The sequence below is a fragment of the Vulpes lagopus genome, chromosome 12, assembly GCF_018345385.1.
Source record: "Vulpes lagopus strain Blue_001 chromosome 12, ASM1834538v1, whole genome shotgun sequence".
Taxonomy (NCBI): Eukaryota; Metazoa; Chordata; class Mammalia; order Carnivora; family Canidae; genus Vulpes; species Vulpes lagopus.
In genome coordinates, this window is record NC_054835.1 from 54,143,695 (window position 1) to 54,211,739 (window position 68,045).

The window sequence follows — 68,045 nt, forward strand, 5'->3', positions numbered from 1 at the left end:
GTATGAGGACTCGCCCGGGGTCACAGAGCTAGCACAGGGCAAAGCGGGGACAGGAACCCAGACAGCTCAGTCTCCACTCTGCACGACAGGCACACGCTGGGCCCATGGGGACACCAGGAACCAGGCACAGCAGGGCATTGAACGACCATTACCAGAAACACCGGAGGCAAAAGGGCCCCTCAGAGCCAGCTTGCACCAGAAGTCCCCCAACTGCCATTCATTCTGTGGGTGTTGGATGGTCCGAACATTGACCCAAAGTGGCCTTTAAAAAATAGGGAGGGACCCAGGGCCAGCCACTCTTTGTGACCAAAGGAAAAACAAACATCACGTTGCCCTTATGGCTAGACTTGGATAAAATAATCATTATGGGCCATATTTATCGAGTGCGTGATCTTCACAACAGCCCCAGAAGTGCGATGCCCATCTTCAATCCCCAAATCACCGATGTGCCACATGAGACACAGAGAGAGGGACCAATACCTGAGTCCCAGGGAGAGGAGTGGGCTGGCCAGGATTCTGCTCCCCGCCTGGCATTGCCATCTGAGCAGAGGGCGCCCACACGCTGTGTGTCCGCTCTGTACCGTCTCCCGCGATAGGCGCCTTAGTGAGCCCCCGAGCTGCCCATAGAGCCGTGGTTTCGACTGGGGGTGATTTTGCCCCCAACGGGACATTTGGCAACGTCTGGGCACATGCACACTTTGGATTGACATAAGGGATTGGGGGTGCTTCTGGCTTCCAGTGGGTGGAGGCCAGGGGTGCTTTCCGATATCCTACAAGGCACAGGACAGGCCTCGCTACAGAGAGTGATCCAGCCCAAATGTCAATACGCTGAGAAACCCTGACTTAGAAAAAAAATATTTCTGCCAATGAATTGTCGGGGGGAGAGTCACAGTGCCCTGCCTGTTGCATCAGCCCCAGGACACTGACGGACCCCTCCATGAGTGGCTAGGACGACAAACTCCAAGGGAGAATATTCTTTTCTATAACAGGATTTGGGCCTTTGGCAGATGCTTGCAAAGGTGAGCCACCTGCTGGGGCGAGCCACCTGCTGGAGCCTAAAAACACCTTCAGAGAGCACCCTGAGGCAGGGATGGAGTGGGCATGGCGGAGGACAGGACGGCTGCTGACATCACCGGGCAGAGGGCAGTGGGGGCTCTGTGGGGTGATGCCCAGCACTGCCTATCCTCACGGCCATGAACTTCTCCTCCCTGTAAACCGGCCTCACCCAGAACCGGCTTAGTCTTCTCCAAGGGAAGCAAAACAAGACCACGAAGCATCACTGGAGAACCAGAGGCTGCTGGAAACCCCCTCCCCCATGGGCACAGAATGCAAAATGTCAACGGTGGGGCCTGGATGCGGGAACACATCCGAGCAGGGCTGGAAAGTGGTGGCAACGGCAGCCAGCCCTGGGGTCCACAGCACAGAGAGGGCCCTCCCGTCTGTGTGTGCACACCTGCGGGAGACGGTGCTGCTTCTCTGGGTCCTGTTCTGCTCAGCCGACTAGATGATGCTTCAGCCTGCAGCTATGACAGCCCAGCGGACTAGGGGGGAGGTCACTGTCCCACATTCACTGCTGGCTACTGTGGGGTACTGGCTACTGTGGCCATTCGGTCGGAGGCCCCTGGGGAGACACTGACTGTCAGGCTAGGCAAAGGTGACTACTGGAAACCCCCAGGGTCACACCAGAACCCCTTTTGGCTCTTCCCTGGCTCCCAGAACCAGAGACCCCGGAGCCAGCTCCTCTGAGTGCTAAGGACCTATGGGATGAAAACAAAACAGTGGACAGAGGCACTGCCCTCTGGAGCTTACCGGCAGGTGGAAAGGGTTGAGCTCCAAGGTCTGCACCCTGCACCCAACACCCTGCCAGGTACAGACCACAGACCACAGAGTGGTGAGCAAGCCAGACACAGACTCTGCTCTCCTGGAGTTTGTACGCCAAATGGGAGAGACAAGAGCTGACAAATACACAGGGAAATATAGTACAACAATAGCACAGAGTGGCATCTTCCAGGATGCACAGTATGCTCCGAGTGGGATGCTAGCAGGAAGGAGGGCTTCTTAAGAGGAAAATCCTCGGGGATCCCTGGGTGGCGCAGCGGTTTGGCGCTTGCCTTTGGCCCAGGGCGCGATCCTGGAGACCCGGGATCGAATCCCACGTCGGGCTCCTGGTGCATGGAGCCTGCTTCTCCCTCTGCCTGTGTCTCTGCCTCTCTCTCTCTCTGTGACTATCATAAATAAATAAAAATTAAAAAAAAAAAAAAGAGGAAAATCCTCAGGGGACGCCTGGGTGGCTCAGTGGTTTGGCGCCTGCCTTTGGCCCAGGGTGTGATCCTGGAGAACCGGGATCGAGTCCCACATCAGGCTCCCTGCATGGAGCCTGCTTCTCCCTCTGCCTGTGTCTCTGCCTCTCTCTGTGTGTCTCTCATGAATAAATAAATGAAATCTTTAAAAAATATATATATATATAAAAGAGGAAAATCCTTGATGGATGTCTTGTTTCCCAGGGGCCTTTCATTCGCCCTCCCAGGCTATAGGTAGCCATAGCCTCTCACAAGCAGGGGCCGACTTTTGGCCCAGAGAGTCACAGGGCCCCAGAGAGTCACAGCGTTTTAGAAAGTGCTCAGGGCCCATCACAACCAGTGGATTCCAGCTGCGGGCAGGTTTGGAAGGAGATGGAGAATGTCACAGATTTCTGACCGAACATACAGTTGTTTCGTGGAAATAATGGTCACTGGCGACATCGACATCCAAGAGCCCAGCAGTGAGTGGCCTCCTCCGAGGGGAGCCTTTGGCCCACTGGAAGCTTCAATTAAGTGAATGAAGATCTGAAGAGCTCAGAAAAGGGGGAAAGGACGTGTACGATGAGTTTTGAAGAAGCCATTTGTCTGTGCCAGCCCAACAAGTAAGTGGAGGACGGACCTCCAGGGATGATCGGAGGGAGCAGCCCATCGGGAATGCTGCCCACGGTTGAGCACGGCCAGCGCAGGGGTAGGACGAGGGGATGGGCCAAAGAAGAGGCAGAGAAGGCCAGGACTCCAGGCTCCGGGGCATGCTCCGTGTGGAAAGCAGCGGGGAGCCAGGGCGGGATCTCGAGGGAGGTAACAATGCCGATCTGTCTTTTAGGACGATGCTGGTCAATTGACTGGAAGGTAGAGAAACCATGCAGGCTGCTATGGCCATCCAGAGGGGACACCGTGAGGTCCCAGCCCCCGGGCAGGGGCAGTGGGGATGCAGAGGAGGGACAGAAGCAATGGGAATGGATGAGGGATCCGATTCCTGGACGGACTCAGCGTGTGGAGGGTCTGCACTGAACCTGGTCCCTGCCCTCGTGGAGCTCACTCTCATGGGTCCCTAAGGGCATAAGTCGAGTTTTGTGGAGAAGAAGGGTCCGATATGGAGGATGAGCAGGAGTTTGACAGATGTTGGAAAGTGCGAAGAGGCAGAGGGACAGATGTGTGCACAGGCCTGAGACTGGGACCCAGGACCCACGTGTGTTGGAGAACAAGCAAGCAGTCAGTGTGGGTGGGAACCTGCATCTGTGATGGGCCCAGGGAGATGAGGCTGGGAGGAGGCATGAGGAGATGTGGAGAGAGAGGTAGTTGCCTTTGCTTATGCGTTAGAGCCGCACCTCCTCAAAGTGGGCAAGACCGGGGGCAGGGGCACCGCGAAGGGGGGCAGTGCATTGCTCCGGTGACAGGTGCTAAAAGCTGGAGCTCGTTGGGGGCGGGGGGGTCGATGGAAAGGCGAAACACCTGCAAAGGTAGAGGCCCCAGGATCTGAACAGAGAGGATGAAGAGAAAGGGGATGTGACTGATGTGACTGGTGGCTCAGCGGTGTCGTTGACAGAAACACAGAAGGCGGCGGAGGACTCGGTTTGAGAACAGAGACAACGCTGTGACGAGTCTCTAAGTAAGGTGGGCTGTGGCCTCCTGCCCAGCAGCCTCTCCTACCTTACCCCCTTGGACCATCCTGGGTGGGCTTCATGCATGTGGAGGAGCAGAAAAGAAAAAGAGCCCTAGGCCAAATGACCAGGGGTCTCCGGTGGCTGATCCAGATAGATGCGGGGTCTGGCCCACAAGCTGGGAGCGTGGTTTCTTTTTCTTTTCTTTTCTTTTCTTTTTTCTTTCTTTCTTTTTTTTTTTTTTTTGTAGTTTTATTTTTTTTATTTTTTGTGTGTCTGTGTTTATTTTTTTAATAAATTTATTTTTTATTGTTGTTTAATTTGCCAACATATAGAATAACACCCAGTGCTCATCCTGTCAAGTGCCCACCTCAGTGCCTGCCACCCAGTCACCCCCACCCCCCGCCCACCTCCCCTTCCACTACCCCTAGTTCGTTTCCCAGAGTTAGGAGTCTCTCATGTTCTGTCTCCCTTTCTGATATTTCCCACTCATTTTTTCTCCTTTCCCCTTTATTCCCTTTCACTATATTTGCACGGTTTCTATCCACATGCGCATCTTCAGGCTTAGCTGATTCTCGCTGCAGCACGCCCGTTTACAAACCAGCCAGCCGTGGTGTGCAGCCTCGGGGGCCAGAGAACAGGACAAAACCTTAGGGGACCCCCTCCCCCCAACGCAGGAGTGTTTGGTTTCCACCAAGCTTCACCGGGCTTATCCAGGTACCCAATCCAAGGCCACAGGTGGCTTCCTGCGACTGTTTATTAATAACTACACCGAACACAAGCTCCTCGGGGGCGGCCGGGGAAGCCAGTCCCAGGGCGCAGGCTGGCATCATGCTCTGCCCCTGGATGCGTGCCAGGCTGTCTGAGACAGCCTCGGGGGGAATGAACGGCTCTTCCTTACCCAGCTCCTGCCGCGGGAAGAGATCCCGGCCTGTTTCCCTCACGCAGTCCTTGCAGGGGTCCTGCCTGGCTCAGCTTCACCGGGGGTGGGGGCGCAGGAGAAGAGAGATGAGCCCACAGGACCCAGAGGACACCAAGGCCCAGAGCAGCGACAGGAAACACCGGCTCTCCGTGGCTTAGCAAGTTGGATGCACATTGGAGCCCTGTTTTCCAAGGGCCTCCTGAGGCCGGGAATCTATCACTAGGCTCCTTCCCTGTGCAATTGCTGTTATGCTCCCTGACAGTGCAGACTGCAGCGTGCAACTCACACTTTCTGCCACAGGATGGTGGCTCTTTCAGCAGGCCGGGAGCCAGCAGGACACACAGACCTAGGTTCTGGTTTACCTGTAAGGCCTTGTTCGGCAGCGGGGGACACTGAGGCAGGCTCTACTGCGAAACACCGGGAGGCATATACAGGTGCTCTCCGGCACCGGGCAGGTGCACGGCCTGGGCAGAGACATCTCTGTACCCCTCTGCCGCTGGACAAGGGGTGGAGACAGGGCCCCAGAGACCCCAGCCGCAGCCACGATGCGCGCTGTGCCCTTGGAAACACCAGGAAGCCCAGACAGTCGCAGGCAGACAGGCAGCAGGTGCGCGCGGCCGGGCGCCCCTTGCAGGGAGGTGGGAGAGGGCGGGTGCAGGGGGGACGCCCAGGAGCTCCCAAACGGACGCAGGGGCCCCCCCCGAGGGCGGGAAGGACGCGCGGGCAGCGGCCCGGGAGCAGCGCAGGCTCGGCGCCTCCCCGGCGGAGGCGGCCACTGTCGGCTGCAGCGCGGGGGGCGGGGGCGCAGGGGCGGGAGGCGCCGTCGGGGCCCTCCCCTTGCCCCGCCCCCGGTCGGCGCCCTTGGCCGCGGGCGCGTTGTTGGTTTCGGGTTGTCAGGCAGCGGCGGTGCAGCCGGGCTGCCAGGGACCCGCGGCGGGGCTCGGCCATGCCCGCTGTCGCCGCCTGAGCCCCTCCACCCGCCGCAAGCATGAAGGACAGCGGGGACTCCAAGGACCAGCAGCTCATGGTGAGACCCCGACGACCTCCTCCTCGCCCCCATCCATAGCTCTGACCCTGCACAGTCACAGCAGCCCTGTGCCCTGGCCCCCCGCTAAGAGGACTCGAGGGTCGGGGGTGCAGGAGGGAGCTGGAGGGGGGGGGACTGTCCAGAGCAACTTTCCCCAAGTCCTGGATGCCAAGAAGGAAGGTATCACAGCTGATGCCTGAAGGCAGCGGGGCTCCAACCCCACACTCTCCCTTTACACCTTCCCACCAGGGGACCCCCCCAAACCCCAAAGCTTGAGCAGAGGGGTCTCTGGGGCGAGACTGCTCTCTGATCTAGAAAAGCCAGGGGCAGCGCCGGAAAGCGGGAGTTTCCCCTAGCCCTGTGGGGTCTGGAGCTTAAAGGGATTGGGAATCAGAGGTGGGCAGACAGGAGTCCCCCTCCCCCCCCAGGTGCCAGAGCTGCTGGCATGGGGTTGAGAGAGGCTGGTTACTGGGGTGCAGCCCAGATGCTGTCCAGTATTTCAGAGAAGTGTGGAAGCAACCAAGACGCACCGCCTCCCTGAGCCCTGGGGGCTGGGGCAGATGAGGTGTGAGTGAGGGTCTCCGGAGCAAGTAGCGACTGAATACAGACCCCTGGCGGTGCCTGGACGGCTCAGTCAGTTAAGCATCTGACTCTTGCTCTCAGTCCAGGTCTTGAATTTGGGGTTGTGAGTTCAAGTCCCGTGTTGGGCTCCATGCTGGGTGTGGAATCTACTTAAAAAAAAAAAAAAAAAAGACAGACTCCCGATTATCAGCAGTGCCATGTCAAAGCAACGAGGGGGAGGCTCAGTGACCCCAAGGTCACTGCCCCTCCCCTCCCTCACCCTGGGGTGGCCCATACCCTAACTCCCAAGGCCTTGGAAGGGAGGGCCTCGTCACCAGCAGGTGGGTGACAATGCAACTGCAGGATAATGCCGCCCCCAGACACCCTGCCTCTACAGGGTAAATTTATGGCTCCAAAGAGGAGTTTGACCACAGCCCCAAGAAAGCCCCAGGCTCTGGAATATTCTCTCTGGCAGTTTAGAATGTGCCTCTTGAAAATGGCTGCCTTGGCCTGCATGGCCTCCATCCCCCCAGGGCAGGGAAGGAGGATCCTCCCTCTCCCACTCGTGGGGTGTGGGGTTTGGCCAAGGAGGCCGCCCGTAAAGATGATCTAGCAGACAGCAGAGGTCCCTCGGAGGGTGATGTTCTTACTTGGCGTGAGGGTCCATCAGTGATACCCAGCAGGCATTTCCCCTTGGCCGGCAGAAGAAATGCACCCCCTTGTTCTCTGGGTCTCATCCTGAGACGCATGCACAGGATGAAGACCCACCAGCTCTTACTGGCTGGAGACTGGGGAGAGGAGGGAGCACCCCATGGTGCTGTGCTGGGTAGGAACACGGTCACGGGTTGTAAGGACATCAAGGTGAAGCTCCGTGGCCCAGCCCCGGCCCCGGCCTGCCACCAACCGGGGCTGCTCCAGTGCCCAGGCTCCAGGTTCAAAGCCCTGGGGAGCTGCAGGTGCTTTATTTGGGCGTGTGACTGATGCAGGCTGGAGGAGCAGACAACTCTCTCCCCTGGGGCCTGGGCTCCCGGGGAAATTCAGAGACTCACACGGTGCCCACCTGCCGTGGACCCGCTCCCCTCCCCGCCAGCGGTGGCCTTGAACCACTGCGTTTTCCTTAAGACCAAGGTGGCCTGGGATGGCCGCACAGGGGAGCGCCCAGGGGGCTTGCCCAGGGAAATCCCGGGGTCCTCTCGTCCCTCCGTCTGCCCAGCCCGGCCCTCTCCTTCTAATCTCGGGGATGTGCCTTCCCTCCTAGGTGGCACTCCGGGTCCGGCCCATCAGCGTGGCAGAGCTGGAGGAAGGAGCCACGCTCATCGCCCATAAAGTGGACGAGCAGGTACCCGGGGCTGTGGCCGGGAGCCGAAAGGGCAGGGCAGAGGTCTGCTCACACCTGGCAGGGCAGGCACCTGCTCACCGGGTGGGGCAGGAGGGTCCCCTGTGGCTTGCAGCATCACCCTTCCTCCATCCACTGAACCCTTAGTTGTGTCATTGATGACACTGTCAAGAAAGCCAGGGTTCTTCTTCCAGGAAGCCTTCCCAGATTGATCCAAGGAGAGCTGAAAGCTTCCCTAGTGTGTGCGGTGGAGGGAGGGGCTGTGCTCCCCAATCCAGCCATAAAAATTTCACATACCTTCCATGGGCCCGACGTGGTCTAGAGCTCAAGCCTACACCCGGTTCATGTTTTGCAAAGACTGTTTGGGTTTCGTGAAGTCTTTGGATATCTGGTTGTTCTCCTGGTCCTCATGTCGCTGTGATGAGGTGGGCAGGGCGAGTCCCACGTATGTCCGCACAGGAGGCAAATCTTTACCAAGTACCCAGAACACACTGGGGCAGGGCTCGGAGCTGGAAACCACAGAGAGCAGAAAAGACCCTGCCCTTCCTCCGGTACCTTAGGGTCCCATACAGGGCGACAAAATGCTAATCGAAGAATTAACCCCAAAGAGGCCGGTGGAGAAATGCATGTGTGGTCCTGGGCCCGGACTCTGGCCCAGCGCAGAGGTCAGAGGTTGGGGAGGGCTCCCTCAGGAGATGGTGCTCGAGGCAAAGCAGGAGAGGCGAAGGGTACTTTGGATGTGCGCGAAGGGAGACCTTTCAGCCAGAGGCCATAGCACGTGCAAAGGCAAAGGGTGACAGCAAAGGCCGGTGTGGCTCAAGCAGGAGAGGGCCGACGGGGGATGTGGCAGGGGCCAGACTGCGCACCCTTAGACCACGGCCAGGAGGTCCGTTTGGGTAAGCAGGTGAGGGTGCAGGTGCCGGGGTGGGGGTGGGAACAGAGGTGGGGACGGCTCAGCGGCTGCTGCTGGCTTCTCCTGACTGTCGGGGCTCATCGAGGCGGCACTGCGCCGTACAGCGAAGGGCCCAAGTGGGCACCTGCTGGGCCCGGCGGGCTGGACTCGGGAAGCCCAAGGGCCGTGAGACGTGAGCTGGAGGCAGGCCAGCCAGCCTGCATGCCCGCGTGCCTCTGGGCTCCCCTAAGGACGGGTGCCCACCCCTGCCTCTTCCTTCAGCTCCGATGGGCACAGCAGAGCCCGGGCTCACCGGCCTCCTGATTTCCTCTTCCTCTGGCCACTTTTTTTTGAAAGATTTTTTTTTTTAATGAGAGATAGAGATTGTGAGAGAGAAAGGAGGAGGAGGAGGAGGAGAGGGAGAGGGACAAGCAGACTACATGCTGAGCACAGAGCCTGATGGGGGGCTCAATCTCAGGACTCTGAGATCAGGGCCTGAGCCAAAACCAAGAGTCGGCTCCCTTAATGGACAGAGCCGCCCAGGTGCCCCTCCTCTGTTCACTCTTGGGGAAGGGTAGCCTTCCTCAGAGACCTCGGAGAAAGCAGGGGGTGGCTGGGAGGACCCTGTCTGGCTCCTGGGTAGGCCTGGCTGGAGGAGGGTGAGTACACCTGACTGGTGCGGGGTAGGTCCTGTCACTGCCAGCCGTGTGGCGTTGGACAGGTTGCTTCTAGGAGCCTCACCCGCCTCATCTGCCACCGTAAGGACCTCTCTAGAAGGTCTTTGTGGGTTACTGCCTGCTTGGTGCTTCCCTGGTACCTGGCACCCAGTAGGAGTAAATAGCTGTGAGTGGACAGCATCAATTAGCGGCCGAATTCTCCCCAGAGCTGCTGGGTTGGCCCATGAGAGGGGCCTGATGAGCCAGAAACCTCCTTCCAGGCAGGGGCCACTCCCTGTTTGTCCAACTTGTCCCCCAGAATATCAGGTCCTCGGGGCTGGGACAATGATGGTTCTCTTTCTGGGCTGCTCCTGGCTCCCGGCCGGAGTGGGGGCTGATGGATATTAACTGGCGTTGATGGAAGCACTCTCTAGGGCGCAGCCCATTGTGTGCCCACACACGCCACACACTGGCTCCTTTCTGTCCTTGTGAGCAGAGAGGGAGGGTCCCGCCCAATCAGGCCAAGCAGTATCTCTAAGAAGGTTCTGGGCTGGGCAGTCCTAACAGGGCTGCTCCTTTGTCAGCTTAGAGATGCAGGGAGGCTCCTCTGAGCAGTATGGGCTCGAGGCTATCAGCACAGACTCCGGGGCCTGCAGGGAAAGTGCTGGGCTTCTGGCCTCGAGCGCCTCCTGTCCCCACGGGGTTCGAAGAGGGCTTGCCTGGCCTGCGTTTTTGGAATAGCCACAGCACGTGGCAGGCTGGGAACCTCCTAAAACCCTGCCATCCCTCCACTGACAAATAGGGCCCTGGAAAGCAGGAGGGGGGACACAGGGGTCCGAGAGGCCAGAGGGACGGCCCACTTGCCTTGCCTTCCTCTCTGACCCCATTTCCCACCCCCAGGCTTCTGTCCTTCTCCGGTGACCCCCACAGTGTGTCTGCAGGCCTGACCCTCCCAGCCTGCGTCTCCGACCCTGAGGGGGTTTCAGGGATGCAGGCTCCGTTGCCTTCGCTGACCGAGTAGCGCTGTTCCTTCCACCTGAGGTCTGGAGCCTGGAGGGCCGATGGGGGGGGACCTTGGGAGCATCCCCAGGACACCATGGCCACAGAGTCTCTTCCTAGCCAAGATGCAGGAGGGCCCAAGCGGCCTCACGGTGCCCTGCATCCTCTGAAGCAGACGTGTGGCTGGGATGAAGTTGCCCTGTACCTGCCGCTTTCCATTGCACTCTTGCTCGTGACCACCTTGGTCCATGTGGCTCAGTGCCACAAAGGAGCTCCCCGACCCAGATTCTTCTAGCCTGGGATTCTGGGCTCTGCCTCCCCTCTGTGTTGGGTGAGTTACCTTTCCCCGGATGTTGCCGTCGCGGGCCTGGGGGTGAGAGGAGCCGCTGAGCAGAGCAGCCCAGGGGCCACTGTCGGTCCTGGTGGTCAGCAGAGAGCCATGCTGCCAAGGCCCACCCATCGTGGGTTCGCAGTGGGTTCTGAGTTGGGAAAGGTGGACCGACTTGGCTTGGGCCACCATGAGGGGTCCTAGGACAGCCTCCCTCAGAGCTAGGCATTGTTCTGGAGATGCTCAGGTTGTAGCAACAAGGCTCTGCAGAGGTGGACACTCCCACAGGCAAAGTGTGCTCCGGGGATAGGAGGCCAGTGTGCCTGGATTCTGGGGAGGCTGGAGTGAGGGTGGAGATTCGTAAAGGGGATGGTCTGGGGGCCTTGGCAGGCTTGTGGTCTTAGGGTCCCCCTTGCAATCCAGCACCAGAATCATAAGACCTTCGGAGGTTTTTGTGGGCTAATGTATGCACAGTGCTTCCAAGCGCGTGGCACACAGTAGGGGTCTAATAGATGGTAGTTTATGTAAGGGCTGAAATACGGGATGGCTTCCAGCCTAGAGGTAAGTGACACTTGGCCCGCCTCCTGTGTCAGAGCTCTCACCCCAACGGTCCCCTAATGGTCACCTCCCCACCCATGTGTTCCTGGAATACTGTCGGTAGGAGCTCGGTCTTCTACTAGCACCTGAGCGGGGCTGGACCCTGACCCCAGGCCCCTCGGGGATGCCATCGACGACCGCGAAGAGACAGCAGGTGCAAGCCGAGAGGCTGCTGGGGCCCACGAGATCCCGGGTAGGAGAAGCTCTACATCCTCCCTCCCGGTCCCCTCCTCCAACCTAGCCCACAGCCTGCTGGCCCTCCTCCCTGCCTTCCAGGTGGTTTGCCTACAGGATTTAAGTCACCGACAATATGTGTAATCCCCTAATTAGCCTTTGTCTGCTCCAAGTCCCACTGTCACCCCTGGGCTCCTGGGGTCCTGTCCGAGGAGCCACGCCCAGGCCCTCAGGTCCTGGCCAGCCTCCAGCCTCTTTGTCCTCGTTGGAAGACTGGGCATTAAGAATCTGCTCCACACTGCGCGAGAGCTTTGGGAGGCTTACAGGAGATCATAGCAGGAAGAGCCCAGCCACAGGCACAGCTCCTGCGAAAGAGAAAGAAAGTGTAGGGTGACAGATGCCAAGGGTCACACATGAGTGCTGTGGGGGGCGCCCACCTTCAGCCCCCTTCCCTACCCACCCATCCTCCGGGTGCTTCTCGGCCCTGTTGCCCCAAAGAGCTAAGCCTGGCAGGGAGTGACTGGGAAGGGATCTGAGGGTTCTCTACCATGTGCCCCCCCACCAACCCTCTCCCCAACCATCTCCCCGGCCTCTCCCTGCCCCAGCCAACCACTCATCTACTTTCCATCTTTATGCATCCGCCAATTCTGGACGCTTCATATAAATGGAATCTTGCATTCTGTGGTCCTTTGTGTCTGGCTCTGTCACTGAGCATCATGTTCTCAAGGGTGGCCCCCATTCCCCACTCCCCAGGTGTCGGCACTTTCTTCCTTTTTGAGGCTGGATGACATCCCACGGGGATGGATGCACCCCATTTTGTTGGCCCCTCATCAGGTGATGGGTGTTCGGGTTGTTTCCCACTTCTTGGCCGTTGGGAATAAGGCTGCCAGGATGTAGGATCCTCACACCTAGTGACTGGATGGGTGCGAGGCAGGTGCTAGGTCAAGAAGCAGCTGCATGTGGCTGCTTCCCCAGAGATGCTGATTCAGCGACTCTGGGCAGTGCCTGGGGGTCGGCCTCTTGCAGGGTCCCTGGGGGACTCCAATGGAGGTGTTTGCAAGCCATGACGGATGCAGCCCTCTCTACACCCTCCAGGTGAGGCCTCCCCTCATCCTGGGCCTCAGGCCCCCCAGAGTCCTGTAGGCAGGTGGGGGCCTGGGCAGGTGTGGCTCTGTGCTGAGCAGCCAGCTGGGCCGTGGTGGCTTTATGAGCTCGGCAGGCTCCCCTCCCATCCTTTCTGCCTAGCCGGAAGGGGACAGCCTTCTTGGGTTCAAAGTCTCCATTCTTGAGAGCGCTCCCAGGATGGTACCCTTACAACTAGAAACCCGACCAGCAACAAATTCTCCTTCTTAAAGAAACAGCAAACAAAAATCCAGAAGCAGCCTCACAAGGGCGCTACCCACCTCGAGTCAGCTTCAGTCTTGCCCTGGCGTGTTTACACCCTGAGAATAATGGGGCTGCTTGCCGGGCTCCCTGGACTGGAGCTGGAATCTCCCAGATTGGGGCCTTCCCAGGGTCTGCCTCTCAGCTGGGGCTTCCTGAGTAGGCTGGTTGTGTTGGTGTGAGCTCTTCTCTCAAGGCGATGGCCCTGTCGGCCCTCCCCAACTTCTAACTGGAAAGAACTTGAGGCCCAGAGAGGTGATGTCGTCTCCGCAAGGTCACCCAGCAGTGTTGACCCCCCAACCCGATTTATGGCACCCCTTTCCTTGGAGATCTCCACTGCCGGTCTCGAAGGCTTGAGGAGGAATGATGTAGGTCAGAGGTTTTCAGTGGCGGGGCGGGGGGCGGGGGGGGTGCTGATTCTTGCCCTCCAGGGGACATTTGGCTATGCCACAGCTGGGAGGAAGTTGTGTTACTGGCACCTGATGGCCAGTGATGCTGCTACGTGGCCTGCAGTGCCCAGGACAGGTCCCCTAAGAGCGAGCCTGTCCCGAGTGTCAGTAGTGCCAGGACTGAGCAACCCTGGCCTGCGTCTCACCACCTAGAGGCCGGGAAGAAGCCAATTAAAACTGCAACGCTGAGCAGAGCGCAGGCAGCTTAGTGGCGCGTAGCCGGAAGAACCCGTGTTACTCTTTGTCCGAGGTATTTCTCACCTAGGAGATGCTGGGGAGGAGCCCGGTCTACACGGGGACAGAGTTTACACACATCCGCCCGCTAGCCCGAGGCCCCGTCCTGCCCCATGGATCTTGGGCTTCCAGACTCAATGTCTGGAACCGTGGAAAAGGCAAAATCTGCCCTGAATTAAGAGCAGGTCTGAGAGGGAGGCAGGGGGGCCTCTGCTGAGCCTGGAAGCCTGGAACTTGGGGAGCAGAGCCCGCCTTCCCCGCTCCTGGCCCTGCCTCCTGCCCTCTCGCCAGCGTTGGGAGGCCCGTGTGGACGCTGTGTGATCCATGTCCCCGCCGAGCCTCCCAGGGGCAGGTGGCCGGCCTGCCATGGGCGGGAAAGAGGATGACCCGGGGATCGTGAAGGTGAGGGCCACCTCAGGGCTGAGGGAGGGGCCAGGTTCCGACAGACCGCACCCCCCTCCCTGCGGCGGGTGAGGCTGCCTCGGGTAATGGCACACTTTGCAAGACCAAAATAACGAAATACCACAGACGAAACGACTTTAACCACAGAAGTCGATTCTCCCACCATCCCGGAGGCCGGAAAGCCCAAAGGGTCGGCTCCTTCTGAGGGCCCCGAGGATGCGTCCAGGCCTCCCTGCTCGGCTGGCAGACGGCCGTCTTGTCCCGGTGTCCCTTCAGGTCCTCTTCCCGCGACACGTGTCTGTGTCCAAACTCGGCCTTTCCAGAAGGACAGCGGTCGTACTGGGTTTAGGGCCCCCACTACTCCAGAGCGACCTCATCTTAACCGGTTACATCTGCAGTGACCCCGTCTCCAAATAAAGTCACGTTCTGAGGTTCTGAGGGGTTAGAACTTCAACGTTTGAATCTGGGGAGGCCACAGTTCGACGCATAGCGGGTGGGCATTCGCCCAGCCAGGCTGCTTTTGCTCCGCTCCTTCACTCGGGAGGCAGGGGTGGTGGGTGGCCTGGTGCTCGGGGGAGCCCGGATCCTGGGACCAGCTCTGAGCTTGGCAAGTGCAACTTTGGGATATCAGCAATCCGATTCCCCATCACAGCGAGGGATGCTGGGAGTGTCCGGGAAAACGTGTGCAAAGCACTTAGCACCGCGCCCGGCACACACAGAGCTCCCCCAAAGGCAGCTTTATTCAGCAAACATTCCTCAGGCATACGCTGGGCGCCGGCCAGGGTGACATTTAGGGGGTGCGTTGGAGGCTGCACAGGGGACAGCACGTGGCTCGCCTCTATGGCCATCTTGGGCTCATGCTCTGGAGATCCTATGAGTGAGGACAGGAGGGAAAGGCCCTGAGCGCTCCCCGCAACCCTGCATGTCTCACAAGAACCCCCTTGAGATTTCCGAGCCGAGAACCGATGCCCACAGCCTGCGTCTCACCCCATGGCCTTGCTCACGCTTTTCTCTAGAATGTTCCCCTCCCCTCCCATCTCTCTGCCAAGGCCTGCTGATCCTTTAAGACTCCGTGCTGGCACCACCTCTTCCAGGAAGCCTTCCATAGCCGTAAGGCAGGATCAGTGGCCCTCCCTACACTCTGCCTCCTGTCGAGTCAGCCATGGGGACACCACCTCTCCCTTATGGCCTGTATACACAGGGCCCCCCTGCCCTGCGCGCCCTGTGCGGCTCTCTGGGGCGGCAGCCCGGAGCTCCCCTTCCCCAGCCCTCCGCGGCTCAGCTCCAGTTCACCTGGCCGAGGGGCACAGGGACTCCGTTGTGCGGCCAAGTGGACAGGGATGGGGGTGATGCTCGGGAGGGGGGTGGCGTGGGCTGGGGCCCAGGCAGATGGAGACCCAGACAAAGACCTCTTTAAGAGGGGTCACGGCAGCTGTGCTGACAATGTACTGATTCAGGAGCCCGGACAGCAAAGGAACCAAATGTCCGGGGTGCCTTGAACTCGGCAGTGCCCGGAGGCTGTTGGAAGGTGATCGGTGGGTGATGAGCATCTGTGCATGCTGCTCACCTCCCCCCTGCACCGCAGGCCCCCGGAGGGTGCCCCTCGGCCGGCCGGCCCTCCCCGCGGCAGCAGGAGCGCTGGCGCCTCAGGGCTGAGAGCTGGCTCGGCTGGTCAGGTTCCTGCTGCACCCCACTGGGACCCATGCCAGGGGACTTGTAGGCGGCTCTGTCTTCATTGGGGTCTGAAACTTGATCAGAGCTTATGCTGCTGGCTTTGGGGCCTGAGATGGGAACCGGATCCTGGAGGAGGCTGGCAGGGCATTGGGGCTGAAGCCCTGAGGAGGTGGCTGGGGACAGGTGGGCACTCCACGTAACAGTGCGGGACCAGACGCCCTGCACTCACCTCCCTGTGGCCACCCAGCCTCTGGCAAGCTGCGAGCAGGCCAAGTCAGCGACCTCATTCTTTCCCTGCACAAAACCCCTGCCCAGCCCATCTGGAGCTTTACTCCACACCCCACCCCTGCCACCTGGTCTACCTGAAATTACCTGGTTGGATGAGACTTCTAGGTGAAACTACCGAGGCTGGGCCTCCTGGGGGAGATGCCTTACCTACTCTGTCCTCCCTCCTCCATGAGAATCCCCGGAGAGGGCCCTGCTGGGATCCCCAGAGTCAGACTAGTCTACGTGCAGTGAGCACGGGTGTGTACCTACTGCCAGCATCCAGGTACTGAAGGGGCAGGGAGTTGACATCAGCGCACACCTAAGTGCTGTGAGGAGTCTGGTGGGAGTCCCAAGCTGTGGCCCTTCCAGGACGGGACCTTCTAAATCCTGGCACTTGAAGGGGCTGCCCCCAGAGGGACCCACTGTGGATCTCCCAAAGGTATGGAGCCGGGCTGGCCTCCAGGCTGGCCTCCGGCTACCTCACTGTCAGCCCCGTCTGTCACTCGGGGTGATTGCCCCTTGTGCCTTGTCTGTTCTCGAGCCCTTTTCAGGGCTGTCACCGGCCCAGGATGGGAGCTCTGTCATGGTCTGTGCAACCTAGGATGGCACTAGGACAGCCCATCCTCCTCAGTGCCTGTCCTCTGTTGGGACTCAGTTTGCCTCTTTGGTCAGCATCTCATCACCAGAGTCACATTAGGTAGGGCTGGTGGGCGTAGTGGGTGCTGAGGCCTCACTTGGCAGGGGGACACCCTCCCACCATGACACCCCACCCTGCAAGGCCCCCGAGGGAGCAGAAGGAGCATTGAAAGGTTCACAATGGTGGGGAGGGAGCCCAGGAGCCAGGCTTCCAGGGCTCCAGTCCTGGCCCCACCATTCCTTAACTATGTGACTTTGGGTCCCAGTGTCACCATCTGAGGGTAATAATTACAAATTCATTTGAAAGCGGTGGGTGAAGATGAGCTATTATTATTACGTGCCAGGATGAGGGGCTGAGTGTGAAGGTGCCCACTCCCTCCCTCTTAACCACCCAGTGGGAACTGGGAGCGGAGGGCGCCTGCGACCACCATCGGCCCCGGAGCACAGCTGGGACTTGTTTTGCCCTTGCTCTCCAGCATGAGCCTGGGTGCTCCCGAACACAGAACTGCCTCTCAGGCGGCACCCCAAGGAGGTGTGGGGCGCCCGAGGAGGACAGGGACCCAACCTGGCGGCTCAGCTCCCCAGGGGACTCAGGCAGGCCCAGAACCCGTGGCATCCCGGTGGCCCCCTCCTCAGTGACGGGGGGGGGTGTCACCTGCATCATCCCCGCTGTCCCTCCTCACATCCCCTTGAATGAAGACCCTTGGGCACTTAGCATATGCCCCGTGCTATGCCCACACACGCCACACACATCATCTCATGGGCTCGCCATAGCCCTGCAGGCCCGTCTGGCAGAGGAAGAGACCCAGGCCCGGGCAGTTAAAGTGCCCACTCAAGGCCACTCTGCTAACAAGGGTAGCATGGGCATGCGGATCTTGCCCTGACTTACTCTCCCACCTTGTCCTAAATCCCCCCTGGCTCCAGCCCTCCCACGCATCTTTGAATGTCTTCTGGCATTTTCGTGAGTCTGGGCATAGTCTCTCCTCCTTCCCCAGGCCAAGAACCTCTGGCCAAGACCCAGCCTCCTTCCTCCGCTCCTTCCCTCAGAGTCCAAGACTGGGCTTAGCACACGCAGGACACTCGGGTCAAGGGAAGGGCAGAGTGGAGCTGGGTGTGGAGCAGGCTTGGAGATTGTTCTGGAAAATAGGTCCCTTGATTACCTTGGAGCAGAAGAGGAGCCTGGTGAGGTCCCTTGTGTATCCTCCCAGCGCCCCCCACCCCCACATGCATACAGAGCATAGATGCCCCTACCCGGCAGGGAGGGGAGCCCAGGGATGGCCAACCTGTAGCATCATCCTAGCTTCCAACCCTGGGCCCCTGCTCCCACCCCCAGCTCAGGCTCAAGGCTGCAGGGGCCATTGATAAGTCACCCCACGCCGCCCTCTCTGACACCAGTGGACAGTCCCCAAGCCCAGCGTGCTTTCCTCGCCCCCGTCACCCAGCAGTCAGTGGCTCTTTGCTCCACCCCTGGGTCTCCCTGCTGACTGAGGGCAGGGTGCAGAGGGGTGAGGCAGGGAGGGTCTCAGGTGCCGCACAGAAGTGGGGAAGGGGCTGCAGGCTTTGAACCCAGATCCCGGGTTTTGAGTCCTGGTTCCCCCACCTGCTGGTACGTGAGCTTAGACAGGTGACTTCTCTGGGTCCCATGTCCTCATCTGTAGATGGGAATGATTATGGTCCTCACCGCCTGGCCTTGGAGTGGGGGGTTGAGCAAGTCTATGTGTCCAAAGGGCTTAAAGCAGGTCCCGACACACAATAAATATGTAATAAATGGAAGCCTTTGTTGCTGTTCCTCCCCCTTCAGTAGAGGTACACGGGCGTGGTGTCACAATTAGAGGAAGGGCCCCTCAGGTCCCTCATGGCCCTCTCAGCATCCTTGGGGCAATGTTAGGTGTTAGGAGGTTTCCCCTTGGGGCATCCAGAGCCAGGCACCCAGATCAGACACCCAGGAGCGGATGGGGCAGGGCTGGGCTTGGGCTCGGGGACCTATGACCTCAATGTGAGGCCATGGCTCCCTGATGACAGCCAGAGGCCCCTCGGGGCCTTTTGCAGATGGTGGTTCTCATGGACCCGATGGAGGACCCTGACGACGTCCTGCGGGCACACCGTTCCCGGGAGAAGTCCTACCTGTTTGACGTGGCCTTTGACTTCACTGCCACCCAGGTGAGGGAGGGTCTGGGCCTAGGGACGTACAGGAGCCTCTCTCCAACCTTGTTCTCCCTCCCATCCCCCCCCACCCAGGACAGAGCCCGCAGGGGACCTGCCACTGACCCTCAGCCTTCCCTCCACTGCTCGCTCTCTGGCTTCCCACTCTCCCGGGGCCCCATGCGCACAAATGTGCCCGTGCCTGCATGGCTTGCGCCCAGCCTCCTGCACCAACACATCTGAGTCGGTGTGCGGAAGCCACCCTCCGTGGGCACCCACCTGCCACACCCCCGGGCTGGCCCCCACGGGAGCAGAGGAGGGTGCATGAAGCCCATCTGGTGCAGGGAGCAGAGACTCGGGGAAGCTGACACCCTCCCAGGGACCCCTGTCTTGGCCATCTGGGGGATGCTCCCAGGAGCAGATGTAATGCGTCGTCGGGGCAGGGTGGGGTAGGGAGCAGGTGTCTCAGGTGTCCTGAGCTCTTTCTCAGGCTGGTGTCCCCCATGGGGCGAAAGCAGAGACCCCCCAGCCTCCACTCCCCACCCCTGCTTCTCCTCGGGCTGAGAGCCCCAGAAACAGAAGCTGCCGAGCTGGGGCCCAGGACACGCCAGTCGGTATGCGAGCTCTGCCCTGCCTGTACCCCGGGCCCCTGACGGGTCTGCTCTTCCCGGCAGGAGATGGTGTATCAGGCCACTACCAAGAGCCTCATCGACGGCGTCATCTCAGGCTACAATGCCACTGTCTTTGCTTATGGCCCCACAGGTGACGGAGGGGCCCAGCCCGTGGGACAAGACTGCATGCCCCATCCGTCCCCTGGAGGACCAAGCCCCCTTGGCCTCCATCAGGGAACTACTCTGGCCCCAGCTGAGGTTGGGGAATCAAGGATTGTGCTGATCCAAACGCCCACAGGGCCCTCTGACCCCAGAGGCCCCTTCCCCAGTCAAGAACGCCAGCCTCCCCGCCCCCTGCCTCCCTGGCCATTTTCGGGGGGTTCCCAGGCTTGAGGATGGACCCAGGTTTGCCAGGAGCCCCTGTCCAGCAAAGCCACGCTTCCGACCCCCACCCCACTCACCCACCACCTTGTTCTGCCCCAGGCTGTGGGAAAACCTACACCATGCTGGGCACAGACCACGAGCCTGGCATCTACGTTCGGACCCTCAATGACCTCTTCCGTGCCATTGAGGAGACCAGCAACGACATGGAGTATGAGGTGTCCATGTCCTACCTGGAGGTGAGCCCTCCCTTGACTGCAGCTTAGGCAAGAGGCCCCTTGGACAGCCATACACATGTCGTTGGCCCCACTCTGCAAAAATCTGAGGTCCAGAGAGGTTATACCACTAGGCCAACATCAGCCAGTTAGCGAGGGGGCAGGGATTCAAACTCAGGATCCTAGAGCTTGAAAGCCAAGCCCTGAAAAAAATAAAATAAAATAATAAAATAAAATGAAATAAAATATAAAATAATAAAATAAAATAAGAAATCCAAGCCCTAGCCATCATGCCACACCTCAAAGTAGCCTTGACCCTAAGCAAAGCGTTCAGCCACCCTCCCGGATGGCTTAGCCCCTCGCCATCACCAAGGGCCCCTTCCCCAAATGGTGTGAGCCCTGCCACGCCATCTCCAGGCACCGTGTGCATGGGGACAGGTGAGACCCACATACCCGGGAAGGCCTGAACATGCCGGCCTTTATACCCGGCCACAGCTCGGGGAGAGCCACCACCAGGCAGCCAGGGGACAGCGTGCAGGGGACAGAAGAAGCAGACACGCCAGGGGCGCCTGGCTCCTGGCTGCCCCGACTCCCTGTGGGAGCTGATGATCTCCTGGGTGACAGCTCAGGAAGGGCAGGGAAGCGTTGCAGCCTCAGCCAGCAGGTGTTGACTCAGCCATCGAGATGCACCTGGCAGGGGGGAGGGGGGGCGGTGCGCGGAGAAGTAGTGGAAGGGTTGCCTAGCAACAAGCAGGGCTGGCCATCGGTCAGGTCCCCCTCTTCTGCTCAGCGCCTGGCCTGCCTGCAAAGGGGATCCTACCTGGTCCTGAAGCTTCCTGAATCCTGGGTTCTGGCCGCCCAGGGTTTCCCTGTAGATGCTAAAGGCCCCTGACCCCCCAGCCCATAGAAAGGACGGGGTCTTTGTCCTTAACCAGAGTTTCTCTGGGAGGAGCCCGGAGCTCCCAGGCTGGGGCTCAGAATGTGGCAGCGCCTGTCCCCTTCTCGCTCAAGACGGATGGGGATCTGGTCCCTGTCTGGACCTCCAGCCCTTAGGCTCCTGGTAACACCTGTCCCCCGCCCCTCCCCCGGCCGGCCCCTCAGATCTACAATGAGATGATCCGGGACCTGCTGAACCCCGCCCTGGGGTACCTAGAGCTGAGAGAGGACTCCAAAGGGGTGATCCAGGTGGCTGGGATCACCGAGGTCTCCACTATCAATGCCAAAGAGGCAAGTCTTGTGCAGCCAGCGGAGCAGTGGAGAGGGACATTCTGTCCTGTGGGGCAGGAGGGGACAGAGGACTGCAGCCAGGGAGTCACTACCCCCTCAGCTAGGACAGGGCCCCAGGCAGGGGCTGGGGCAGGGGCAGGGGCCAGGGGAGGGACTGGGGCGGGGCCAGAGAGGGGGGAGGCTGAGGCCAGGGCGGGGACTGAGGCTGGGGCAGGGTGGGCTGGAGCAGGGGCTGGGACAGACACAGAGGATCCCGCCCCCATGCCCCCTGCCCCTGTGCCCCTGTTGCGCTGACCCCAGGGCGGGCCATAATAGGCAACCAGCCTCCAGACTGGCCCACCCCAGCCTCCAAGATGCAGGGCGTGGGGGCAACCCCGTGGTCCCCCAACAGTGCTGTCCTCCCCACCCACTGCGCACCCAGATCATGCAGCTGCTGATGAAGGGGAACCGGCAAAGGACCCAGGAGCCCACGGCTGCCAACCAGACGTCCTCTCGCTCCCACGCCGTGCTCCAGGTGGCTGTGCGCCAGCGCAGCCGGGTCAAGAACGTTCTGCAGGAGGTGCGGCAGGGCCGCCTGTTCATGATTGACCTGGCGGGCTCTGAGCGTGCCTCCCAGGTGAGGTCAGCTCCCCCCAGACCGGGGAGAATGTTCTGGGGGGTTGGGGAGAGGGCAGGGGTGCTGACCTCCTTGCTCCCCAGGAGATGGGCCGGGAGCCATCCTGGGCGGGGGGGGGGGGGGGGGGGGGGGGGGGGGGGAGAGCCTGGTAAGGGACTGAGGAGTGTCACAGAGGAACAGGAGGGGAAGGGGGTACCCCACTGTTTGTAGGACAGGGCCGGGGATGAGGAGGGTTTCTCCAGGAAGGACTGGTGGCCCTGGAGGAGGTCAGCGGGAATGAGGGTACGTGGGTCCAGATGAGGAGCTGGGATAGGGGAGACGACCCTCCGACTCAGGGGGCCCTGCCTGCCACGTTGAGGAGAGAGGAAGGCCCATCGCCAGTTCTCAGAGCATTTGTCTGGCCCTGCCGCTAAGCCCTGCTTACCTGGCTCTGTGGCCTGGGGGAGGGGGTCCCCGTCCCAACGGTGCCCCCCACTGGGTAGGCCCGGGTCCCCCTCCTTCGGGCAAACCGGGAGGTTTCACGGTCCCCCCAGTGATGAGTCCAGGTGATGTCACTGCTAGCAAATGCCAGGGACAGGCCAGCGGCCAGGGAGATTTCATGTTCGAGCATGTGGGATTAGGTTTAAACAGGGGGGTTCAGGAAGCACACCCCTCTCTCCCAGGAAGGCCTTCCGGGAGGGACACAGCGGAGCAGCGGTGGGGGGGGGGTGCCCCGAGGCCCCAGCTCTGAGAGCCAGGCAGCTTTGAGCAGAGCCTCCTCCTCGGCCTTGACACTGTCCCCGTGGGCCCAAGGAAAGGACAGGAACCCAGCACACACGTACACTCGTGTGCTCGCACACTCATTTCCCTACACACTCACACACACATTCTTTCTTCCACACACACACTCATTCCCTCACATTCTCTCTCTGCCCCCCCCCAACACACACACACTCACACACTTCCCTCCTTCCCCTGGAGCCAGGTGCCACCACCAGGGAAGCCTCAGCCTCCTGCCGTGTCATTCTTGGGGCCCTGGGGCCAGTCACCCCGGGGGGGAGACAAAGAGCCAGACTCTCAACGGTCCTCAGAAGCCTTCCGTCCCTCACTCTTCAGAGGCCTTCCTGTTCTCCCACCTTCTCGAATGCCCTTGATGACCCCTGGGAGGAGGGCGAGACCAGGCCCTCCGTCACCGCCACATTTCCGAGCCCCAAGGGAGAGGGAGGCGCCTTGGCCCAGGGTCCCCCGGGCGGCGGTGAAGCCCGTCCCCTGCCCCCGCTCACCCCGCAGACGCAGAACCGAGGGCAGCGCATGAAGGAGGGCGCCCACATCAACCGCTCGCTGCTGGCGCTGGGCAACTGCATCAACGCGCTGAGCGACAAGAGCAGCAACAAGTACATCAACTATCGGGACAGCAAGCTCACCCGGCTCCTGAAGGTACCGCTGCACGGGCCGGGGCGCTGGGCACCCGGAGTGGGGCTGCCAGATTGAGCAAATAAAAATACAGGGCGCCGGGGTGGCTCAGTCCGTGAAGTGTCTGCCGTTGGCTCAGGTCATGATCTCAGGGTCCTGGGATAGAGCCCCGAGTTGAGCTCCCTGCTCCGCGGAGAGTCTGCTTCTCCCTCTCCCTCTGCCCCTTCCCACCCCCGCTCATGCTCACTCTCCCTCTCTCTCTCTCAAATAAATAAGTAAAATCTTAAAAAATAACGGCCACCTAGCTACAGCTGAATTTCAGATAGACAACAGAATTTGTTTCAGCATAAGTATGTCCCACACAACATTTGGGATATACTTATACTTTAAAAAAGCATTCATTGTTTATCTGACACTCAAATTTTACGAGGTGACCCTGACCCAAGAGTGGGCAGCAGGGAAGGAAAGGCGCAGCACCTGACACCCCCCCCCAAGGGCTGCAGGTCTGAGGGGACCAAGACCTGCCTGGATTTGGGGGTTCCAGTGGTCGTCAGCCTCATGGATCAGAGTGTCTGCTGTCTGGGGACCTGCCCCTGGCTGGACCTCACCCAACTAGACTAGCTCCCTTCTTCCTGAAGCAACCTCGGCCGTCGGGGAAATACTATTTCCATTTACAGACAAGAAAACTAAGCGCAAAGGGGTTAAGTAGCCTTCCCCAGGGCCCACGGTAGTACGTGCTGGAAGACAGAGTCTGTGGCCCCCGTATAACTGCAGCATCACCCCAGCCCGCCACCAGCCCACCACCACCAGGGCACCCACAAGCTGGGAGGTGGGACGGTGGCATGATTGCTGCCCTTTTAAAAAGCAAGGAAGCCAAGCATTAGGGAAGTGAAGAGCTTGCCTGAGGTCACTGTGCTGCTAACTCGGGGTGGGAGTCGGGGATCCCCACCTCCCACCCCCACTCCCCTCCCCTCCTCCATCCCCAGGGCTCTTCATATGGAACGAGACCACATTCAACCTTCATGCCCGGGGCCCCTGTCCCCCTTCCCTCACTCCGGCCGAAAGGGCAGTGCCATCAGCAGTCAGAAATGGGGGGCCTGGGGTCACTTGAGAGGCTAGAGGTGATGAGAGAGGGAGCCCACAGGACACCTTTCCACTCGGGTTCCCAGCTGCCACGGCTGCTGCCTTTTCTCATTCTCTTGTATGAAGGGAGGGAAAGGGAAAGCGACGGGTGGGGGGGGGGGTGAGGGCTGACCCGGGTCGGAGACTGGAAAGTTTCAAATGGAAATTTGGAACAGAAACCAGAAGTGGAAGGAGGGACAGAAGGAGAGGGGGATGGCTGGACCCTGGGGAGGCGGGCCCGGGCCCACCGCAGCCCACCCTCCCTGCCACCCAGGATTCCCTGGGCGGGAACAGCCGCACCGTGATGATCGCACACATCAGCCCCGCCAGCAGCGCCTTCGAGGAGTCCCGGAACACCCTGACCTACGCCGGCCGGGCCAAGAACATCAAGACCAGGGTGAGGGCCCTTCCTGAGCCAAGATGCGGGCCCCGGAGGGCTCCCTGCCACCCCACCCCACCCTCTGGAGCCGGCCACCGAGGCACTGGCCTCCTTCCCCAGCCCCGTGTCACCCCGTGCCTTTTCCCGCCTGCCAGGAAGCCTGTGCACCTGCCGGAAGCCCACTGCTCCCGAGGGTCCCCTCCACCTTGTTCAAGGTCACTTGAATGCCCCCCGCCCCATCCCCTGCCAGCCTCAGTTTTCCTTTCCAGTTGCCCATTCAGACATTGACATTTTCAAAGCCCCCAATCTAACTGTCAGGCCATCATGATTCTGAGCGCTTCCCTGCGTCCCCTCCTTTGCTCCTTGAGCGAGGCCCGACTCCCTACACTCCCATCTCCAAGTTGAAGGATTCGAGGCTAAAGGAAGTTAAGTGACTTCCCAGCTGGGCAGTGATGGATGGCACTGAGACCCTATAGAAGTGGCCCTGCCTGCCTCCCGAGCCCACATTGTCACCCTCGGGCAAAGGCATTAGGACCCCCGGAAGCCTCTCTCAAGCCATGTGTGTGAAAAGGTGGGAATGGACACACGCCAGATAGAACTTAGCAACACTCCTGCAACACGACACTTCACAGCCACCGTCCCAGGGGCTTTGTGTGTTACCCCAGCGCTCCGGAAACTCAACGGGTGGAGGAGGCCTGTCCCTGAAACAATTCATTGATGGTTCAGAATATTATTAATAGTGGCAAGTGATGCCAACAGCAGGTGCTGAGACAGCGAAGGAATGAGGAGATGGGGTGGCAGGACCTGGTGGAGCTTTTTGGGGACTGCAAGTGGGACTCTGAAGGATGGGGAGGACATTCTAGAAGAGGTGGGTAGCAGTAAGCGTGTGGTTTCAAGGGCAGGAAGGAGATGGTGTCTGTGATAGGAGTGGGGACAACAGGACAATTCGTCAACCAGAGCAGAACGTTCCCGATGGAGCAGTGATCAAATGAAAACTGAGAGGAGTGCCCTGGTGGCTCAGTCCTGATTTCAGCTCAGGTCTTGATGTCAGGGTTGTGGGATCTAGCCCCACATGGCGCTCCCCGCTCAGCGTGGAGTCTGCTTGAGATTCTCTCCCTCTCCCTCTGCACCTCCCCTGGCTCATGCATGTTCTCTCTATCTCTAAATTAAATAAATAAAAAATTTTAAGGTAGAAACTGAGTGGTGGGTCCAGGTGAAGGAATTAGAGCATTCCTCCCAGGCAGTAGGGAGTCACTGAAGGTTGATGAGCAGAGGAAGCAGCATTTTAGGAGTCTGGGTCCGGTAGAGGCATGGAGTGTGATAGGTTGTGGGGTTGGAAGCCGGGTTAGGCGGGGGGAGAGAAAGAGAAGACACGGCAGGCTGGCCCCAGCATCCGGGGTGACTGGACCTGCTCTGCCCTCCCCGCTGTGCCCCCACAGGTGAAGCAGAACCTGCTCAACGTCTCCTACCACATCGCCCAATACACCAGCATCATCTCGGACCTTCGGGGCGAGATCCAGAGGCTCAAATGCAAGATCGATGAGCAGGGTGGGCGGGGTCCGGCCCAGGGCCGGCTGGAGCGGGGTGACATTCGCCACATCCAAGGTGTGTGTGGCGGGAGCGGGGCGGGGGGGGGGGTCTGCGTTTGTGGGAGCCCATCTCGGGCAGCCCTCCTAGCCTGTCTCAGATTGCTCAGGGGCTCAGGCTCAGGCTCAGGCTTTTTCTGGGCAGGTAGCCTTGGGCTAATCACTCAGCCGCTCTGCGCCTTCTGTCCTTCAAGGGTCAGATAGAATGGTGATCTCTGTCCCAGAGATTTAACATTAATTAAGATTAGATGAGATCACACAAGTGAGACACATGTGAGCGTTCAGCTGCGGCGGGCGGGGGCCCACTCTCAGGGCTGCGAGGCTGTGCCCAGCGGAACGGGTACCTTTCTCTTGTAGATTTGTCTTTGCTTTGATGGTTTTCCAACAGAGGACAAGTGTCTAAGGGGCACCTTTTTATAGTTGGTGCTATAAGGGCTAGTGGAAGCCCAGTTCATGCAGAGGAGCTGAGAGTCCCCCTTGGGCTGCAGCCTGAAGACTCCATTTGGAAATGGGGTGTGGGAGGAAGTAGTAATAATCTAGGGGGTCTTTTGAGAGGAGTTGGTCAGACAGGAAGTAGTTTGGGAAGAAAGGGAAGAGGGGGACGCCTGGGTGGCTCAGAGGTTGAGCGCCTGCCGTTGGCTCTGGCCATGATCCCGGGGTCCGGGGATTTGGTCCCGCATCGGGCTCCCTGCAAGGAGCCTGCTTCTCCCTCTGCCTGTCTCTGCTTCTCTGTGTGTGTCTCTCAAGAATAAATAAATTAAATCTTAAAAAAAAAAAAAAAGAAGAAGAAGAAGAGGAAAGGGATAAGGGCAGGCCCCAAATAGACCTTCCTGGCCTGACCCTCCTGCCTCCACTGACTTCCGCATCCTCTGGGCAGCCGAGGTCCAACTGCACAGTGCGCAGGGTGAGCAGGCCGAGATGGGACAGCTGCGGGAGCAGCTTATCAGCGCTTTCCAGGAGCAGATGGACGTGCGGAGACGCCTGCTGGAGCTGGAGAATCACGCCATGGAGGTCCAGATTGACACCTCCCGCCACCTGCTCACCATTGCTGGGTAAGTACCCCCTGCCCCGGGGCCGCCCACGTCCCACTCTGGGGCCTGGGACAGAGGGGCTGGGAGCTGTAGCCGCACGCTATGCCCCCCACCCCGCGGCCTGACTCCCCTGCCTCCCTGGGGTGGGGCTGCGGCAGCTGGGAGCACGAGAAGTCCCGCAGGGCGCTCAAATGGCGGGAGGAGCAGCGGAAGGAATCCTACACCAAGGATGACAGCGAGAAGGACTCGGACACGGGTGATGACCAGCCAGACACCCTGGAGCCCCCAGAGGTGGCCTCGGCCCGGGAGAGCATTGCCGCTCTGGTGGGGGAGCAGAAGAAGCTGAGGAAGCAGAAGGTGCCTGGGTCTGGGGGCAGGAGGGAATGGCCTGAGAGGCCCAGGCCAGAAGGGGCTAGGGGTGGGGTGCGGGAGGACTCAGACCTGGGAGCTCAGGCCTCAGATCCTCTGTGAGCTTGCTAGATTCCTCCTTTGTGACTCGCTTCCTCATCTACAAAATGGGAGTAGTCCTGGTGGGGTTATTGGGGAGATTAAATCAATGCCTTTTGCATACCAAGAACTCAAAAAAAAAAGTGGTAGTCAGTATTTTAATTAGGGTTTTTCCAGATAATGGATATTTTCTTTCTGTTCTGGAGCATACGCAAACCAGGGGCTTTTGGGGGGCCATGATGAGCCCTGAGGGGGTCAGAGGGGCTGGGGTCGGGCCGGTATCCCTGGAGCTGATTCCAGGGGCAGATGGTTTCAGGGTGGCCAGAAAGTGTGTCCAGAGGGGCCATTTGGGGTCAGCCCCTGGTTGCAGGGCCCAAGACGAAGGTTTGAGGGTTAGGCTCAGAATGGGGCTTCAGCCTGGAGGGTGCTCGGGGGCTGGAGGGGTCTGGTGTGGGGGTTAGGACCAGCCCCGGCGCTGACCCCCCACCCCGGCCCCCAGCTGGCGCTGGAGCAGCGCTGCCGGGAGCTGCGCGCGCGGGGCCGGCGCCTGGAGGAGACGCTGCCGCGGCGCATCGGCTCGGAGGAGCAGCGCCAGGTGCTCAGCCTGCTGTGCCGGGTGCACGAGCTCGAGGTGGAGAACACGGAGATGCAGTCGCACGCGCTGCTCCGGGACGGCGCGCTCCGCCACCGCCGCGAGGCCGTGCGCCGCCTGGAGCAGCACCGCAGCCTCTGCGACGAGATCATCCAAGGCCAGCGCCAGGTCATCGACGGTAGGCCCCGGGCGCCCCGAGCCACCCAGGGGCCCCCGAGGCCCGGGGAGGGACCCGGGGCCCGCGCTGAGCCCTGCCCCTCCCTCTCTCCACCCCGCCCCCCCAGACTACAACCTGGCCGTCCCGCAGCACCTGGAGGAGCTGTATGAAGTGTACCTGCGGGAGCTGGAGGAGGGCAGCCTGGAGCGGGCCACCATCATGGACCGGGTGGCCTCCAGGGCCCTGCAGGTGGGAGCGTGGGCAGGCCTGGGCACGGGTATGAGCACAGGTAGGGATGGAGGGGGGCATGCCCCAGGCAATGCCTGCAGGTCGCTGGGGTGCGGATGGGACCAGGCTGGCTGGCACCCCAGGGACTTAGCCCTCCTTCCTTCTCACCCCGCCCAAAGCCTCACCCGAGTAAGGTGCCTGTCCCAGGTCATTCTTCTCTGGCACTTGTCCCTACCCAGAGTCTGAAGGTCAGGATTGGTTATCTGAGCGATCACAAATGGCCCCCCAGGAGACCAGGTCATCAGGCGGTGCTACTGGGGATGCCTAGCAGACCCCAGTTTATCCCCTGTGAGCCAGAATACAAACCCACTGCTCTCCTCTCCCACACCTAGGCCCTAGTCGCCTTGCGTGCCTTTGTCACCCTTTGCCGTCACCTGGTCCAAGACCAAGTCTTCTGACTGTCCTCCCCCTGCCGCCTTCCCTCCCCAGGACAGCTCCTTGCCCAAAATTACCCCAGCAGGAACCACGCTGACACCAGAGTCTGACCCAGAGAATGTGAAGACGCTGATCTCTGAAGTCCAGCGCCTGCAGGACAGCATCCTCCCTCCCCTAAGCGCGGAGAGGTGAGGCCAGAGACCACTTCCGGCCAGTCCTGCCAGCCTGAGCCACCACCCGCTGAGCCGTATCCCAGGGATGCCAACCCAGTTTGGGGCTAAGTCCATGGGGCAGGAATGAAAGGGAGAAGGTGGCACGAGTCTGGAGCCAGGACCCCTAGGTTCTCTCTCCAGTCACACAAACAGTTCTCCCCACCCTGGGGTGGAGTTGGGACCTTAGTGGGTCCAGCCCAGTCAACAGCCGCCATCCTCCTCTGCCAACCTCAGTGAAGCCAACCGCGTGTTCAAAGCCAGTCCTCGAGCCTGGCAGGTGAAGAGCTCCTCTGTGCCCACCCCACCCCCCATCCAGATCGGCAGCCTGGTGACCCAGGAGGTGAGCACGGAGCGCCACTGCCGGGGGTGGGGGCACAGGGCAGACACCCCATGGTTGGGATGGAGCCTTCCCAAGATGGCCTTCACCCCTGAGGCCCCGCTGTCTCTGCTGAGTAAGACACGAGGCCCCTGTTGGGTCCAATGCCTTTGTCTTCTCAACCACTTCACCTGCAGGCCCCCACTCAGGACAGCCTGGTCAGCCCCAGCAGCCAGATCAACTCTTCCCCTGACAGCAGCGAGACTCTGTCGGAGATCCCCTTGTCCTCCAAAGGTGCGCCCCCTGCCAGCCCGGTCAACGTGAGCCCAGCAGCATCTGAACTGTTCAGATCACCCAGTCCGTGCCCTGTGCGCTGCTGGATGCACCCAAGCGTTTGGAGCTACCCATTCTATACAGAGGCCCCAGTGCCCAGAGAGGATTAGCCACCTGCTCAAGGACGCACAGAGGGCTGAGGACACAATCAGAAGCCCGAATGGGGAGCACATGGCACTCAGGATCCTGTCCCCCTTCCCATCCAGTAGTAATTCTAAGAGCAAATATAGATGGAATCCCCACCCCGAAGCCCATTTTCTCAGTTAGTCCTCACTGTAACCCTACAGGGTTAGTTTCACCATCCCCAGTTACAGGTGAAGGTAAAGCTCAGAAATTTGCCCCAAGTTTCTTAAATAGCAAGCGAGGGCTGGAATTGGGACCCAGGCCTTCTGGATCTGCTCGTGTCCTCCCTTATTGTCAGGAGAAGGAGGGGGTGGAGGTTGTGGGAGGGGGAGGGATATGTGGTCTTGACCCCAGGTTGCGTGCTCCTTCCTTCTGTCCCGCTGCAGAGAGGAAGGAGATCCTGACCGGCACCAAGTGCATCTCGGTGAAGGCTGCACGGCGGCGCTCGCGGGCTTTGGGCAGCGAGGGGCGCCACCTGCTGCCACCTGCCCGGGAGCGCGGCAGCCTGTCTCCGCACTCGCCCAGCGAGGCTGACGATTCGCAGCCACCCGGCCCTCTGGCCTGCAAGCGGCCGCCCAGCCCCACCCTGCAGCACGCAGCCAGTGAGGACAACCTGTCTAGCAGCACAGGCGAGGCCCCGTCCCAGGCAGCCGGGCACAGTGGCGACGGCACCGGGCCCTGGATGCGGGGCCAGAAGAAAAGCCCGGGCAAGAAACGGGAGGAGTCGCTGGAGGCCAAGAGGAGGAAGCGGAGGTCCCGGTCCTTTGAGGTCACGGGGCAAGGGGTGAGACGAAAGACTGGGGGATGACGTGTCTGCGCCCCTTTGCTGTGGATGGGAACCTGGGGGCTGGATTCCTCCAGAGGCCCCAGGACACCTTCAGTCCCTGTCCCCCAGGCTGGCATAGGAGGCATGCAGGGGGGCGGGCATACAAGGCAGATCCGTGTAGCAGATCCCATAGAGCCCCGACTCACCTCACTGTTCTCCCACACAGCTTTCCCGCCCCAAGACACACCTCCTGGGGCCCCGTCCCATGGAGAGTGTCTCGGATCACAGGGTGCCAGTGTGCGGACACCCAGCCCCTGGTACCCGGCATCTGGGGAAGGTCATGCTGCCTTTGGCCAAGGTCAAACTCCCTCCAAGCCAGAGCACAGGTCAGTACCACCCAAGGAAGGAATGGGGACGGGAGCCCTTGGCCAGCCCAGGGAGGAGGCATGTTGAGCTCCCCGTCCCTATGGCTACGCATTGCTGGAAACCGGGTTCTCACGGAGTATCTGTGAGACTGGCATCTTGGGGTTGTGCCCCCAGGGAATTCAAGGCCACAGGGTGACCCAAGAGGGAGTGAGAGGAATTCCTAAACCCCTGTTCCTGGCCCTTCCCCTGTTGCAGGCCCTGGGGACTCCTCACCCCTCACTGTTCACTCCAACCCAGCTGGTATTTCCCGACGGGCTGCCCGTGGGCCCCACCTGGCTCACGGCACAAGTACCCACGGCAAAGACGGACGCTTCCGGCATACCTGAGGGGTCCTGTCTGGAACCGGCCCTCCTGCCCCCAAGCCTGGATGGGGTGTAGCAGAAAATGGGAGATGGAGGCTGGGCAGATGGGGGTCGCCTGTGAGCAGGAGCTCAGGCTCTCAGAAAGCTGGGGCTCCTGAGACCCAGGAATTATGAGGGTGTCTGCCCAGCAGCTCCATGCTTTCAGTGCCACTGGGGAAGGGAGGTAAGCTCAGGAGGCATGGCCAGGATGACAGGACTTCCTGGCCTCCCAGCCCTGATAGAACCCTGTTGCCAAAACCCTGTAGAGACCTGGGGCCGGACTCAGCCTTGGAGATGGGAGGGGGAAGGGAGCTGTTAGTGGGACGGGGTCCTGAGCCCACATCCGGGGCAAGGGCATCTCGGATGGTTGGGGAAGGAGCCCACAGTCATTTCGGAAGAGTCTGGTTGGGGCAGAGGAGGGAATCTGGTTTTGTTACTTGGCGGTGTAACAATAAAATCCCATTTGGGTCTTGATGGTTGTGTTGGAAACTAGACCTTGTCTGGAATGTAAGGGGGGGCCATGACTGATTAAGAGGCAACCCAGCTGCCTTCCTCCTCCCTCCCCGACACCCCATCCCCCTGTGGCTGGTTACACTGCACCAACCTACAAACACCTGGTGGGGGGGCGGGGGGAACGGGTTTTTCCTCTAGCCGGTTCCTAGGAAGGGTGAGGCCGGCAAAGTCCGTTCATGCCCCACCCCACAAGCCTTCACACCTTCCTCGCTCCCTCCCATGAGAGGTCAGAGACCTGGGGTGGCTCAGAACATAAAAAGCCTAATTACCCAGACGGGGGTGGGGGTGGTACTCTCTGGAAATCAGGGCTCAGAAACTGCCCAGCTAAGTAAGCCTCGTGGCTTCAAGGTGAGAAAACTCGAGCAAGAGGTCCTGGAGTCGTGTCCCCCTCCCCCCATTTTCCCAGGCTGCCCATGTGGTTGCTCTTACCTGCCCTGTTCCAGGTGGGGGTGGGGGCCCTGGGTAAAAGCTAATGAAAGAAGGGGGAACCCCCATACCTAGGAGGGCTGCTTTTACCTGGAACTAGGTGGTACAATCATCCCCTCCTCCGCTCTCTGAGCATCGATTTATTCAACCAAGAGCGCGGCCTCCGAGGCAGCTGTGAAACGGGGCACCTGCTGCACCACCCTGCACCCCAGCTCCGAGGCCACCAGCACCGGGCCACCCAGGGGACCGGCGTGAGCACCCCGGATGGTGCGCGCCCCTCCCCGCCGCGGCCCGCCTGGCTACTTGGGGGTCCGGATGAGGGTGTGGTAGACGGGCTTGACGATGAGGTGGAGGTGCAGGGCGTTCTCCACCAGGTACTCGGAGTTGCGGCGCTGCAGGTCCGCGTGCGCCAGGAAGTCGCCGGCCTCCTCGCTGCTCTGGTGGAAGCTGTAGGCGTGGCGCACCAGCAGGCGGCCGTGCTGGCGCGCCCCCACCAGCACCGTCTTCTGGAAGCTCACCCCGGCCGCGTCGCCACCGCTGCTGGCCGGGGTGACCACCAGGCGCGGCCGGCCGTCCTCGGGGCGCGCGGGGGGCAGTGCGGTGCCCGCGGCGTCCGCGTAGACGGGCCGCAGGCTGACGGGCAGCCAGCGCGGGGAGAAGAGCACGTTCCAGGTGACCCGGCGGCCCGCGTCGTGGCCGCTGGGGCCCAGCTGCGTCTGGAAGCTGGTGCTGCGGTCGTCGCGGGCTGGGTTGCTGATGACCCATGGGGCGCCCCAGGCGGGCGCGAGGTAGTTGCGGGGCAGGAAGGCGCTGCCGTTGACATCGAAGAACTTGGCGAAGTGCAGCGGCGAGGCGGCGTGGAACTGGTAGGCCTGCAGCAGCAGGTCGGCCACCGCGGGGCCGTGGCGCGCCAGGGCGGCAGAGCGTGCCTGCAGCTGGAACAGCTGGGCAGGCGGGATCATGGGGTAGCGGATGGCCCGCAGCGCACGCTCGGCCACAGCCGGGGCAGGGCGGGTGCGTCCCAGCCACGCCTCGAGCGCGTGGAACAGCTCCAGCTCATCCTGCAGCACCAGGTCGGAGCGCGGCAGCAGCTGCGCCAGCAGCTCGGGGCTCACGGCGCCCCACTCCGCGCTCGCCGCCACGGCCGACAGGTTCCAGGCCAGGAACTGCAGGCAGCTCTGGCGCAGGGCCTCGTCCCCGGTGCTCACCGCATAGTGGTACCAGCCGACCGCAGGGCCCGCACCGCCCGCCAGGTGCGCCCGCATGTAGTCGGCCACGCCGCGCTGCAGGGAGGCCACGCCGTACTTGGTGGCCAGCCGGTGCAGGGGGATGGCCTGGGCCAGCAGCACGGTCAGCTCGCCGCAGTACAGGTACCTGTGGGAGGGGTGCAGAGATGGGGCGGGGTCAGGGCGCCGCCCCTCCCCCCGCCATGCCCCTAGACACCCCCCCCAAAGGGGACCCAGCCTTGGATGAAGAGCCTTGTGGTCAGCCCCACCGACCCACCCACGCGGCTTCCTATCTTCCTCTCAAGGACCGTTTCTCGGGGGGACACGGAAAGGATGCATCGTTACTGGGCATCTACTAGGCCCCGAGCCTTAGGCTACAGGACAGACGAGGCTCCACCCGTCCTGGGCTTCACAACCCCGGGGCTCAGATCCATATTGTGCTTGCAAGTGAGCAAGTCATTTAACTTCACTGAACCTTCTGCTAATCGTCCGGGGAGAGGGGTTACCAGGGTCGTTGTGACAGCTGGGGGAGAATGAACTGGACTGGCTACAAAGCAGGCCCTCCACACAGGTTAATTCCCTCTACCCCCCCCCCCCTTCTTGCAAGCTCATCTTTCTCCCTGGATCTCTTCCGGTGTGGCTCTTGCTCATTCACTCCCTGTCCCCATCTGCTCCCATCCCTCCGCTCACCCTTCTTGCCAGGCCCCACACTCCATGGGGATGTGGCGAGAGCTGCCGGGAGAGAAAGCCGCACCAACACACCCCCCCCCCGCCCCGTCTCCCCCTTCCAGCTGCATTTTAGCCCAACTATTTGTTTCTGGGAATAAAAGATGACTCTAAGCCTCCTTTAGAGTGGACATGGCCATGTGACTAAATTCTAGCCAATCACCTTCAGCAGAGGCACAGTATGGGGTTGGGAGAAGACCTCTTTGATAGAACTGACTGGTGGGGGGGAAGACCCTTCCCCTTCTGTGTTATGCCTCTTCCTGCTGCCTGGTATTCTGCAGCCATCTTGTCTAAACCGTTAAAACAGGGTTACTTGCTCTGACTAGAGTGTGAATGGTGCCCCCTCACCCCCACCCCGTACAGCACACCAGCAGGGAGCAGGAGATGAGAGAGAGAGCACTGGCTTATTCCCCCTGACCCTGCAGTTGGTAACCTGGCCAGATGCTAAAACCACACAGAGGCCTGAAAATAAAAAATGAAAAAAAATCACTGCTGAGCCCAACCCCAGACCTGAAGCGGATGACCCAGACCGGGGTCCGGGAATCTGCAGTTTTTAAAAGCTCTCAACACCAGGTTTGGAAACAGCTCTGAGAGCACTTGGTAGCTGGCATCAGAGCCAATGGGACTTGCAGGCAAGGGCAGGGAGTCAGGCTGGATTTGTGGGAAGGGCAGGGGGAGAAGGGACGAATAAAAGCGAAGACCTTGGGGAATGGACCTCTGGGGGATGCACATAATGTCTTCTGAGAAGCCAGGGCTTCTGGGACCCGGTGAGCGGAGAAGCCAGGGCCCGGGAAAGGGAGGAAGGCTTCCCCTAATCCGTGCCCACCTGATGAACTTGTCGAAGACAGCAGCGCAGTCCCGGGGCTCCTGAAGCACCACCTCACTCTGGTTACTCAGCAGCTCCCGGAAGAGCTCGCTGTGTAGGCCCAGCAGCAGGCGGTGCGTGTGGAACACGCGGACCTCGTCTGTCCCCGCGGCCTGCACCCGCAGAACCACGTCGCTGGCATTGCCCTGCCGCAGCAGCTCCTGCAAGCGTTGGAGCAGCGTCTGGGAGTGGTTGATGGAGGTGCCCGTGGACTCGCCACCAACATCGGCTCTCTGAGCTGCGGCAGGAAGGAAGACAGCACCACTGAGAAGGCCCCTGGGCCAGGGGTGCCAGCCAGGGGTGCAGAGGGACCAGCTGGGGACGGTGTGCCTGGGTGTGGGCGGAGGGCGGCTGGGCCTGGGGAGGCTGTGTGCATACTTGTCTGTGCCCCTGGAGCAGGCAGAGGTAAACGTGCACACTCACAAGCACTTCCCGGGTAGGGAAGCTTATGAACCTGATGCTGAGCAGCCCCTGAGAGGATGCTCTGCAAGAGGGGGGTAGATTCCTGGCGAGGAGAGATCATGAACCAGTGTGGGACAGAATGCCCGGGAACTGGTCTCCGTGATGCCAGAGCACCAGACGAGGAACCCCACCGCGCTCACCTCCTGAGAAAAGCACCAACCAGCCCCTTAGACAGGCGGTAAGTACACAAATAAGCACTCTAGTTTGGGATTGTGATAAATAAGGAAGTGACGGTAGTCAGGATAGGGCTGCTTGAGGTGCAGAAATCCTAGAGGGCTCCCTGAGGAAGTGACGGGAAGGAGCCAGCCAGAGGCCCTAGAAAGGGATGGGCTGGGGGTGCGGGGAGCAGTGAGAGGGTCGGGAGGGACCAGAGCACAAGTGGGACGACCGAGGCAGAGCATGAGGGGAAGCCGTTTCCAGGCCCAGCTGCCCTCCTGGGTCCTGACCTCTGAGGCTGAAGTCCACTCGCACCAGGTGGTTTGTGGGGGGACCAGAGAAGACACAGAGGGCGTGCTGGTGCTGGAAGGGGACTCTCATGGGACCTGAGTGTCGAGCCCGGCCTCCCCCTTCCAGGCTGCCCACCCCGGGTCCTTCTCTTGGGCTTCCAGGGATGTGTGAGGGTCAGATGGGGACATGCACTTCCGTCACAGAGAACTCAGTGACAGGAAACGCTGCCAGCCGCTTCCCCAAGCAGAGAACAGTGTGAGGAGCCTCAGAGGGAGACTAGGTGGGTGTCTGAGGGCAGCGGACGAGCACCGCACGAACACACGCGCACACGTGCAGGCCCCTGGCCCGTGGGGACAACCAGAGAGGAGGCTGACACGAGAGCAGAGCATCCGTGTGTAACAGAAAGGGAGGCAGCGGGAGAAGGGGAGGGTGAGGGCCGGGTGGGTGGGCCGTTCACACCCCACGGCTGCCTGGGGCCACCTGTCAGGCGTGGGTGGTGGGCTGGTCTTCCTGTCGCTAAGACCCCTGCTGCCTCCCAGCCCTTCTTCCCTCCTCCGGCGGGCGGGCGCAGCGATCAAATCTCCCGGCCTGCTGGACACCGCCCCCTCCCAAAGGTCCGGCCTCTCCTCCCTGCCCTCCACCCCCACCCCACCCCACCCACTGCCCACTCACCAGCTCGAGTGGCCAGACCCACCAAGGTCAGGACGGCCCAGAAGCTGGCCCAGGACCCAGGCTTGGCACAGCCCAAGCGAAGCATCTTCGTGCCCCGCCCCTGAGCTCACTGGAGGGGCAGCGAAGCCCAGACCACTGTGCTCACATCCCTCCTCCTTATATAGGATTCAGCACAAGGGATGGTGCCCCCCTTCCCCGCCAGCTTCCCTCCCCCCATGCAGCCTCTGCCGAGGATTGGTGGAAACTGGCCCCAGTTGTTGCCCAGGCAACCACTTAAGCCAGGGAGCAGCAGCCTGGGGCTATTGTGTGGCCCGCGGGCCCCCGAGGGGGACAGATCCGGCGAGCTCCCCCACGTCTTCCACCACCCAGCAGAGCTAGCTGGTTGTCTCCTGGGGGGTTTAGGCTCTCCAAAGGGCAGGCCAGGGGCTCCAGGACCTCTGGCAGCTGCTGGCCCAGAGGGTCCCCAGTCCCCTCCCCCAAACTCCAGGCTCAGTCTCTGTCCTGGCACAGAGCGTGCTTGGCAGCAGCCTGGCTAAAGTGCCTTGGTGAGCGGGCAGCAAAGGGAGGGCCTGGAGGAGAAGTGGGAAGCGGCGGCTCAGGCCCCCATCCCTCCCCTTCTTCCATTTTGGGGTGGCCTAGCTCTCAGAGAGCAGGGCAAGGGTCTCCAATAGGGACCCATGGGATAACTGGTGTTTCTTTCACGTTCCCCTTTGAGGCCGGCCCTGGCATGCCCTGGGGAGGGTGATGGGCCTTTGGGGAGGGTCCCCTGGGGACTGTGACCGTCATCCCCCAGGATGAAGGTGAGCTAGGATGGCGGGGCCGGGCACAGAGCACTAGCACCCTGCACCGTGCACCAGTGCATGGGAAATGCTCTGCCCAGAGCCGGGCTGGCCACCTTGCAAGAGGCTAGCCCTTGAGAGCACTCCCTACCCCCACCCCCCAACCAGTACAAACCTGGGCTAGGAGCTGGAGATGCTGAAGTACCCACCTGTCTGCCCTGTCACTTCCTTTAATTCATCTTCCCCAGTGCCTCAGGTCTCTCCGCTTACCTCTTAGAAGGCTTCTTTTACCAGCTTCTAACTTCCAAATATAACGCTTCCCTTCCCAGAGTTCCAAGGACGCGCACACAGCAGAGCCAACATCCCACCCCGACTGTAGGAGAAATTGAGGCAGAGCTAGGTCACCATCTCGACTGGGTTAGTGCAGAGGAGTGCTCTTCTAAATCCAAAGGAAAAGGGGGGCGGTGTCAAGAGCCCAAGGGGAGTAGGTGTGTCCGTGTGTCCCTCGAGGCCTCACCTTTTTGGGCAGCAAGTAGGGCCTGGCCCAGCTCTTCCAGGGAGGGAGTCCTTTAAGCTCGATGAATCGATGGACCCAGAGATCCAGCACAGTTTCCCCCAAGGCTGGGTCCTTGACCTGGGATGGAGCCTGCCCTCCCTTGCTCTCTGGATCCCAGGCACCAGCTCCATGCATTGATTTCTGCTCCCGGCTGGCACAGAGACGCCGACAGCTCCATCCCCCTCTCCAGAGCTGCAGAGAGAGCAAGAACTGGGTCTGGCACCTGCCTCGTCCGGGTTGGCAGAGACGGAGCCATCCAGCCCAGCGGAAACCCCTCCCGGCTGCCCTGACCTTCACGCCCGGCTCCCCTTGTCCAAATCCACCATCCCCTGGCTGCCTGCCTGCCCTTCCCATGGACTGTGCACCTCCCCGGCCCGGCCCAGCAAGACAGAGCCGCAGTGTGAGCGGGTTCTGGGCCTCGGAGCATCCCTGCTTCCACGCGCAGTGCTTCCGGGAAGAACGTTATCGACGATAGAGACGTTGGTAAGAGAACCCCGTACTCAGGAAACTGGCTTTCAGTAAACTCCTTTCATAACTCCAGCTTCCCTAGGGCTACATCTGCTTTTCTAGAAGGTATAGTCCACCTGTGTCGCAATCTCTCGTGCTCTACTTAGATGCCAGGACGCCTGTAATTTTCTAGGCACGTTGGGTGACTGTCATGTACACTCCAAGCTAAGATTTACCTACTGGAGTTAGATGGATCCCATTTCCAGCGTGCAGGGATTGGGCGGCCCCAGATTACCAAGAAGACTCGGAAGGGGATCCCTGGGTGGCTCAGCGGTTTAGCACCTGCCTTCGGCCCGGGGCATGATCCTGGAGACCCGGGATCGAGTCCCACATCGGGCTCCCCGCATGGAGCCTGCTTCTCCCTCTGCCTGTGTCTCTGCTTCTCTCTCTCTCTCTCTCTCTCTCTCTGTGTCTCTCATGAAAAAATAAATAAAATCTTAAAAAAAAAAAAAAAGACGACTCAGAAGGGTCACCTCAAACCTCACCTCCTAAAATTGCTAACTTCATTGTCCCTGAACCCCCTCTAATGATTTGGAAAGTGGCTTTCCAGAAATAGGCATTCTCTGTTCTCCGCTTCTTAGTCTGAGAGTTGCTGGAGTGCGTGCCTGCATCCTGTGTGTGTGTGTGTGTGTGTGTGCACATACACCTGCATCATGTGTGTAGTGTGCGAGAGTCTTGGAGCCAGAGAGAGAAAGGAGGGCATTTGCCCTGCACAGCTGTTGAGATCAAGGATCTGAGACACTCGGATTTATTTTGCCCTGTGGATCTGGAAGCTCCATCCTTCCTTGAGAGCGAGTCTGACGAGCTCACAAGCTAGAACAATTCCCAGAGAGGAGTGCTACTTCCTGCCTGAGACAAAGCGTGTTTGTAACCTGAGTGACTTGTCTGAGATCTCACGGCAGCCTGAGTTCAAATGCCACTTTTCTGCTTGACTTTTTTTTCCCCCCGTGACCCTCCACTGGATCCCTACATGCGAAGCTATTTCAGACTGATATGATTCCCAATGGGCAAGGAACTTCTAGTGCTGTGAAAGCCACTGAAAATTCTCGCAAGCTTGGGGCAGGATGAAGGTTTTCTGAATCTGCAGAATGGGTGATCAGACGCCGGATGGGGGCAATACTCACCCCAAAGCAGTGGGCCCCCAGACCCAGCCCTACCTAGAGTGCAGGCTCCCTTACATCTGTAACATCTGCCTTCCTGAGCTAGGGTGCCTTCAGACACTTAGACTGGGGAGCAGGGGATCATGAGTTTAGGTTCCAGGCCCGTGTACTCGGGGGGGGGGGCACGCTAATAATAAACAAAAAGGAATATTTCCCTGAAGTAACTCACAGGCTACTGAAAGCTTCCCGGAAGCCAGGCTGTCCCGTTATGGTGGCACATCCACTCTCCAGCCCCAGCAACCTCTACCACGCTATCCCCCCTCCACTGCAATGCCCCTCCCTATCTGAGTGCTCTGTATGACCCACATCCCCTCCTCCCAAAAGCCTGAGCCCTCCGTGACCTCTTCCTGCCTGTGCACCTGTTCTTCCAGGGCAGGTTGCATGAGGGAGTGACAAGTGCTTTAGGGGAGCAACAAACCTCAGTTCAAATTCCCACTGTCACACAGTGGCTCTATGGCCCTAGCCAAGCTGCTGAACTTCTCTGAGCCTCCGTCCCCTCTTATGTGAAATGGAGGTCGCCAGGGTTAGCTTGTGGGGCTGCCGTGAGGGTGACAATTGTAGGAACAAGAGTAAGTGCTCAGGAACACGCTTGGTCCTTTCAACGTGGCTGCCAGCAGCTCCTCGTTCACCCACAGCCTCCTGGTGCAGGAAGGTGGTAGCCTGAGGAATTACCTGAGCTTCTGGAATTCCCTGGACCTGGGCGGAGGTCCCGGACACAGCCTGGGGATCTGAGTGGGTCGTGCTGGTTCTGGTCCTGCCTTGCCACCCAGAGGACCGAGCCCAAGGCCGGGGACTGTCAGAGTTGTGCAGGGTCGGAGCACAGCCACCAGGGGGCAACAAGTCCCCTGTGTTAGCCCAGGGTGGGTGTGAAGGTGGGAGGGGGCTGAGGGTCCAGCCCCAGCCCCAGACCTGGGCTCTATCTTAGGGAGTCCAGAAGCTCTGCTCATTCCCAGGGATGGGCACAGCAGGTGATTCCTGACTGGAGTCGGGCCACGTCTTTGTCCCTGGCGCCCACTGTGGGCTGCACTGGTCATTTCCTCACGGGGCTGGGGGGAGCCAGTGGCCACAGATTCCAGCCTCTCCAGAGTGCTCCCTGCACCTGCTGCTGTTTATTTGCATATTCCTGGGGGAATGGTCCACTTCGCCACAGCAAGGGAAACAACAGCTCGAGGGGGCCTCTGGGTCTTGGATTCCCAGGGCTACTGGCGGCCTGGTCAGGCTTCTCCCGATGGCCACTGCCACCGCGGCCCACGGCTTCCTGCCACCCTTCCAGGCCCAAACCCCCCAGGCAGCCTCCTCCTCCCACCCCCTGCCTCCATCGTAGGACTGAATCCTTCAAACCTGGCGGATGAGGCCTCTCTCTAGATCTGGGCTCTGCCCATGGCAGCCTCACCCCTCCCCTGCACTGGGTCCCCCCTCGCCCCCCCCTCCCCCCCCCGCCTTTATGCCTTTCTCTCTTTGATGCCACAGACGGGATCCTTCTGCCTTGTCCTGAAGTCCTGGCACCCAGGGTGTCAATGCCCCGCATGAGCCCATGCCAGTCCCCAGAGTGCCCTGGGTCACAGGGCAGCCTATCCAGAGCCCCAGGCCAGCCACCTCCTCAAGGCCCCCCTCCCAGCCTGAGCACCCTGGGGGATCCCGGTTTGCTCCAGGCAGCATCCACTGTGTAGACTCATTCCCCTGAGCCTCGGCCCCACCCTTTCCTTCCTCCTCCTCCCTCCTCCCACCACCCCACCTCTCTGCACTGACCGGCTCAGTCTCAGTGCTGCGGGAAGAATCGTGGGCCAAACCACCCCTTGGAGAGCTGGCGATGCCGGGAGGGAGCCGCGTGGACCCCCAGAAAAGCCACGAGGTGACCTAGGACTCGGGACCCAGGAGCATGACGCTTGAGGGGCAGGAGACAGGTAAAGTATCCAGGACGGTGGCAGGCAGGTGAGGAACAGGTGAGGAATCAAGAAGCTTGAAGCTGAACACCCATGAGTGGGGGGCAAGGAAACTAGGTGTAGCTGGGGTGGGGAGAGGGGCGGGGACGACTGGGTGGGGGGCTTCAGCAGGAAATCTAAAGCTGGACCTTGAAACCAAAAACCTAAAGTGTGGGCTGAGAGGAGCAAGGGCCAGAGTATGTGGTCACTTCACTCCTTTGGACCGTTTCCCGGTCTGAACACCAGGGCCATCCCAGCTCCAGGATTGCTAACCTACGAGGAGGGCTGCTCTTTAGGGACGAAGAGCAGGAAACCTAGTAATGTCCCTCCGTAGAGACGAGGCAGCTGTTGAGAGCCGGGTGGCCGCTGTGAGTCACCGTGGGTGAGAATCACCCGGGCCGCTCACTAAAGACACAGCTGCCCCAGCCCCGCTCTGGAGCACCGTGCAGCCTGCCTGCAGAGCCCCAGGAATCTGTATGCTGAAACGGGGGCCCCCCTGCCCCCCTGACTGTGCCCGCAGCCTGTTTCAGGGCCCTGCCTCCCAGGCAGAAGGGGTACCTCCAGCAACACAATGAAGAAATAGTGTCCACGGCAGCAAAAACGCCACGGAGGACTTCTTCCCTTTAACAGGGGCGTCAGGCCACGGAGGGGTGGGGTGGACCAGGCCGCAGGGATTGTCATTTGCTGGGCCTGACCAGGGTGTGTTCAGAGAGTAGGGGTGAATAGATCTCAGGGGCAGGAGCAGGCTGGAGAGAGACCTAAAGCTCGAACCCCAACTCCCCCCTTCCGCCCTCCCTAGCCGGCCCGCTCCGAGTGACCCTGCTGCCCACAGCCAACGGCAGTAGGCCAAGCCAGGAGTTGGAGGGCCATTGGCCAGAAATCCCAGGGAGGTCCCCGTGTGTGGCTGGTGTCATCCCTGTCATCTACTACAGCATCCTGCTGGGCCTGGGGCTGCCTGGTGAGTGGGGAAGCTGGGGTTGGGGAGCTGGGGGTGGGCAGAAATGGGAGGAGTCCTCCTTCCGTGGGTGCCCATCCTCTGTGCTGACCCCTGAGACCCAGAATCTTAGATACCAGGATACCCTTTGACTTTATAGGGTGATCCGGGTCTTTGGGGAGCAAAGCATAGCAGGGAGTAAAAGTGAGCGGCCAGGTTTTGGGGTGCTCAGCGGCTAAAGCTGAGGTTTCACCAGAAGGGAGAGCCACCCCCATCCCCCCCGCCCCGGCAGTGGGTACTGTGCTCAGCTGACTAGGCTCATGTAGGGCTGCTTGGTTGAAAGCTTCCCGTACCCTCCACTGATTCCAAAAGCAACAGAGCTAGGGGGCAGGTGGGGAAGTGGAGGCAGGAAAGGACAGGTGGTCTCAGCCTTGGGGAACTACCCACCCCTGCCTGTGTGTAAGGCAGAGGCCTTGCCCCGGGGTGAAGTCAGTGGCCTGTGGTGTACGGATGGACAGGGCAGGCCTGGTCTGGTTAGCCTCCCTGATAAAGTGAGCTTTAAGAAGCATCTGGAAAGAGGGAAAGAGGAGCCCGGCCCAGCAGGCAGAGAGGGACGATGATAACGCCTCGGAAATGTAGGCTGAGCCGCCCTTCTAACGCCTCTGCCCTCTGCCCTCTGCCCTCTGCGACCTCTGCCGTCATCAGTCAACCTCCTGACCACGGTGGCCCTGGCCCGGCTGGCCGCCAGGACCAGGAAGCCCTCCTACTACTACCTTCTGGCGCTCACGGCCTCGGACATCGTCACGCAGGTGGTCATCGTGTTCGTGGGGTTCCTCCTGCAGGGGGCCGTGCTGGCCCGCGAGGTGCCCCGGGCCGTGGTGCGCTCGGCGAACATCCTGGAGTTCGCCGCCAACCACGCCTCGGTGTGGATCGCTGTGCTGCTCACGGTCGACCGCTACAGCGCCCTGTGCCACCCCCTGCACCACCGGGCCGCCTCGTCCCCGGGCCGGAGCCGCCGGGCCATCGCCACCGTCCTCGGAGCCGCCCTGCTGACGGGCATCCCCTTCTACTGGTGGCTGGACGTGTGGCGGGACGCGGACGCCCCCAGCCTGCTGGACGAGGTCCTCAAGTGGGCCCACTGCCTCACCGTCTACTTCATCCCTTGCGGTGTTTTCCTGGCCGCCAACTCGGCCATCATCTGGCGGCTGCGCAGGAGGAGCCACGGTGGGCCGCGGCCCCGGGTGGGCAAGAGTACGGCCATCCTCCTGGGCGTCACCACGCTCTTCGCCCTCCTTTGGGCGCCCCGGATCTTCGTCATGCTCTACCACCTGTACGTGGCCCCTGTCCACCGGGACTGGAGGGTGCACCTGGCCTTGGACGTGGCCAACATGGCGGCCATGCTCAACTCCGCCGTCAACTTCGGCCTCTACTGCCTCGTCAGCAAGACTTTCCGGGCCACCGTCCGAGAGGTCATCCACGACGCCCACCTGCCCTGCACCCTGGGGTCGCGGCCAGAGGGCACGGCGGCGGACTCTGCGCTCAAGCCTCCCGGCCTTCCCAAAGGGGCAGAAATGTAGAGCGAGGGCCCAACCAGGGGGCTTGGAGGTGGCTCAGGGCCAGCTACACTGCTGCCTCCGTGGTGTGCCCACTAAAACGTGGGGGGGGCTCCTTCCTGTGGGGGTGGCTCCCCGGGTGCAGGGGCGTACAATTTATCCAGCCCTTAGCAAGTGTCCGGTGCTACGGGCATTCCTTTGTGAGGGACGCTTCACCTGGCACGTTATGAAGGCGAAGTGAACGTGGGTTGGATGACTGAAAGGGCGGGTGGGTGGATGGATGGACATGAATCATTTCCAGCCACCCCCCACCCCACCTCCGCACCCCCCATTGCTTACCTTTCATTCCCGAGTCGTCACTTCTCTGGCTTCCGGTGGCAAAGCCAGGATGCAAGGAAGCTAGGTGGGATTCCAGGCATGTTCAGGGCTGGGGGAGCCAAAGGTTTTGGCCCAGTAAAGGGTGGGGGGGCTGCTTGGGAAAAGGGGTGATTTTAAAGCAGATTAGATGTCCGGGCCCTAGGGCGACACCGACACCGCGGCTTGAGTCTCAAGCATCCTGCTTCCATTCCACTTAACTCCCTGCCCTGGAGCCAGGACAGGTTCAAGGACCCAGAATAGCCCCAGGGTTTTCATTGTCGCTGCTGCCGCTGAGACAGGAAGTGCCTTCTTGGCCATCCGGCTGGGGAGGAGGGGATGGGAAGGGAGGACTCAGCGGGCTCCACTTGGAGGAAGGCCTCTTTCTCCACCACGGGGAGGAGGGCCCAGCAGACAGGTCCCCAGGGCTCTGCCCAGCCCCTCCCAGCCTCTCCTGGGCCCCTCGCTCCTCTGGGCCACGGTGCCAGCCGGGAGAGGCAGCTGGGAGAGATTAGCAGATGGACCTCCCACCTGCTCTGGGCTTTGGGTAAACACATTAGTGGCTGCTTTCTGTTTCCCAGTCAGGCAGAGCCGACCTTTCCCCTCGAAGGGGAGGTCCAGGCCTGGAGTCCAGGCTGTCCGGGCCAGGGCCCACCAGCACCCAACCCCTTAGTGGGATGGCCTAGCCGGAAGAGCCAGAAATGCATGAGTGGAGCACATCGTCGGTGCAAAATAAATGCTCAGCTTTCCTCTTCTCCCCGGCACAGGGGACCTTCAACCATACCCAGAACCATATCCTCCATCCTTTTTCCATAATCCTAAACTTTATCCGTAATTCTAAAGAGTTCCGAAAACCAAAGCATTTGTCCCAAGCTTGCCACAGTCACATTTAGCGGCAAAACCTGACCTGAGGCAGGACGAGCGAGTCTGGACACAGTGGCTCTGCGGCTACATGCTGCTGGGACCGAGATCTAGCACAGAGGACAGGCCGCACGTGACCTTTCTCTGTTCGGAAAAGTTGTGAATTCTGGGACACATCTGGTCCCCAAGAGTCCAGGGAGGAAAAAAGGGGGCCCTGCAAGCACCACCACTGCTGGCAGAGCGTGGTCCAGGCTGACCCTGGGTGCATTTGGGACACGGAGGGTCCCCACCATGTGCACACAGATGTGCCTGTGGGCGGGACTGGATGAAGCAGGGCTTCCTGCCTTGCTGAAGGAGGAGGGGGTGCAAGGGCAGGTACCTGGGGAGCGCAGGCCCTAGGGGATAGGACAGTGCTTCTGGGGGGAAAAGGGGCCTTTTTGATGCAGAACCAAATGGAACACAGTGGAGGAGCAAACCTCTTCCCACTCTGTAAGAAACCCGTGAGAGCCCTCTAGAATCAGAAGAGACCATTGTCGCTGGAGTGACCAATGGTCATGTCAATGGACATGACACTCTCTGAACCGGCCAGTGGGCTGTCCAAGGGAAGACCGATTTACTCCCCAGTTCCTGAGCACTGGTGAAACCAGGAACTTTCAGCAACAGGTGGGGAGGCTTTGTGGAGACAGGTAGGGGAGGGGGTGCTGGAGCCACCAGAACCAGGGTGACCTCGCGCACACCCTCAGGATGGGGCGACATCAGGTTTTCCCAACAGCCCTGCGTCCTGGATACAGTCACCATCCTACAGACTGAGGAAGACTGAGGATGCGGGAGCCCAGAGGGGTTCGATGAGGAGCCCCCTCGGCGCCCCCAGCCGGAGAAGGGCGAGTCTGCTGGTCCGGTTCCTGCTCCTCCGCAGACTGGGAGAAGGGCCGCTGCAGGGCCGCTTTGTGTCACAACTTTTTGGTCCAGGACCTAGCCAGAGTTGGGAACCACGATCAGAGCTTCCGGATAAGATGGACCGAGCAACAGCTCCTCTTATAGAACCGTGTAACCCTTAACAAAGTGAAGAGCTCGCCACTTGGAGAAGCAGGTCCCCGACAGGTGAAGTCCTAGTAAAACTGCGCTTGCGGGACCCCTGGGTGGCTCAGCGGTTTGGCGCCTGCCTTCGGCCCACGGTGCGATCCCAGGGTCCTGGGCTCGAGTCCCGCTTCGGGCTCCCTGCATGGAGCCTGCTTCTCCCTCTGCCTGTGTCTCTGCCTCTCTCTCTCTGTCTCTCATGAATAAATAGATAAAATCTTCATAAAAATTAAATAAATAAAATTGCCCTTGAAGCTTCCTTCTTCGTGCATTTTTATTAGTAGCTCTCAATGGCTTCTGGAAGGAGGACAGGGCCACGGTGGCGCGCTTCACCCTCCTCTCCCTCGCCAGCCCGGCTGCTGAAATCTCTTCGTGTCCCACAGTCAGCTGCGGATCGTTTCAGGTCCACACTGGGAGCACCTCTGAGTTCAGGGCAGTTTTCCTTATGTCCTTACTCCTGATCGGGACGCTGCTGGTCCTCTTCTCTCTTGTTCTCGGGCAGGAGAGCACAGGTGCCGCTGGCCGGTTTCCTGGGCCCCCCAGTCACCGGGGCTTCTCCGTCCCGCTGGGGCTCCCCCAGAGGCTCGCAGGGCTTGCCCGCCTGCCCACGATCCCCTGTCCTGCTGTCTGCGCTCAGGTCCTGGGTTCTCCCACGGGGGTGGCAGCACTTCCAGGGCAAGCTCACTCCCCCAGGCCTAGCACTGCCTCTGCGGTTTCCTTCCAGCTTTCTCGAGCTTTCCCCTGGAGGGGCTCTACGGCTCTTTCCTCAAAAGGGGCTCACAACTGCCCCCATCCCCCAGGGATGGAGAGTGGGAGGGGCAATCCGGGGACAAGGGGAGAGGCTTCTGGGAGCTGTTTACAGCACCAAGGCTGGGGAGCCCCCCCCCCCCAGAGAGCAGGACTGACTGAATTAAACACGGAGCCCTTTGGGCAGCCAGATTATAGATGTGGTGGCAGGGACGATGATGAGACGGTCTTTGACTCCGGAGTTTTGGGGATGTTGGCTTTCCCCGCGCCCACCTCTGGGGATGGTGACACTTGAGCTCCTCAGAGGGACTTGCCCCCCCCCCGCCCCCGCCCCCTCCTTTTGCCTGTCGCTGGGGGCTGGGACAGCAGGGGGCACTGCAGGACTGGCCACTGGGAAACCCTCCCGCAGGGCTTCAAGCCAGATTTGTAGGAAGATCCAAGATACTGCGGAGAAAGTGCCTGCCCCGGGGCGCGCAGCCAGCCGTCACCAGGGGGAGTGGCTGGGTGGGAGGGATCAGCGGGTCCCCTTGTCACCCTCCTCCACCCTGAAGCCACGCCAGCTGCCACGCTGGTTGGTGAGCCCAGAGGGCCCACAGGTCCCTGCAGTTTTCCCAGATCATTCTGGTGGTAGGGATGGTTTCCTGTGCGTGGCACTGTGTAAAGGGCCCTTTCATTGGCTTCTCCCTCCACCCACGGCAGGGTCCAGCCAGCCGCTCCCGCTGGCCTGGGATTCTAGAACTGCCTTCCCTGCTGTGGGGAGCCTGCCTGGGTTCAGAGGCCCAGGACCTCCATCAGAGCCTCGGGGGGCCCACTCACCCCAGCTCAGTCCCGCCCCGCCCTGAACCCACCTCCTGGCCGTGGCAGCCACTTGGGCATCCAAGGGAGTTTGAGGCTTGGCAGTGGCCCCACATGACAGGGATGGAGGGAAAGGGGCTGAGGAGGTGAGGAGGGAGGGCATCATAAGCAGTGAGTCATGAGCAGAGGTGGGACCCAGGGTGGTTCCATCCTTGCCTGGAACCTTCCCTGGAGCCCGCTGAGTTCTTCCTTCTAGTCGCAAAGCAGGAGGAAGAGTCTTTTGCCTGCCTCACCTTAGTCCTCACCCCACCCCTGCCAGCCCCACTGACCTCACCAGTCTGCAGCCCCCCATTCCTAGCTAGGACGGCCTGGTGGGGCCCTGGGAGCATGCGTGGCACAGGCAGGAAGGCAGGCCTGGGCTGGGGCCGCCGTGCTGGGGTGCTCACCCACCACGTAGGGAGGAAGAGAAGGTGGAGGCTGATCCAGGGCCAGCCTGCCATGAGACCCCCCACCTCCTGTCTGAGGGTGTTCCTAGGCCCTCACGCCTCTGTGCTGCTCCCCCTGATGCCCCCACCCCCTACCCCCACCCCAAAGAAGGTGGGCTGCCTGCCTGCCCGGCTCTCCCTTACCTTCTCTGTAAAAGGAGAGCTGAGTGGATTAGGGCCTGACTTAGCCCCAGGCCACCAGGAGATCTGAGCAAGGGAGCCCCCACCTGCCCACCTGCTCTCCTACTGGGCAAGAGTGTTGACTGGGCAGGGGGGTTGTGAGGGCACAGCTGGGCTCCTTCCCACAGGTCCCCACCTCCAGCCCTAACCCTAAGACCCCATCCCTCTGGCCTGCTGTGAGGGGCTGGTCCTCCTGCCCTCCAGCTAAGCCTGGGCAGAGGCTCCTTGGGCACCCCTCCACCGGATTGCCAGCACCACCCCGTCCATGTCAGCCCTCTGGTGGCTGCTGGAGGTGAAGGAGTTAACTGGTCTGTGGTGTTTCCTTCCCGGACTCGCTTAGATGTATATTTAGCCAGCAGAGCTAGGAATGCCAAGATGCCCTGGCACGGCAGCCCCTATTTGCCACAGCACCCCTTAGAGTCTGGGGGAGGGCAGTACAGTGGAAGGGGGGCAGGTGCCGTGGGGGGTGGGATGGTGGAAGGGGCGAGGGTCCACTGGAGGAAAGAGGGGCAGGGACTTGTTAGTGGGGTTGAAATGGAAGGCTGAGTGTCTGCGCCAGGGTGTCCCTCCTGGTCTGGGTGCCCACCCGGCCGGCGGGAGGTGGCCAGAGGCGAGATGGCTGGTGAGCGCCGTGCTGGACGCTGCACTGTCCCCCTGGGACGGCAGACGTGGAGGGGCTGGGGATAGGGTCCAAGAGTGATTCCCCACCGGGATGGGGAGAGGGCCATTGAGGGGTGACCCCAGGGGCTGATTGAGTATCTGGACTTAACCTGTGCACCAACAGGACTCAGATCCTCCAGGCCCTCAGACTATTGTGATGTTTGGTCACAGGGAACCATGTTTTGTTGGCCCACTTGTTTGTTTCTCAGTGGGGCGTCTGCACCATCCTGGGACCCCTGGAAAATTCTGCAGATCTCAGCCTCTCAGCCCCACGGTCACTGCATCACAGAGCAGGACAGAGGGCTTGCCGCCACCCCCCTCATGAAGGGAGCCACTCAGACAGATCCAAGAGTGCCCTCAACGTGTCCTGGAACTGACCCACTGACCACTCCCTGAGGCCTGACGGTCCTGCACCGCCTGCCAGCAGAGGGATGGGCTCTCACTTTGCCCCAGTGAGTGGCGGGCCCTGCCAGCAAAGATCCAGGGATTGCCTGCCACCAAGACATGCCAGCTGTTACTGGTTTTAGTCTGTCTTGGTTCTATTGACCAGAGGGTAGCACCCTTCTAGAATTTTCTGTGTCACAAACTGTCATGGAGGCAACTAACCCAAACCCCTTCCTCAGAGTGCCCTCTCTACACACAATGAAGACCGCTAGCCCTTCTCCGACACCAATGCACCACATGACTGTGGGGAAAGCTGTTTCCAACCTCGAGGGGTCAGTTTTCTTGTCTGTAAGATGGGGAGGTCAGACTAGGTGGGGCCTGGGTCACTTCCACGGGCAAGCTCCTCAGTCCCAGATGTGGCACCTTGTAGAATGTGTAGCATCTTCTGAGCGCTTCCCATGTCCCAGGCACGAGGCTGTGTTTTAGACGCACCATCTCATAGAATCCTCACCCTAACACCACCAGGTAGGAATTATTACGTCCATTTTATAGATGGACATACTGAGGGTCAAAGAGGTTAAGAAATTTGCCCAAAGAACACACAACTGGGGACGCATGGGTGGCTCAGCGGTTGAGCACTACCTTCAGCTCAGGTCGTGATCCCGGGGTCCTGGGATCGAGTCCCACATCGCGCTCCCCACGGGGAGCCTGCTTCTCCCTCTGCCTGTGTCTCCGTGCCTCTCTCTCTCTCTCTCTCTCTCTCTCTCTCTCTCGGTGTCTCTCATGAATAATTAAATAAAATATTTTTAAAAAAAAAGAAAAAGAAAGAAAGAAAGAGCACGCACTGGAAGAGGAGCAGGGCTTGGATCCGAGCACGTTTATCTCTGGGCTTTGTGCATCTAACCACCGTGCAGGGCTTGGGGAGATGCTGGAGTTGGCAGAGAGCCCAGATCCGGACGCAACGTGCGAGGGGAAGTCTACACGTCCAAGTACACGCAAGCACATGCCCCTTTATTCGAACTCTTGGAGTCAGGTGACAACAGCGAGTAATTTGGCGTAACGTTGGAAGAGTGGGCTGGTGCCGGTGTGAAAGGCCTCTCTGTATGGCATGCTGAGCTTCCGAAGGTTCTTAGGATCGATTGTGTTCCAGGAAGATCCCACCGGTGGCATTATGGAGACTAGATCAAGTCAGGAAACTGGAGACCCCTGAGAACAGTGGCCAGTCCAGGTGGGAGAGGGTAAGGGCAGGATGGAGGGGCCCAGATGTCCCTGCAGGGTCTGCTGAAATTGGAGGAGGCCTGGGGGCAGAAGGAGAAAATGCCCCCCCCCCCCCCCCACACACACATACTCTGTGGCCCCTGGAGCACTGCTGGGGAGAGAAAAGCTTCCACCACTATAGGGATTGGGGGCTTCGGCTCTTCTAACCTACTGACATCCTGTGCCTGTGGGAACTTAGCCTGGGTCCAGACATTCAGAAGTGTTCCTGCAGACACTGGACACGGACCCAGAGGTAATCTGAAGGGAAGGGGTAGTTGCGGATGGGCTGGTAAAGCCACCTGCCCCGGGGGCCCTTGGTAGCCGGGCCTCACTCCCCACATCTCTGACTTGTTCATTTTGCTGCCGCTGGCACTTCTAGTGCCAAGGACACTGAGGACTGTCCTTATGGTGCTTACGTGGCTGCACGTGAGGAGAACAGGCCTGGAGGAGGCAGCCCCAAATACCTCCCACACGCTCAGATCAGTGGCCTGGAACAAGTTCAGGCGGTGAAGTCAAGAGGCTCCAGCCACTTACCTTCTCGGAACATCTACTCAAGTCCTAGCTGGGAATCTTTCTACCTGGAATCTTTCCCAATCTTATGCTTCTAGAGTCCTGGGCTCTTAACCAACTCCCACATCCCCTAATTTCTTTGACCCCAGTATGGGAATAAATGAAAGCCACCCACAGGAGAACAAGCAAAGGCTAATGCTTCAGAGCTTACTACAAGCAGTCGGCCACCGTCACCTGTGTTTTGACAGGGACTGGAGGGAGACAGAGAGCCGGAAAGCTTATAGTGGCACAAACAGAAGACCTCAGATGTGCCCTGATGACAGGCTAGTGGCCAGGGCAGCTGCAGTGGGGGGCCTCACTAGGCACGGGGCCTGATTGAGTGGTTGCATACAGATTTGGTTGTCTCTGGTTGGTCCCAAGCAGGGACAAGAATTAGGGAAGCTGTCACTCACTACTCACATCGGGGCCATTCAGGGCCGATTGTTATGGGATTATTGTTTGACTTCTGGGACCAGTTGCTAGAGATAGTGGTCCGATTTCCTGCACATCTGACTCTGCAGCTAGCAGGCTGCCTTCCTGGGCCGCTTCCTACAAACCACGATTGGATTCCTGAGCTGGTTGCTGCAGATTGTGGGTCACAGTTCTATTTTTATAGATGGTCTGGCCACTGTCCATCTGTATATTCAGTCTGTCACCAACAACCTGCGCGTATCAGCCCAGTTTCTCAGGCAAGCAAACCAAAAATTGGAAAGGTTAGGTGACAGCTCAGTTGCAGAGCCAATACATTTCAGAACTTAGACAAGAACCCACTGGCTTTGTGCACAACCTTCTCCTTCCAGTCTTCTGAAGGCAAGATTCCTGTCGCCCTGTCTCTTGCTCCTATCCCAGTACCTTAAGCATGCCCATGGTCTCCATAAATATTTATTAAATGAGTGAACACTGATTTTTATGATGCCAGTGAGGAAATCAGATAGAAATGTAAAAAAAGAGAGTGGGGCTGTCCTGGCTGCCAAGGCACCTACGCTTAGAACTGCTGGGTTCTGGGCTCTCTCCCCTCTGGCATCCTGCGAGCATCCCTGAGCTCCTGAGTTGAAAGTTGAAACCACAGCCTGAGACTTGTGGGTTCCTGCCAGTTTTTGCCAGAAGGGAACAGGCCTCTGGGATGCAAGAGCAGTCTGCCGCAGGTCTGTCCACCCCACTCCCGTGCCGCTGTTATAATCAATGTATTGAGGATTCTGATCCATCTCACTGATTGACAGGGTGTAAGAGGCTACTTCCTGCCAGGAGCTGGCCTGGGGGTGAAGGTAGGGGGAATGGGAGCCTCAGGCCCTGCGGATGGCAGATTTCTAAGGTGACCCCATGATCTCCATCCCTGTTCTCAAGAGTGACTCTCTGATTATTGTAGAGGCCACTTTTAGGCAACAGGTTTGAGGATTAAGAAGTTGAACAAGGCAAAAGGGTGACCACCACTGTGACCACTGAGCTGATGCAAACAGGCTCATTAAGAGCCAGTTCCTGGGGGACACCTGGATGGCTCAGTGGTTGAGCCTTTGGCTCAAGCCGTGATCCCGGGATCTGGGATCGAGTCCCACGTCAGGCTCCCTGCATGGAGCCTGCTTCTCCCTCTGCCTGTGTCTGTGCCTCTCTCTCTCTCTCTCTCTCTGTGTCTCTCATGAATAAATAGATAAAATCTTTTTAAAAATTAAAAAATAAAGATCCAGTTCCTGAGATTACCAAAAAAAGGAGAATCTCACCTGTCCTCACACTCCCTCACTCTACCCTATAACTATAGGCCCTCACCACCACCTCATAGCAGACAAACTCTCCTCTGCTGTCCTGCCTGCTGCTCCCTTGTCATGTAGTCCATAAACTTCTACCTCTTTTGTTCTGTCTTGGGGGAATTCTTTTACACCCATACCACCAACCCCCATCCCATCGGGATGCCCTGCAATTATTTTATGTAGCACAGTAAAAAGGATTTTCCATATAGGGAAAACCACATGGCAGGAGAAGGGCAGTGGTCTGAGAGGTCAAGTGACCAGGAGGGTAGGGGTCAGACATCCTGGGAGGTCAAGTGACCTGGGGGTCAGGTGACGTGGCTGCCAGTATGTATCCTGTAATGGTCCCAGAGCCTCAAGCCTCTGCAAGCCCCAGTTTCTATATCTGCAAAGTGAGTGGCTGGCTGGAGTAATCTAACCCTACCTATTGTGATCTGGATTCTTTTGAGCCCAAGAGAGGCCGGGATTAATGCCGACTCCCTTGGGTTATGCTGGTCAGGTGGGTCAGGTGGGTCCAGGTGGCTCCTTGGTCCCTTGGAAAGAAGCAGAAGAAATCACTTCTGAATGTGGCTGCTGGGTCTGTGGACCCAGCCACAGGTCCTCTCCCACCTGGGGTGGATGGGGCACAGCAATGAAAGGAAGAGATTTGGAATGAGCCACAGATATGGCTGTTGAATTTTCCAAGGGTTTGGTTCTGCTTCCTTAGGTCTCTGTGTATGTGCGCACGCGTGTGTGCACACATAGACACGCACATACAGGAGGGGTGTGGTCACAACCTGACAGAGACTTCTCAGTCCCAGAGCCTGGGAGCCATGCAGTCAGTGGACCTGCGCATTGCACACAGGCTGTGCATCGGGAGGCCAAGCCCGGGGAAGGGGATGCGACTGGCCCCTCGCTGCCCCTCGCCACGGCTCTGGCGCCCCGACTCTGGCATACTTGCTGCAGGAGGGGGCAGTGGGTAGGGGCCCTCCACGCAGCCTGGAGACATTTCAGGGGCCCTGCATCCAGCCTCTGCCTTCTCTCTTCTCTTTTCTTTCTTTCTTTCTTTCTTTCTTTCTTTCTTTCTTTCTTTCTTTCGAAGGGTGTCCAACGGAGGGCTTGGCCCCTGAAAAGCTAGGGAAAGAGGCAGGCATCAAGGGCTGGGGAGGAGGAGGAGGAGGAGGAGAGAGAGAAAACACGCAGAGGTCTGAGGATGCAGAGGGGAGGGAGCCCAGGAGGAAAGGGAGCAGCACCACAGGGGACAGAAGCAGAACCGCGGGGGACCAGTGGGGACAAGAGGAGAAAATGTGGAAAGAGAAGGGCTTGAAGACAAAAGTCTCCTTCAGCAGAGCCGCCTGGTGCCAGATCAGATTTAGCATCATTTTCTTGGCAGACTCCATCGTGGACTGTTGGTGCTTTGGGGGAGGAGGGGCCTTGTCCACTGGCCTGTCTCCTCTCCAGAGGGTCCCCTCACCTCCTTCCTCCAGACTCGGGCTTGAGCCCCCCCCCCCCCCCCCCCACCCCGTAGCCAGAGCCTTCTTTCTGGATGCAGTCCTGGCCTTGTCACTGAACAAAGCCCTCCAGTGGCTTCCTAGTGCCCAAGGATGACATCCTGACTCCTCAACAGGTCAACCTTCTGGGTCTTGGCCCCCAGCCTCTCACCTCTTCCTCTCCCCAACTCCCACCCAGGGCCCCAGCCCAGCGGTTGGCCTGGTCCAGCTGACTCCTCAGTGTGGGACACACGCACGTCACTATCCATGCGTCTGTGAATGCACGCTGGATGCACAATGATAGCCATCCGGCCAGTCAGATACTTCATTTTCAGCTTTGAAGTTCCACATCGGGCCAGCATCACATCCAGGTGCACCGCACTGGTTGACCATCCTTGTAGAGCTAATCCTGTCCAGCGGGCTGCATGGTGCCAGCCCCACGGAATGGGGAGGGCTCCCAGAGCCCGCTACCACCCACACTCCTTGTTGCCTGCAGAGAACCTCGCCGTGTCTCCTGCTGCCTTCCATGGGGCTCCAGGGGAAAGGCAAAGTTGCAGGTCCCAGCAGCTGGCCTCACATGGAACTTTGGGTTAAGCCATTGGACTGGACTCCCAAAGAGGGGCCCTCTTCATTCCTCCAGGCCCCAGAACCTGCAAACAAGAAGGGAGACCAGGGTCCAGTCAGGTGGGGCCAAGACACCAGCTCCTCACTGGGAAGGAGAGGGGGCCACACAAAGGATCTCTCTGCCCCACGGCCCCAGGAGACAGGCCCTCGGCCAAGAAAACATTTTCAGTGGTTTTTGCTGCAGGCACCTACATTCCTGACTAGCTGGAAGGGAGCAGGCCTAGGTGGAGGGAGAGGTGGCCCCCCAACTGTCTTTGCTATAAGGAAGAGGCTTCAAAAGGATCTAGACACATGTTACAGAAGGTGCTGGGAACATGTGAAGGGCAGACCCTCAGGGAAGCTGGGCCAGCTGACAGGCCAAAGGCAGGGCTAGGAGGCGAGGTGGTGGGGCCTGGCTGAGATGCAGCAGCAAGTGGCCCAGTGGGCAGGACCTCCTCACCCCAATCTCCCCTGCCCTCCCCAGTGGCACGCCATCTGTGGGGGACAAACCAGGAGCTGCTTCTCTGGGCCAGGCACCTTCTGGGTGGCCAGGAAGTAGGCCAGGGAATGCCAGGGGAGCTGCCAAGTCCTGAAGTCACGGTGCCTGGGCCTGCCTTTCCCTGAGAGGGCGTGTGAGGGAGGGTTGAGGCAAGAGGGTGGTGAGGCTGGAGAACTTTGGGGCTCTCTTCAGGGCCTGAGACCTGAATGCGGTGGAGGCAGGTAGAGGTATTGAGGAGGCAAACCAGGCCATTAGCTCTGAGTTGTGAGCTCCCATAGCAGAGCCTGCCTTTAATTCTTTCAGATGCAGAGCCTCTCCTTTGGGTGTGTGTGTGTGTGTGTGTGTGTCCCATTCCCCATGACGCTTTGAGAAAAAGGAACTGGCAGGGGCAGCGGTTAGACCTCCCTTGTATATGTTAAGAGCTGTGGCCAGGCCTGTAGGTCAACTTGTGGATCAACCTATGGGCAAGGTGCTGAGGCTGGGTGGACCCAGGTAGAGCAGCTTTGTGACCAGAAGACAGAAGTCTCTTTAACTCCAAAGGATACCACTCTAAGATCCCAGATGCAAAGCCTCTGGTCCTGTGTTCTAAGAGGACCTCCTCCCTTGGGTTTTGCTCCCGTGGTTATATAAAATTATACAGCAAAAAGGGATTTGCATTGGAATTACAGTTACTAATCAGCTGACCTTCAAATAGGACAGGCATGTGGGTGGGCCTGACTTAATGACATGAACCCTTTAAAAGCAAAGTCTCTGGCGGCTAAAGGAAAGTCAGGATTCCAAGCATGGGAAGAATTTGATGCTCTGTCATGGGCTTTGAAGGTGGGGGCTCTGCATGGAAAGGACTTCAGGGCTGCCTCTAGGAACTCAGATAGACCCCCAGCCAAGAGCCAGCAATGGGGACCTCAGCCCTGCAACCCCAGGAAGCTGGTTCTGCCTACAACCTAAATGACCCTGGGAGCAGATCATTCCCCAGAGCCTCTGATGAGAGCCCAGCTTGGCCAACACCTTGACTTTGGCTTTGAGACCCTAAGCAGAGACCCAGTCAAGTGCACCCCAGACTTCTAACCTACAAAACTATGAGCTGATAAATGGCTCATGTGGAGCCTCTAAGTTATGGTGATCGGTTAGTGAGCAACAGAGAGCTGACACAGGGGCCAGCACAGGGACAGCTCCAGGTTGTACATGCTGACCCCAGGTGAGAAGGCAAGGGCAGCATTGTGATTTCACCCCAAACCCTGGGGTTCAGCCTCACTCTGCACTCTGTGCCCCTCGTCCACACATAGACAACCAAATCTTTGTCCTTGTAGCCTCTGCCAGAGGCCCCAGTTCCAATCCGAGGGCCAGGAAGTTTGGACACAAATAATTTATAGATAGACCAATTGGAGGTGCATTGAAGCACAGCTTCTTAGGCCTAATGATCCAGGTTTCTTAGAAGTTCGCTTCTATCTGCTAACTCTCCTGTGTGTCTGCCCCATTCGGATGCTGTTGGATCTTCTAGTCCTTGGCAAAAGCAAAATCTCTTCTTGCCAGTGATCAAAGCAAGACTCCGTACTTTAAGACACACACTATTCTTCCAGATAGTTCCTTAAACTTAGAATGAATTGGTGTCTCTCAGTCATGTGACCTAACTGCCTCAGTTTCATCCTCTAGCAGAGACAGAGGCCCACCAGAACCCATGCATGCATGCTCCCCTTTCAGAAGTTGTTATTAAGGGGCAGAAACTACATTTCCCAGCTGCCCTTGCAGGTAGGTGTGGTCATATGACTCATTCCCACCAATAGGAAGTGAGCAGAAGAGATGGGTGCCACACCTGAGCCAAGCCAATTAGAAGAAGGTGTGTCTCCCCCTGCTTCTCTTCCTCCTCTGCCAGCTGGATGTAGACACCGATGAGCCCCCCCGGGGGAATGTCAGAGAACCCAGATGGAAAGAGCCTGGGGCCCTGGAACACCACGTGGAGGAAAGCCACTGGCCTATCAAGAATACCTGCCTTGGGCAGCCCTGCTGGCTCAGCGGTTTAGTGCTGCCCTCAGCCCGGGGCCTGATCCTGGGGACTTGGGATCGAGTCCCACGTCGGGCTCCCTGCATGGAGCCTGCTTCTCCCTCTGCCTGTGTCTCTGTGTCTCTCATGAATAAATAAATAAAATCTTAAAAAAAAAAAAAAAGAATACCTGCCTTGAGGGGCGCCTGGATAGCTCTGTCTCTTAAGTGTCTGCCTCCAGCTCAGATCATGATCTCAGGGTCCTGGGATCCAGCCCCACATCAGACAGTTCTCCCTATGCCCCTCCCCTACATGTTGTCTCTCTCAAATTAAGCAAAAACTTAAAAAAGAAAAAGAATACCTGCCTTGGTGTATTATATGAGTAAGAAATATATGTCTAAGGTATTTGAGTCATTATGCCATTATATATATATATATATATTTTTTTTTAAGATTTTATTTATTTATTCATGAGACACACACACACACACACACACACACACACACACACAAAGAGGCAGAGACACAGGCAGAGGGAGAAGCAGGCTCCACGTGGTGTCCCGGGACTCCAGGATCACGCCCTGGGCCGAAGGCAGACGCTTAACCGCTGAGCCACCCAGGCGTCCTCCCCTTATATATAATTTGAACCATAATATATAGCTTGAATGATTATTACATATTTTGAGGTCCAGTACTGATTTTTAGCCTACACTTTACAAAGCACATATATCCCTCGGCTTGGCCCTCAACTGGAATCAAGTAGCACAAGGTGCTGACTAACCCGGATGAGAGCCTCTAAATATCTCTGTAGTTCACTTTCCTTGGCTGGCTCCCACCCCTGCCTTGGTTCTCGCTGTCTGCTTGCTCCAGAGTCTGGCTGACTCAGCTGGCCTGGGCCACCATCCATCTCTGTCAGTGAGGGCCTGGCTCGCAGAAGAATGCACATTTATTCCCCCCAAACATAGGGTTCTTATTTTTCAGCAAAGGAGGTGCAGCAGTATATTTGGAGAAGCGAGCTGCTGTTCAGCGCATGGCTGCTGGTTACTTTGGGACGCCGCCAGGGAGCACACGTCCTCAGCCCTCATTTCTAAGCAAGGGCCTCTAGTGGTTGGGGAAGAGGTAGAGAGGGCTACTGGAGAGGAGAGGTGACAATGCTCTTGGAAAGCAATTAAGCATTTCTTGGTGCCCTGGGGGACAACCTCAACTTTCATACATTTCCCCCCGGGGAGGCTGGGGGAGGCGGTGGGGGCGACGAGGAGAGCACCTGTGGCTACGGTTCTTGAAAGTTCTGCTTTGTGCGGTGGCTAAGACTGGGGGAAGCTCACTGCAGGAAGGCAGGGCTCACCCCCACTGCCCCCTGCCCAGGGATGCTCCCCCTGGCACCAGCAGCTGGCGTACAGAGCAGCAGCGCACGGGGAGCCCTGGAATGGACCAGAAGTGGGATCCAAGATACAAGGGGGCCCCCACTCTCGGTCCACTGCTGAAGAGCAGCTCTGGATCACCAGCTCCAGCAGAGCAGACAGGCTGGGCTGCGGACCAGGTTGTGGCCTAGGACGGCCCCTGGCTCTACCGCAGCTCACAGGTGCTACAGTCCTGCTCTCCTGTGGGTTCAGATGGCCCAGAGGTCATCACGCACTCACACAGCAGCCCTGAGCTTCTTCGCAGGGCTCCAGGAAGACTCTGCCTCAGCAATCTCCAGTGCAAATTTGCATTTTGTTTGATTCTGGAAATAACGGCGGCAGACTCCCCAGGGCCCAGGAACCTAGCCACTGGCTCCTCTTGGCATCTTCCGTCCAGGAGCAAGACGCAACTAATGCATAGGGTGGCATTGGGGTTAAATTACAAGTTGACTTGGGCTGCCCCACGGATGCCAAGCCACCTCACAGAGATGGCCAGCAAGGGTCCCCGGCCTCTCCATGCCTCTCGTTGGTTGCACCAGTGGCCCGAATCCTCCAGGAGCACCAAGAGGGTGTCTCACTTTCAGACCCTGGGCAGGGCTTACCATGAGCCCCGATGTGGTGAACTGAGCAGCTGAGGCTGGGGGCATCTCACGCAAGATGCCTTTGGAGATTTCTGGTGAGAATCTCTTCCCAATTTTCCCAATCCCTTCTCTGTGGCTCACCGCCGATCCTTTCCCAACAACTAAACCCTCCCTCCCCTGCGCCCAGCCTGGCTCCTCTCACTCTGTCACTTACAGCTTGGGACTTTGCTCATTCGTTCCTTCTGAATGTCGCCTCTCCAAGTCTAGCTGACTTTTTCCATGCCTAGTTCGTGAACACACCTGCCCTGATCCCCACCTGCACAGCCCCTCTCTCCCAGGTGGACCAGGGAGCCCGGACTTGACAGGTGCAACAATCTGGTATGCATGGGTGCTGGATGCCTGCAGAGAATGCCAGGGACCAAGGTCTTCCCAGGACTGGCAGCTCAGATGGCTCCCGGGGCAGAAATAACCTGAGCCTGCTGCCCTTTCCTTCTTGAGTGACTCAGCAAGAAGCTAGGGGACAGAAACACAAACCTAGTCCCGGATCTTGCAGAGGGGGTAGTGGTCAAGGCCACGGCCCTCTGCTTTGTGTGGAGAGGAACCGGTCCAGGGCTGGGCACTCAAAAGATGCTCAACCTCACTTGGAATAAAAGAATCAAACGAAAACAACCCAGGCCCCATCTTCTACCCAGCAGATTGGCAAAGATCAAAGGTTCGACAATGCACTGAGCTGGCAAGGATGGAGAAAGGCACTCTCATGCTTTGCCAGCAGGACTCTAAACTTGCACAACCTCCACAGAGGGCAATTTGGCAATATCTATCGAATGCACAAATTCTGTGACCCAGCAATTCCCCTTCTAGAAGCATAACGCCCAGCTGTGCACGTTTGTGAAATGACCTAGGGACATTGTTTATAAGAATGACAAGGGATCGGAGGTGCGCTCCATAGGCGACGGATCCCACCCTTACGGTATGCCCAGGTGATGGAACACAGCAGCCAGGACAAAGGAACCACTGATGCATGAATCTGGACACATGTTCCAGTTAACACTGTAAAGTGGAAAAGCTGAAGAAAAGCAAAGCAGGGGCAGCCCTGGTGGCTCAGCAGTTTAGTGCCGCCTTCAGCCTGGGGTGTGATCCTGGAGACCTGGGATCGAGTCCCACATCGGGCTTCCTGCATGGAGCCTGCTTCTTCCTCTGCCTGTGTCTCTGCCTCTCTCTGTGTGTCTCTCATGAATAAATACATAAAATCTTAAGAAAAAAAAAAGTAAAAAGAGCATCTCTAGATGGATGGATACCCAAGAAACGGGTTTCATCTCTTCCATGGGAGCAAACATTTTCATTATATACCTTTTTTGTAACTTTAAATATTTGAGTTGTGACAACAAGACCTATTGAAGAAGAAAATACAGTTTCAACTATGTGGGCCCCACCTCTGGAATGGAAAGCAAAGGAAAAGAAAGGAAAGGAAAGGAATGGAATAATCCCAGGCCTCGAGGGGCCAGCGAGTTCTGGGACAGAGTGAGGTGGTGGACGGGAGCTGTCATTTCATCCTGCACTCACACAGTGTGTGACATTTTACAGACGGCTTCATCTGTGCTGTGCCTTCAATCCTCAGGGCAGTCCCTTTCTTTCAGATGACGAAATAGAAGCCCAGAGAGGGGAAGCGGTTTCTCAGAAGTCACACAGCAGGTTGGTTGAGCCAGGACTTGCGTCCAGGTTTTCTGGCTCTCTCCGTACGCCTTTTCCTACCTCCCGAGGGAGTACTGGGGACTCACATCACTGCCTGCCGTGATGTCTACCTAGAACGTGATCCAGGCCACAGTGCAGACTGGTTCAGGCACCAGCTGTGATGTCAGAGACTGGCCTCGAACTCTGGGTGAGCGGCATCCTACCTGGGGGACTCTGGGGAAGTTGCTTCTTGAGCTGACCCTCAGTTACTTCATCTGTGAAGCAGGACCAGAGTAGATGAGACCACCGCCCACTTCAGAGGGTTGTTGTGAGTTTGAAAGGAGCTAAGTGGGAAGGCCCCAGTGTGAGCTGCCTACCTCTCAGGAATCTTGCATGAATCACAAAGAGAAGCGTTCTGCATGTATCGCAGTGTTGCTTCTGCACCGAGGGGCTGCGCCTTCCTTCTGACATTCTGTTCTCTTTCCCTTCTATTCCCACCCTGTCTTGTCCCTCTCAGCTCCTGGAAGGATGGCCCCAAGATCCTGCACGGAGCCCCAGGGCAGCCCCCTGACCCCCAACAAAGAATGGAGGCCACTTGCTTATGGCCCTCTGCCTCTTCTCATTCCTGCCCCCTACTCCCACTGAAATACCCCAGACCTGTTTTCTTTTTTTTTTTTTTTTAAAGATTTTATTTATTTATTCATGAGAGACACACAGAGAGAGGCAGAGACACAGGCAGAGGGAGAAGACTCTGCAGGGAGCCTGATGTGGGACTCAATTCCACGACCCCAGGATCATGCCCTGAACTGAAGGCAGATGCTCAACTGCTGAGCGACCCAGGTGTCCCACTTTATGTTTTAAATTAACATAGAATAAAGCTGACTTTTAGCTGCTTTTGGTGTTTTGGGGTTTAGACTTATGGCACCGTCCACCGTGGCCAGGGCAGGACAGTTCCCCCACCCGCCCTGACACCCCGCTGCAGGCCTGCCCTTGGGGAGTCACACCCTCTCCCCACTCCTGGCCTCCCCACCTGGCAACCCCATGCACTCTGCATCCCTGGAGGTTGTCTTTTTGAGAATAGGTCATAGAAATGAAAAGTCTATGGCATGTAATCTTTTGACTGTTTTTTTTTTTTTTCACTCAGAATAATGCCTTTGAGATTCCTCTCATTGCACCTGCCAATAGCTCCCTTTACAGCTGAGTCGCGTTCCATCGTCCCAGTGCCGCAGCTTGTTCATCCATTCACGTGCTGCAGGACGTTTGGGCTGTTTCCAGTGTTAAGTGATTATGAAGAGAATGCTGTAAGCATTTGTGCACAGGCTTAAGTTTGCCTTTTGAGAGGGCAGGGGGTCTCAGCTGGAGGCAGTTCTGCCCTCGGGGGACATCTGGCAATGTCTGGAGACTTTTTTTTAAGATTTTTTTATTTATTTACTCATGAGAGACAGACAGACAGAGAGAGAGAGAGAGAGGCAGAGACACAGGCAGAGGGAGAAGCAGGCTCCATGCAGGGAGCCCGACGTGGGACTCGATTCCATGTCTCCAGGATCAGGCCCTGGACTGAAGGCAGCACTAGACCCCTGAGCACCCCCTCCGCCCCGGGCTGCCCTGGAGACATTTGATTGCAGTGCACTTGGCATAGTCTAGTGGGTAGAGGTCAGGGACGCTGCTAACATCCTAGGATGCCCAGGACTGCCTCATAATGCAGAATGATCAGGCTCCAAATGGTCACTGGCGCTGTGGTCGACAAAACTTGGCCTGGGGTAAATGTACGGAAATTGAGGTCGCTGGGTCATAGGACGTGTTCAGGTGTAACTTTATAAGAAATCGCCAAACTGTTTTCCAGAGTGACTTTACCATTCTGCATTCCCACCAACTATAGAGGAGAGTTCTAGGTGTGTCGCATCTCTCTGCCAGCGCTTAATACGGTCAGTTTAAAAAAATTTTGGCCATGTAAAAAAAAAAAGAAAAAAATTTTGGCCATGTATGATAGGGGGATAGAGGTATCTCGTTTTGCTTTATATTTACACTTGCCTAATGGCTAAGGATGTGCTTACCTGCTACCTGTATGTCCTCTTTGGTGAAGTGTCTGTTCAGGTCTTTTGCCCCCATGGAACTGGGGAGCTTCGTCCTCCCGGCACATGGAGGCACTAGCCCAGAAGCTTTTCAAGTCTTGTTCTTTTATACAGCCCCTCATCCGTGGAAGGGGCCTCTTACTGTCTAATGACTTGCTCTGTCTAATGTCTTGTCTAATGTCTAACGACTTGCTCTGTCTAATGACTTGCTCTCCCTCATATCCAGCCCCATCCACAGGCTGCGTAGGGACCCCCACACTAAGTCTCCTCTTTAGCATAAGCTCAGGTGTGATCCAAAGGGCTTGTTGCAAATAACAAAAGCCCTTTCTCTCACTTAGGAAAGGACACGGACTTTAGGAGTTCTGCGCCTGGAACAGAGGACAAAGACAAAATACATTTTTTGTATAAATAAACAAAATCTTAAATATATATAATATAAATATATATTACATAAATATAATCTTAATAAATAAATAAATATAAAAATAAAATCTTAAATATATAATATACATATATATTACATATATATATTTATATATTTTTAAAGATTTTATTTATTTAAGAGACAGAGTGTGGGAGAGAGAGCACAAGCCAGGGGAGGAGTTGAGGGAGGAGAGGCAGAAGCAGACTCCCCAGTGACCAGGGAGCTGACTGCAAGACTCAATCCCAGGACCCCGAGATCAGGGCCTGAGCTGAAGGCAGACGCTTAACCGACAGAGCCACCCAGGCGCCCCTAAATATTTTTCTTATTGCACCACAGGTACAGGCTTATGATGATGCCCCAACTCTCTTTGTCCTAGCGAGGACTTTCATACTCACATCGGACTTTGTGTAGGCTCTAAGGGAGGGGAGAAATGCTGATTTTATAGAAAACTTAAAAACAGCCATCCCCTTGCTTCCTGGGAGAACAGATTGTATTTTGCCTGAGGAATAAGACGAATGCAAATTTGCTTTCTTTTACTCACTGTGGAGTTGGTAGGTGTTTATAAAAAGATTCACAGACAGATGAATGCTCCCCACTAGCTCCCAAGACGAACTTGTGTTTTACTCTGACAGCAAAACGATTGTAACACTTCTGACTTACCCTGCGCATTATTACTTATCCGTTTGAAACACGGCTTTTCATCAGATCAAATATCGTGCCAGAAAGTGCACACATAATCTCATCCAAAGTGGAGTGGGAATCCATCCCGTCGTGCTCTGTGATCGTTGGGTCTGAGTACACTGCCTTCCAAGTCTCTGGATTCTAGGACAGGTGAGCCTGCGAGTCTACACCAAAGCTAGGAGGAGAGTAGAAGCTGACAGTGGGTTCCCTGATGCAGGGATCCAACCAGCACTGGGGATTGGGACACTGGATCCCACTGGCATCCTTCCTGAGACTGGAGACCTCCCTGCCTTCAGCCTTTCCTCGGCTCCCAGGGTCTCGAGCCTTGCCACGGCCCCATTTTGCTGCCTGTAAACTGGCAGCTTCCCTATCTGACCTGCCCATCTCATGGAATTGTTTCCAGACACACACAGTCAAGCACAGAAAATGTCTGGAAAGCTACGGCCAAAACTGGCTTCTCTCTAAGGGAATGGAATGGGGTTAAACGGAGAAGGAGGAGGGAGGGCCCGTTAGGATGTCTTTCGTGTTCGAACAATTCTCACATTTTTTTAAAGTATGAATTCCTTTCGTGATTAAAAAAAAGTTTATATATGTTCACGATTATATATATTAACATAATGATGTATTTTGTGGTCTTCCAGAATTTTCCAGCCCTGCTACTCTTCTACACCTGTGTGTGGGTCGCTTGGCCCAGTGTGGCCACTTTCCATCTGAGGGTGCCACTGAGATCGGTCAGGAGGGGGATCTGGGATCCAGGGCAGGTGACCGAAAGAGAAGGGGTGGCTCCCCGTTGGCTGTGAGTCGGCTCCTCCCTCCTTCCTCTGAACCCCAGGTATGGGACATATGTTCCTCCCTGGGTATCTGGCCAGACCAGCCTGCAGGCGGGCGCCGTGGTGCCAGAGGGAGGGATGCTTCAGCACAGAATGAAGTCAGCACAGAGTACATTAAAAAAAATCAATTGCTGGGGCAGCAGCCCACCAGAGTAGCGGGGGGCTGGGTGCTGAGGCGGGCCTCCCAAGGAGCCAGCTTGCACCGGGGTTCTGGGCATGCTGACGGCTCAGCAGGCGCTGAGGCCAGCCAGCCTGGGCCAACTGTATTCGGTGGCCAAGGGCACAGCCAGGGGCTGGCATACCTTTACCGGACAGCAAGAAAGAATGGGGCCGTGTGCATTTGTACTTGTTTATTTATGTTTGAAGTTGCCTGGGTGTGGGTGCTGACTTCTCCAGGAACCTTGAACCTATCCAGGAGGGGCCCTCCCTTGCTCACAGCCCCTCCCAGGGACATAATCCTTGGGGATCCCAGGATATCCCATTGAAAAGGGACCACATAAAGAGACCACCATTGTTTCTAATAGGATCAGTCTCCACCGACTGTCACTCTGCCCTGCCCCTCTGCCCGTAACAGGAGGACAGGTCCCCAGGATGTCCCCCCGAAGGGGGAGACAGGAAGGAATGGTGGGGAGTCTGGGTCCCTCCAGCTAGCTGCATAAACCGGGTCACTTTAACAGCTAAGTTCAAGTAACAGAGGCTCTCAGCCCCTCTGCCTGGGACACCGGGGACCTCGGGGTCAGTAGTTCTCTGCTGGAGGCTGCAGCTGCTCAGTGCCCAATGGTGGACTCGGGGTTGGGGGGAAGAGTAATCCAGGCCTTGAGTCAGCACTACCTTAGACCCTGACCTGATCTTGACGTGAGCAAGCCCACCTGTCAAGTTGGGAGAGACACCAACACCCACCCCCAACAGGCTGCCCTGACTCAGAACAAAAAGATTCTCTTCTCTCCCCTATCAGCCCAACTAGAAGCCCAGACAGAAATCATCACAGAGAAAAGTAGCCTGAGGACTTCCTTAATTCAGGGGTGGACAGTTTTCTATAAAAGGCCAGATGACAAAGATTTTCCACATCATGGCCCGGGTCTCCATCACAACCTCTCAGCTCTGCCATTGTAGGCAGCAAGAAAGCAGACAACACATTTGTCAACAAATGGGTGTGACTGTGCTCCAGTAAAAATTTATTTATAAAAACAGGCAGGGGGCCAGATTTGGCCTATGGAATGATGTTTGCCCTCCGCTGACCCCTGCTGTAATCCCCCAGAGCCCTGCTAGGGCAGGTCTGAGCAGCCCTTAGGATTAGCCAGCTTTCCAAACACCTCGGGACCTGCAGTCGGTATCCCAGGCTCCCCGAGAGCCTGGCTGTCCACCACTGCAAAGGGAAGGAGAGTTTGTGTAGAGGCAGGGGAAGCAGGTGTTTGCTGAACTGACCCCCACCCCCGTCCCCATCCATCACTTCACCTTTGCCCACTTTTTAAATTAAACCTGAACAGGGATCTCCCCAGTGAGCACGATCACCAAGGTAGGCCACTTACGGAGATAACAGGGAATGATCCATCTCCCGGGGTACGTGAGTCTAGAGAACACGCTGGCAGTCAAGGTGGGGGTCACAAGGGGCCCCCCCATTGGGGCCCAGGAGCTGAGATATGTTTATTCTTATGCACAGCGCCTCAGGGCCTCAGGGTCAGGCTGCAGTGGGAAAAACAGGGTTTCGGCTCAGAGCTGTTACCACTTACTCACTGAATGACCTTGGGCAAGTTACTTAATCTCTCTAAACTTTAGTTTCCTTGTTTTATAAAATGGAGATAAAAATAGTACCTGGTTCCTGGAGCACTGAGGTTTAGCTCAGATAACACGCCGAAAGCCCTGAACAGAACACTTAACGTGTAAGGGCAAGGCCAGGCCCGCGGCCGTTGGTGCCGGCTGACTCACCTTCCATGGCCAGGGCCGCGCCTGGAGCCACTAAGTTAAACCTGGTTCATCTTCAGGGCAACCCTATGAGGTGGCTCCTAGCATCCCTGCGTTACTGGTAGGGAAACTGAGGCTCAGGGGAGCGATCCCTTGCCCCAGGGCACACAGATGTAACTAGGATCGCGAGGGGAAATATGAAAGCTCAGATCCAAGAAGAGCAGGTGGGAGTGAGCCAGGAAGCCTGGGAACCGCCTCAGGAGCATTGGAATAACTGGGTTTCCACGTTCCAGAGGAAGGGGACAGTGGCCACTGAGTCACCATCTCAGTGGAAGGCCCGTCACTCGTGTACCCGCCTGCCTTGCCCCGGAGAGCCGAGTGTCCTGGTGGGAAGATTCTTTGGGGGGTGTTTGGGTGAACACTCCATGCCTCCGTGTCCTGGCTTGAATGCTGTCTCTCAAAAACTCATGGCCACCTGGAACCTCAGAATGTGATCTTATTTGGAAATAGGGACTTTACAGACATAATTAAGGTCAGACACAAGATCATGCTGCATCGAGTCGAATGGGAGCACCCCTGTAAG

General features: G+C 58.5%; 3 protein-coding genes across 4 annotated transcripts; 2 read left to right on the forward strand and 1 right to left on the reverse strand.

Annotated features, from left to right (window-relative positions):
• The first annotated feature begins 5,724 nt into the window (after nucleotides 1-5,724).
• On the forward strand, nucleotides 5,725-31,990 carry KIF19 (kinesin family member 19). The gene is made up of 20 exons (XM_041723865.1): nucleotides 5,725-5,850; nucleotides 7,670-7,750; nucleotides 18,488-18,598; nucleotides 19,255-19,342; nucleotides 19,675-19,811; nucleotides 20,889-21,014; nucleotides 21,436-21,630; nucleotides 22,900-23,046; nucleotides 24,419-24,541; nucleotides 25,963-26,128; nucleotides 26,987-27,161; nucleotides 27,299-27,497; nucleotides 28,087-28,357; nucleotides 28,464-28,585; nucleotides 29,054-29,187; nucleotides 29,446-29,551; nucleotides 29,725-29,821; nucleotides 30,370-30,767; nucleotides 30,976-31,135; nucleotides 31,371-31,990. Exons 1-20 carry the CDS (start codon nucleotides 5,812-5,814, stop codon nucleotides 31,499-31,501), a joined length of 3,006 nt encoding a protein of 1,001 aa, XP_041579799.1. The 5' UTR covers nucleotides 5,725-5,811; the 3' UTR covers nucleotides 31,502-31,990.
• Nucleotides 31,991-32,605: 615 nt separating this feature from the next.
• Nucleotides 32,606-45,524, reverse strand: BTBD17 (BTB domain containing 17). Of its 2 annotated transcripts, none has more exons than XM_041723868.1 (3): nucleotides 44,604-45,524; nucleotides 35,234-35,510; nucleotides 32,606-33,829 (listed from the first exon to the last, which is right to left on the reverse strand). In XM_041723868.1, the coding sequence occupies exons 1-3, from the start codon at nucleotides 44,608-44,610 to the stop codon at nucleotides 32,755-32,757; spliced, it is 1,359 nt and encodes a 452-aa protein (XP_041579802.1). In that variant the 5' UTR covers nucleotides 44,611-45,524; the 3' UTR covers nucleotides 32,606-32,754. The 2 variants fall into 2 exon arrangements, with proteins under 2 accessions (XP_041579802.1, XP_041579800.1); XM_041723866.1 differs by lacking the exon at nucleotides 44,604-45,524 and adding an exon at nucleotides 36,854-36,999.
• GPR142 (G protein-coupled receptor 142) lies at nucleotides 41,627-44,679 on the forward strand. The gene is made up of 3 exons (XM_041723869.1): nucleotides 41,627-41,759; nucleotides 42,577-42,735; nucleotides 43,417-44,679. The coding sequence occupies exons 1-3, from the start codon at nucleotides 41,735-41,737 to the stop codon at nucleotides 44,286-44,288; spliced, it is 1,056 nt and encodes a 351-aa protein (XP_041579803.1). The 5' UTR covers nucleotides 41,627-41,734; the 3' UTR covers nucleotides 44,289-44,679.
• Nucleotides 45,525-68,045: the final 22,521 nt, after the last annotated feature.

What these genes read in the sequence shown, in the direction of transcription:
- GPR142 (XM_041723869.1), top strand. Translation starts at nt 41,735, where the DNA reads ATGACGCTTGAGGGGCAGGAGACAG. An exon ending in GCTTGAGGGGCAGGAGACAG is followed by an intron (nt 41,760 to 42,576) that starts GTAAAGTATCCA and finishes CGCCCTCCCTAG; the next exon opens with CCGGCCCGCTCCGAGTGACC. An exon ending in GCTGGGCCTGGGGCTGCCTG is followed by an intron (nt 42,736 to 43,416) that starts GTGAGTGGGGAA and finishes TGCCGTCATCAG; the next exon opens with TCAACCTCCTGACCACGGTG.
- KIF19 (XM_041723865.1), top strand. Translation starts at nt 5,812, where the DNA reads ATGAAGGACAGCGGGGACTCCAAGGACCAGCAGCTCATG. An exon ending in AGCTCACCCGGCTCCTGAAG is followed by an intron (nt 23,047 to 24,418) that starts GTACCGCTGCAC and finishes CCTGCCACCCAG; the next exon opens with GATTCCCTGGGCGGGAACAG. An exon ending in CCCTCCAAGCCAGAGCACAG is followed by an intron (nt 31,136 to 31,370) that starts GTCAGTACCACC and finishes CCCCTGTTGCAG; the next exon opens with GCCCTGGGGACTCCTCACCC.
- BTBD17 (XM_041723866.1), bottom strand. Translation starts at nt 36,938, where the DNA reads ATGCTTCGCTTGGGCTGTGCCAAGCCTGGGTCCTGGGCCAGCTTCTGG. An exon ending in GGGTCTGGCCACTCGAGCTG is followed by an intron (nt 35,511 to 36,853) that starts GTGAGTGGGCAG and finishes TTCCTGCCGCAG; the next exon opens with CTCAGAGAGCCGATGTTGGT. An exon ending in GTCTTCGACAAGTTCATCAG is followed by an intron (nt 33,830 to 35,233) that starts GTGGGCACGGAT and finishes CCCCTCCCACAG; the next exon opens with GTACCTGTACTGCGGCGAGC.